The sequence below is a fragment of the Nicotiana attenuata genome, unplaced genomic scaffold, assembly GCF_001879085.1.
Source record: "Nicotiana attenuata strain UT unplaced genomic scaffold, NIATTr2, whole genome shotgun sequence".
Lineage (NCBI taxonomy): Eukaryota > Viridiplantae > Streptophyta > Magnoliopsida > Solanales > Solanaceae > Nicotiana > Nicotiana attenuata.
Window position 1 is genome coordinate 169,755 of NW_017671127.1, and position 72,089 is coordinate 241,843.

The following is a 72,089-nucleotide window of genomic DNA, read 5'->3' on the forward strand; positions in this document are numbered from 1 at the left end:
AAAAACTGATGCCAATAACTGCGTCATTTCATTAATGTGAAAAATAAACCGAATCTCTAATAAAATGACAATAATAATAAAGAGTCACTAATGGCATGTGCCTTATTATAATCAAAGTCTTAAATGAGTCTAGGAAGAAATAGAACATTATTTCTAATCTATTTGGTCCCATGAGGACCTTCTCCGTGCTTGGCCTTCTTGGCTCCATCAATCAAATTTTCCAAGTCGCGTATATCCAGCAATAGATTTTTTACCAATCCAGCAGCAGTGGTGGGATGTTTTGGACCATGCCAAACCTGGGAGCTTCGTGCTTCATTTCTGCAAAACAAGTAGAATTAGCCATTTCCACCTCCAGATTTGTGTATTCACTACTACAAAAAGGTCTTTGGCGGCAATAAAAAAGGGAATTAGTGGCAATAACAATAGCCTCTATATCATTTACCGGCCATTGATCTTTAGCCGCTGAAGCCAGGGTCGCTAAAGCCTTTAGCGGCATTTATCACAAAAGCTGGTAAAAGGTATGACTTATTGCCACTAAATATAATTTGCTTTAATGGCAATTGTTTGCGACAATTATGATGGCTGCTAAATCCAAGCTAAAACAGCTACTAATGCTTTTTTAGTGTCCATTTTTATAGCCACTAAATTCAAAAAAAGATTGTTGCGAAAAGTCCATACCTTTAGTGGTAAATGTTTCGTGGCAATTAGAATGGCTATAATATCCCTTCTGAAAACGTACTAGTATGCCCTTTTAGCATCCATTTTAATGGCTAGTAAATTCAATTAAATTGTCGCTAAAAGTCATCTTTAGCAGCAATTATAATGGCTACAATATCCCCTGTGGAGACATTATAATTTGCCCTTTTTATTGTCCATTTTTATAATCGATATATCTGTTAAATTGGTGCTAAAAGTCACAAGCTATAAGGGCAATAGTTTAGCCACTATTAATAATAGCTAATACATTCGTTCAAACAAGGTTCTAAATAACAAAAAATACTAATATTAATTCATATAAATATAATGTATCTCATAAATTTTAACAAACAAAAGAGAGTACTAATCCAAAATATTGATATCACAGTAACTTAAAAAAAACTTATACTGTTTGAAGTAAATAGCTAATGTCATTATATGACTAATTCCAACGAATAATAATCTTCAAGTAATATTTGCAACTCTTCATCATATTGAAATCTTTGATCGATCATCAGACTGTATGACCTGAAATTATAAAATAACTATGTCAATAGATGAAATATATGAGCACTGTAGATGTACGCATAAGCAAGCAAATCTTCTTCTACTAGCAATCACTAAATGTAAGAGGAATGCAAGCCAGAGATGATCACACCAATGTAGAAAGCAAAAACATATAAAGTTTATGCAAGACTTGGCGGGATTTCGCTTAAGAAGAAGCTGTAGATCTTCTGTGAACCTCAATTTTTGTGCTGTCAAAGCATTGGCTAGGCTATAAAAAAAACTTACTGTAGAATAATTGTTTAATTTTTGGTCTCAAAACCAGTTCAAACTATCCAAATTTTCCAGTTGAATTTCAAAACCTAATGTTAACCAACTAGTTCAGAGCTGCTGTATATTGAAAATAATGGAGGAGAAACTAGTTCACAACTGAAGATTACAACTCCGCTAGCTTTCACTGAAGAACCAGTTCATACAATCCAAATAGAGATATAATAACACACAGTAATATTAAGTAATTCTATTTTCACTAACTAAAGTTAAAACATTTCACTGACCAACAGTCTGGGGGAACTTGTGTTTTCTGATCACAAGTCACAACTACTCTCGCAAATAAAAGGAAGAGAGACCAAGAGGGTATTGGGGGGTGGGGGTGGGGGGAGGGTAGGTGGGGAACAATACTCATTTCTTAGAACGATCAATTTAACATGCTTGTTTTTAAACTTAGATGTTTGATCAATTTCAAAATACTCAATCCTTATTCTGGATTTAGGACAGCAGAAGACACATATATGCTCAGCCTTTGGTCCAAACATTGCATTACATCATAATTATGCATGAAATAGTAGGTAGTTATTAACACAACCAATAATCTAGATGCTTTTTTTATCCCGTAATAGCTTCCAGTATTCATACGTGACTGAGATCTATATTTTTGACTGACAAACAAGATTAATCATACTTTCAGGAGAAAAGAAGCTGATCAGTTAAAAAGATTTGAACATCTAGAGATGGCTATATACAACATTCAATCAGATGTATATGAACATAGTAGATAAAGTAGCTTTGGTTCCAAAGAGACCTACTGACAGTGGGAAGTAGAAGAAGCATTTTTTTAAAGTAAGGAAGGTCCATTTTCTTCTATTTAAGAAATTAACTCATTTAACAAACCTTTTCCTCAGGAAATGTCTTTCCAGCAGAAATCTCCCCCTTTAATTGGAAAGAGATGTAAGAAGTTTGAAAGACATGTAATAATATTTAACAAATGAATAGATGAAATATTTAAAGGAAGAAGAAAACGTTCAGGCGAAGATATACTAAGATCATAAAAGAAGATATTTTAATGATGTACAGTAAAAAAAACTAAAACAGTAGCGAGCTAAAGGATAAAGATGAGTAGTACCGTGAGAAAGTAAAGTATTTTAAACAATACTAGGTATCCTTGATTTGTGGTACTCGTTCATGGCCGTTGTTGGCATCGGGGACCTGATAAATATTAACACATCAAATAACTTCATACTTTTATACAATTAAAATTTTATTAAGAATGTCTAAAACCAATGAAATTGAGTTACCTATTCACATGAGGTGCCATTGATATTTTGAGGCATAGATTCATTCGGAACATATTTGTGCATTAATTGTCTCATTTGGAGTAATTCTGATTGCATCTTTTCTTGATTTAGTCATCAGATTCATTTCTTCATAGTGCTTATCCTTTACCTCAGTTATCTCTTAAATAAACGATGTTGGGACATAAATCTTACTTCTGTAACCTGCTTACACACTTCCTCCCGGCAATAGCGCATGTATTCCTAAGGATTCGGCTAAAAGAACTAAATTTAGCCATCAATGCCAAGCACTCAAAGATGCGAGGCTCAGATCAGCAAGTTTATCTTTGGCTGCAAAAAGGGAGAAATGTAAAATGCCAACATTAACACATATCCCAGGGAAGAATACATTTTTGAGAGCAGAGTGATTCAGAGGATGGAGCTCTTGGTACTTAATACACTGGAATGGATAATGGGGTGTATCACTCCTTTTAATTTCATAAATTATTTTGTATCAAGATTTCGCAAATATGGTTCAAGGAAATGTGTGATCTCTAGAACTCTGGAAATCATCTTTGATGCTCTCAGAGGTAATTTTGATTTCTCATTCAAAGTCTAGTTTTCTGATTTAGTCAATAGTGATTTTTTTAACCATTAAGCAGATATAAAGTTATGAGTGTGAGACCATCAATACTCTGAAAGGTCTAACCAATCACAGAGCTATTCACTTCAATGAACATGGAATTCACATATTGCAGTGAAGTTTATTCACAGGCAAAACTCCAATCCATTATAATCTAGGAAAATAACATAAAGAATTCTAATTGACACTAGCGCAACTATTAAATACTACTGAGATTTTTACAGTGCAGGACTACTTGGTAGAAGAACCACCTGTTTATTAGCTTATTTCTTCAGAAAAAGAATGACTATCAAGTGCTAGATAATGCCTAAGCGAAACTTGTCTTAACATCGTTTGTCTTTCCAGCCTTATCAGAAGTACATTTGTTTCTGCATACTGGACACAAAAGAAAGCAAAACTTACATACAGCATCTACGGCTGTGGTGTCCTTAATTTAATTTATGATTGTAGATTTTTTCCAGCTAAACAAAGGAAGACTACTACCTAATAGAGACTTTCTATCACTTAACAACCCGAAAGAGATTCAACTACTTGTAAGATGATGAAAAGATAGAACCTTGGGCCACCTAAATGAGTATCATCACTGATCTTGGGACTAAATATTACTAGTTCCAAGTGAGCATTTACCATAGGAGCTACCCAAACACACACGTGATGTTTCTGTCACTTAAGAAGTAAACAAACGCTCAAAGCCAGTTTATGTCATTTGCTTACCAAGGAACAACTCAATACAACTATCTACATGGAAGATAGGTCTTTCAGAATCCAATAAGAAAGTCGTAATGAATTTTGCTAGACGCAAATCCTTGGCGCCTTGTTTGGATAATTGAGTGAAGGCAAGGTATACCAATAAGCAAAAATGCAAAAGTAGTTCTACTGAAGAGTTATTAAGAGGACCTTCTCTGACATTTGATGCTACGTACACTACATGATGCATAAATAGTTCGAAAATTTGAATATTGATCTACATTCTGAGCCAAAGATCGTAGACTAAATGTGCTCTTAACAAATCAGATAATTATGATTTAATACTGACCAGTTGACCCCATTAAAGCTAAAGGAAGCTCGAAATTGGAATTACCCATTTAGTCCACAACATTTTATCTGCTCCTGCCTTAGCACCACCTCTCCTTCCCCAAAACCAGAAAAAAAGGAAACGAATGATAATGCTCGATATAATACAGACATCATAGTCATCTGACTAAGAAGGCATTGATAGATCGAATCTAATTTGTACCAAGGGGTATTCTTGCTCTTACATTTATTTAGCTGTTGTTTCACGGCACCATCTGCAGACAGTGAATGGCCACTTAACTACAATCTCACACCAACAGCCATTCTAATTGTGCAAGGCTCAAAAGAGACCAACTAAGTATTCAGATGTTATATTCATAAGTTTTAGCATTACAACTTACAACCTACTTAAACAAAATCATTCTATTCCAAAAGCATATGCGCAAGTAGCAAGTATATAAGTAGCATTGGCAGCTCATTTAGATACATCACAAAATCAATAGAAACCAACAAACACACAAGTGTTTATAGAAAATACTTAACCATGTTTAGAATTTTCCCTAGTTACTAAAAGCAATCAATTCACTGAGGGTTAATAGGCCAAGGGACAAATAAAAAGGGGGTTGCACTCCCTCATTTTTTGGAAACAGGGAGTTGCGCTCCTCTTTGTAGAACTATTTTGCATGAGTAAAAATCCACCTTTCCAAGTGTTGGCTTTGTCACGACCCTAGTTCACCAACCGTGAATATGTCATGACGGCACCTGGTCCCCATGACCAGGTAAGCCTAACATTTGCGGAAATGTAATAATTGCGGAAAAATAGAGAAAACCAAATCAAATATCTAAAGGAAACTGTACTGAATGCCGCATGGCAAGTACAACTCAACATCACAAGTCTAAAACAATTCCCAAAACCCGGAAACTCACAAATCACAAGCTAAGGGATACATAAGAGGCTCTGACTCAAGAATATCTATACAAAGGAGAAATACTGAAATAGCTATACTTATTACAGAAAGCTGGAAAGGGACTCCTCGGTCTGCGGACGTAGCAGATATACCTCGAAGTCCCTACCGATACGCCTCCTTCCAAGGCTGACAGAACTGAGTGGGAGTACCTGTATCTGCACAACAAAAATGTGCAGAAGAGTAGCATGAGCACACCACGGTGGTGCCCAGTAAGTATCAAGACTAACCTCGGTGGAGTAGTGACGAGGAACAGTCAAGGCACCTACCGGTCAATAAACAGTATAATCATAGGAATAATGGAAATGACATATAAATATGTAAAGACTGCATGAATGACCAAGAATGCTACAAATCACAATAAGGGAAAAATACAACAAGTAACAACGAGAATATAACAAATGAGGATAGGAAATGACGGCAGAATCACAATCCAAATCCTAAGGTCACAACACAGCAATGGGAAAACAAGTCAATAACTCATATCCTACAATGATGTTCACAAAGGTCTTATCCAACTCGTTCCACAATTTTGCCAAGTCTCGGACAAACCACAACTCGCGAAGACCCAGCATCTGAAATCTAACAATTGGCATCCTATGCCCCATCAATCTCATGGTCCTACCGACAACTAACTGGCTAACTAGGGCCACTCTCACAAATATAATGGATAAACGAGGGCGTACCTCCACCCTTAGCAAAATCAGGAGGAATTCATCTCTAAAAGGAGTGTTCAGCTACGTATATGCTTGTGCAAGTGTTTTTAACAAGAATTCTACCAACCAGAAAATATGAAAAGGAGAACGGACCGCACGTACGAATGTTTCCTCACAACTTCCAAGCGATAAAGCTCATACCGGTAAGCAACCCACAATCACATTATTAAACAAATAGGGATGCCTCCACAGACCGTCACAATTGCCTACAATCATCCCCTGACATAGCCCACCTTATTTCGCCACGTGTGCAATTAATAACATAATAAGCACCGCCTTATTTCGCCACACGTGCATCATAATGTTCCCACCTTATTCCGCCACATGCGCAACCCACATATAAGCATATAACATATCCCGCCTTATTACGCCGCATGTGCAAAACATCAATAACAACAATAGCACGGCAAAGACCTCGTGCAACCGTTCAACAACAACCGTACGGCAGAAACCTCGTGCATCACTATACCAACAACCGCACGGCAGAAACCTCGTGCATCACAATATCAACAACCGCACGGCAGAAACCTCGTGCATCATAATATCAACAACCGCACGGCAGAAACCTCGTGCACAATATCAACAAATGACAATATATACAGGAATAAAGCAAGAGAATCTACTCAAGAGATTCCGTTCACCAAAAGACGGTACAACTAACGTACAAGAAAATAACTGTAACAGGGAAATACTAAGCGCAATAAGGACAACTCAACAAGGGAGAAATAATACGAAACAACGATTCCATAATACTCAGTTCTACAATAAGGAAGTTAACATGGATCAAATAATTACAATTAAGGAGGTATCGACTAAACATAGGATATCTAACTTCTTCCCAATTAAGACCAATTAATTACACGAGAGATAAAAGTAATGCTTTCCAGATAGAGACAAGCAGTTAGGAATGATAATGTGACTACAAAAGGGCAAATGTCTACAGTTAAACAAGTAAAAGTCATTTAGGCAACAAGAATAACCAAAAAGGGCAGATAAATTCCAAGTAAGTCGAGTAGAGGTGGAACTAATAACAGGGAACTCAATCGTACCAAGAACAACTTCATATTCAGTGATTACAAGTACCTAAGAGCCTAAAAGGGCAATTTTTCCACAAATAAATCCGAACACGCACTCGTCACCTCGCATACAGGGAATACAATCAACAAAGAAGACTCAAATCCTAAGGGGGAGTCCCCCACACAAGGTTAGGCAAGATACTTACCTCGAACCGGCTAAAATCGACTAGCAACCACGTACTTGCCACGAGTACTCGACTCCAAATGGCCCAAATCTATTCAATTAAATCACACATTATAATTAACATCTCAAGCAATGGATTCTACTATTTAATTCAAAGCTAAAGCGCGAAATTAGGCAAAATGACCAAAACGCCCCTCAGGCCAACGTCTCGGGACCGGATAAATTTGGCATTTTCAAAACCCTCGTACTCTCACGAGTCTAACATATAAAAATCTCTCAAATCGGAGGTCAAACACCCCCTCAAAACTCAATAATTCGGTCTATGAAGTTCTACCCATTTTCATCAAAAATCTGAAATTAAAGGATGAAATTAAGAGGGTATTCATGGAAATTGGTCTAAATCGAGTGAGAAGCACTTACCCAAGTCGCCCAGGTAAAAATCCCTTCAAAAATCGCCAAGAGCCGAGCTCTAGAAGTCAAAATGTGATAAAAATGGTGAAACCCTCGAATTTGGGGTTTAATTCTGTCTGCCCAGCGATTTGTTCATCGCGATCGCGGAACAACGATCGCGATCGCGTAGAGGAAATTCGAGAAGTCCCAGAAATGTACATCGTGAACACGGTGATGAGAACGCGAACGCGGATAAGAGAAAAATAGTGCTTCGCGATCGCGGAAGCATGAACGCGAACGCGTTGAAGGAAAATATTGAGGTCCAGAAGTTGCTATACGCGAACGCGTGAAAGCCTATGCGAACGCGAAGAGGAAATAAACTGGGCTCCGCGAACGCGATAAGACAGATTCGAACGCGAAGAAGGATTTCGAGGTGGTCTTCAACAATGCATCGCGATCGCGGGAGAATCTTCGCGATCGCGTAGAAGGATATCAGAACAACAATACATCGCGATCGCTGGAGAATCTTCGCGATCGCGTAGAAGGATATCACAAGCAGCAACAACAGCAATTCAAAATAGGAGGAAAATGACCCGTTGAGCATTCGAAACACACCCGAGGCTCCCGGGACCCCGTCTAATCACACACACAAGTCATATAACCTAACACGGACTCGCTCGAAGTTTCAAATCACATAAAACAACATCGAAGCGACGGATCAAACCAAAAATCAAGCTTATGAACTTCCAAATCTTCAAAATACGCTTTCGATCAAAAACCTAAGCAAACCACGTCCGAATGACCTAAACTTTTGCACACACCTCCCAAATGACATGACGGAGCTACTGCAACTTCCGAAATTCCATTCCGACCCTCGGATCAAAATCTCACTATCGGAAACTTTAAAAATTCAAACTTCGGCATTTCAAGCTTAAATTAGCTACGGACTTCCAAAATACATTCCGAACGCTCTTCCAACCCCGAAATTACCTAACGGAGCTAACGGAACTATCGGATTTCCATTCCGAGGTCGTCTTTATACTGTTTTGATTACGGACCATTTTTCAACTCTTAAGCTCTCATTTAGGGACTAAGTGTCCCAAAACTCTCCAAAACTCAACACCGAACGTCCCGGCAAACCAAAATAGCAGAAATGAACTTAGGGGAAACGGTTAATGGGGGATCGGGGCGTGAATTCTAAAAACGATCGGTCGGGTCGTTACATCCTCCCACACTTAAACATTCGTTCGTCCTCGAACGAGCATAGAGAACATACCTGGAGTCTTCAAGTCACTGAGTGCGCACTTCCAACATCACCCGCGGGTGATCCCACGTCACCCCAATCCACTTAAGCCTGACGACACCATCTCAACTGAAATTTAACCTTTCTAACAATACCAATATGCCTTCAAGCCAGAATTCTCACCTTCCATCCGTTTCAAAAAGACCCGATCCTAAATCCATATCCGGTATCAGTCTCAACCAGCTACTTCAATACAAGCCAACGCACACAGGGTACAACCACACCACATGACACATCACACATAGGCCCACAATAACATTTCTGATAGCAATACTTGCCTGAGATTAAATCCGTACCGGCCATAAACCTCATATTCGACAGGAACTCTTTTCAAACCTCCACAACACTGGCGATGATACAATAACCACGAAAACCGCATAACAAAACACCCGAATAACCAAATCTCAGCCAACACCAACGGGTACACGCCCCACAAGCTAAAATACAAGAAGCATAGAACGGGAATGACTGAATATGAGAAAGGAAACACATAAGGAACTAACAAACAAATCAAACTAGCACAGTTTCTTCTAAAACACAAATCGACAAAACATCTAACAAGAAAGGATGAAAGCATATAAAAGACTCACAATGATCTTATACTGATATAACTCCTCACCGCAGTACACAGCCCGGTCTCAACATATCAAATCACCTGAAATCACGAGGGTCCCGCCCTCAACACTGAATTATAAGTAGGGCACACATCAACCCATCTAGAGACTCTCACTAGATCCATTCCATCTACAAATTACAACACAGGCTGGCTCCCACACCGGTGGAGCATAGAAATCACAGCTCGTAACCAAGAATACTCAGAGATCACATCAAACCTACCGAAACAGACAACATGAATTTACTACTAGCCTCATAACTCTCGACAACAGCTAGAAACGGACGATAGACACGGCTATCACTCATAGAACCTCCCAACAGAATAATCACGTAAACAGAGCACAAATCATGAAACGCACTCATAAATGGAACAACAATTAAGGGAACTCACCCCGATAAGCAGAACTGTGGTGAACTACAGATAGTGCCCCTCTATAACAAACCGAATCCGTACCTGAATGTCATTCAACTGGCGCACCGGCCTCAAGCCTACTATATGAAACACATCAACGAGCCGGGCCTCCCCCTCTTGGGCGCCCTCTACCTGCCGGAATACCTCGCTGGGACACACTGGTCCGAAGTCCGGGACAATCTCTCATCATGTGGCTAGTATCTCCACACTCAAAGCACCCTCTCTGTTGACGAGGCAGTGGGAACTGTGCGATGCGGGAACCCCGAGACCTATGAGCTCCTGAGTCACCATGCAAAGCCTGAAACGCGAACTGAACTGGCTGACCCGCAAAACCTCTACCATGACGCACCCTGCCTCCAAAATAAGGACCAGTATATCTCACCGGCCTACGAGGCCTCCTCGCCCCCTCAAGCTCTCTCTCCTGATATCGGCTGCTCTCTCCCTCATGAACCTGCCTGCCCTCTCTCTCTTTAGCATGCATACCCTTTATCCTCCTAGCAATATCCATCGCCCGCTGATACGGAATATCCATCTCCAACTCACGGGCCATGCTGGACCTGATGCTAGGAATGAGCCCCTCAATGAACCGACGAACCTTCTCGCGAATAGTAGAAACCAAAGCTGAGGCGTGTCTAGCCAAACTGGTGTAACGGACAGCATACTCCGAGACGGTCATAGCACCCTGGCGCAAATGCTCAAACTCCGCGCGCCATGCATCCCTGAGGCTCTGAGGAACAAACTCTCTCAGAAACATATCTGAAAACTGGGTCCAAGTCAGTGAAGCTGCCTCGTCTGGGCTGTCTAACTCATAGGTGCGCCACCAATCATAGGCGGCTCCTCGAAGCTGAAAAGTAGTGAAAGAAACCCCGCTCGATCCAGAGATACCCATAGTACGGAGAATACGGTAACACTCATCAAGAAACCCCAAAGCATCACTGATGCTAATCCACTGAACACCGGAGGATCATACTTCTTGAACCTCTCTAATCTCATCTGCTCTTGCTCGGAAGCCGCTGCCATGCCCTCGGACTGAACTGGTGCCACAGGCGGCGGAAGAATAATCTTTGGGACCTGCCCAACATGCGCTCGCTGCTCAAGAGTGCGGGCGGCGGGAGTCTGTGCTCCTCCCCCGGCCTGGGATGTGGCTGCAGCAAGGGGAAGCAATCCTGCCTGAGCCAAAGTGGTGTACATACACATGAACTGTGCCAAAGTCTCCTGAATGGCTGGGGTAGTAGTAGCAGTGGGCGTGTCAGGTGCTTGGACTCCGGCTGGATCTGCTGGTGGTACCTCGGTGGCAGCTCGCGCAGGTGCTCTCGCTGCACCACGTGCGCGCCCTCGAACTCTACCCCGGCCCCGACCTCTGACGGCTGCAGCAGGGGGCGCGGGTGCCTGATCACCTCGGGTAGTACGTGTCCTCACCATCTGTGAGAGAGTGGAAGACAGAGGTTCAGGATTGTGAATGTCAAAATCTCGCACGACAGGGAAATCAAATGAAGTGGAAATTTTCCTAACCGCTACATAGCCTCTCGCAGATAAGTACAGACGTCTCCGTACCGATCCACGAGACTCTAATAAACCGGCTTGTAATCTGTGACTCCTATGAACCTAGAGCTCTGATACCAACTTGTCACGACCCTAGTTCACCAACCGTGAACATGTCATGACGGCACCGGGTCCCCATGACCAGGTAAGCCTAACATTTGCGGAAATGTAATAATTGCGGAAAAATAGAGAAAACCAAATCAAATATCTAAAGGAAACTGTACTGAATGCCGCATGGCAGGTACAACTCAACATCACAAGTCTAAAACAATTCCCAAAACCCGAAAACTCACAAATCACAAGCTAAGGGATACATAGGAGGATCTGACTCAAGAATATCTATACAAAGGAGAAATACTGAAATAGCTATACTTATTACAGAAAAGCTAGAAAGGGACTCCTCGGTCTGCGGACATAGCAGATATACCTCGAAGTCTCTACCGATACGCCTCCTTCCAAGGCTGACAGAACTGAGTGGGAGTACCTATATCTGCACAACAAAAATGTGCAGAAGAGTAGCATGAGCACACCACGGTGGTGCCCAATAAGTATCAAGACTAACCTCGGTGGAGTAGTGACGGGGAACAGTCAAGGCACCTACCGGTCAATAAACAGTATAATCATAGGAATAATGGAAATGACATATAAATATGTAAAGACTGCATGAATGACCAAGAATGCTACAAATCACAATAAGGGAAATACAACAAGTAACAATGAGAATGTAATAAATGAGGATAGGAAATGACGGCAGAATCACAATCCCAATCCTAAGGTCACAACACATCAATGGGAAAACAAGTCAATAACTCATATCCTACAATGACGTTCACAAAGGTCTTATCCAACTCTTCCACAATTTCGCCAAGTCTCGGACAAACCACAACTCGCGAAGACCCATCATCTGAAATCTAACAATTGGCATCCTATGCCCCATCAATCTCATGGTCATACCGACAACTAACTGGCTAACTAGGGCCACTCTCACAAATATAATGGATAAACGAGGGTCGTACCTCCACCCTTAGCAAAATCAGGAGGAATTCATCTCTAAAAGGAGTGTTCAGCTACGTATATGCTTGTATAAGTGTTTTAACAAGAATTCTACAAACCAGAAAACATGAAAAGGAGAACGGACCGCACGTACGAATGTTTCCTCACAACTTCCAAGCGATAAAGCTCATACCGGTAAGCAACCCACAATCACATTATTAAACAAATAGGGATGCCTCCACAGACCGTCACAATTCTCTACAATCATCCCCTGACATAGCCCACCTTATTTCGCCACGTGTGCAATTAATAACATAATAAGCACCGCCTTATTTCGCCACACGTGCATCACAATGATCCCACCTTATTCCGCCACATGCGCAACCCACATAGGCATGTAACATATCCCGCCTTATTACGCCGCATGTGCAAAACATCAATAACAACAATAGCACGGCAAAGACCTCGTGCAACCCTTCAACAACAACCGCACGGCAGAAACCTCGTGCATCACTATACCAACAACCGCACGGCAGAAACCTCGTGCATCACAATATCAACAACCNAGAAACCTCGTGCATCACAGTATCAACAACTGCACGGCAGAAACCTCGTGCATCACAATATCAACAACCGCACGGCAGAAACCTCGTGCATCACAATATCAACAACTGCACGACAGAAACCTCGTGCATCACAATATCAACAACCGCACGGCAGAAACCTCGTGCATCACAATATCAACAACTGACAATATATATATACAGGAACAAAGCAGGAGAATCAACTCAAGAGATTCCGTTCACCAAAAGACGGTACAACTAACGTACAAGGGATAACTGTAACAGGGAAATACTAAGCGCAATAAGAACAACTCAACAAGGGAGAAATAATACGAAACAACGATTCCATAATACTCAGTTCTACAACAAGGAAGTTAACATGGATCAAGTAGTTACAATTAAGGAAGTATCGACTAAACATAGGATATCTAACTTCTTTCCAATTAAGACCAATTAATTACACGAGAGATAGAAGTAATGCTTTCCAGATAAAGACAAGCAGTTAGAAATGATAATGTGACTACAGAAGGGCAATGTCTACAGTTAAACAAGTAAAAGTCATTTAGGCAACAAGAATAACCAAAAAGGGCAGATAAATTCCAAGTAAGTCGTGTAGAGGTGGAACTAATAACAGGGAACTCAATCGTATCCAGAACAACTTCATATTCGGTGATTACAAGTACCTAAGAGCCTAAAAGGGCAATTTTCCACAAATAAATCCGAGCACACACTCGTCACCTCGCGTACAGGGAATACAATCAACAAGGAAGACTCAAATCCTAAGGGGAAGTCCCCCACACAAGGTTAGGCAAGATACTTACCTCGAACCGGCTAAAATCAACTAGCCACCACGTTCTTGCCACGAGTACTCGACACCAAATGGCCCAAATCTATTCAATTAAATCACACATTGTAAATAACACTCAAGAAACCGATCCTACTATTTAATTCAAAGCTAAAGCGCGAAATTAGGCAAAATGACCAAAACGCCCCTCAGGCCAACGTCTCAGAATCGGATAATTTTTTTTACATTTTCAGAACCCTCGTACCCTCACGAGTCTAACCGTATAAAAATCTCCTAAATCGGAGGCGAAACACCCCCTCAAAACTCAACAATTTGGTCTACGAAGTTTTACCCATTTTTCACTCAAAATCTGAAATTAAAGGATGAAATTAAGAGGAGATCATGGAAATTGGTCTAAATCGAGTGAGAAGCACTTACCCAAGTCGCCCAGGTGAAAATCCCTTCAAAAATCGCCAAGAGCCGAGCTCTAGAAGTCAAAATGTGATAAAAATGGTGAAACCCTCGAATTTGGGGTTTAATTCTGTCTGCCCAGCGATTTGTTCATCGCGATCGCGGAACAACGATCGCGATCGCATAGAGGAAATTCGAGAAGGCCCAGAAATGTACATTGCGAACGCGATGATGAGAACGCGAACGCGGAGAAGAGAAAAATAGTGCTTCGCGATCGCGGAAGCATGAACGCGAACGCGTTGAAGGAAAATATTGAGGTCCAGAAGTTGCTATACGCGAACGCGTGAAAGCCTATGCGAACGCGAAGAGGAAATAAACTGGGCTTCACGAATGCGATGAGACAGATGCGAACGCGAAGAAGGATTTCGAGGTGGTCTTCAACAATGCATCGCGATCGCTGGAGAATCTTCGCGATCGCGTAGAAGGATATGACAAGCAGCAACAACAGCAGTTCAAAATAGGAGGAAAATGACCCGTTGAGCATCCGAAACACACCCGAGGCTCCCGGGACCCCGTCTAATCACACACATAAGTCATATAACCTAACACGGACTAGCTCGAAGTTTCAAATCACATAAAACAACATCAAAACGACGGATCAAACCAAAAATCAAGCTTATGAACTTCCAAATCTTCAAAATACGCTTTCGATCAAAAACCTAAGCAAACCACGTCCGGATGACCTAAAATTTTGCACACACCTCCCAAATGACATGACGGAGCTACTGCAACTTCCGAAATTCCATTCTGACCCTCGGATCAAAATCTCACTATCGGACCGGAAACTTCAAAAATTCAAACTTCGGCATTTCAAGCTTAAATTAGCTACGGACTTCCAAAATACATTCTGAACGCTCTTCCAACCCTGAAATCACCTAACGGAGCTAACGGAACCATCGGATTTCCATTCCGAGGTCGTCTTCACACTGTTCTGATTACGGACCATTTTTCAACTCTTAAGCTCTCATTTAGGGACTAAGTGTCCCAAAACTCTCCAAAACTCAACACCGAACATCCCGGCAAACCAAAATAGCGGAAATGAACTTAGGGGAAACGATTAATGGGGGATCGGGGCGTGAATTCTAAAAACGACCGGTCGGGGTTACAAGTTCTATATAAAAATACAGTAGAACTCACCTAAAATGAAGCTGAAGCTCCTTTATGGCCAATACAATTAGTAGAAACTAAGTATGCCCAATGCAGCTATAGAGTTAATTAAAAATTATTAAATCAAAATAGTGAAAATTCTGGAAGCTGGTTTCAGGAAACAGGAACTGATTTGCTACAACATCAGAAGTGTGCACATTTGGTAACAACAATAGGATAATCATATTTTACAGAAATTATCCAAAATCAATCAATTTGAAGGTCAATTAGTCAAGACTACTGCAACACAAATAAGGACTCTAGAAAGAGAAAATGACCTCCCCCCCCCACCCACCAAACGTAACGAACGACACAGACAATACGTTACANGAAAATGACTCCCCCCCCTCCCCCCCCCCCACCCAAAGTTAAAGAAGACACAGCAAATAGTTTACACAAGAATTTATTGAATTCTAATTAACCCATTTCTGCAATAAACCAAACAAGCATTACTAACTCTATAAGAAAATCTATTTCTACCCAAAAAGAAAAAGTCGGACTAAGAAAAACATTAAACACAACACAAAGAACTGGAAAAACAAGGCAAAAGGTAACAAAATCATCCCAGTAGAAATATTAACTATCAACCCAATAAAAAATATTCAAGAATCACTAAGCAAATAACCACATTTAGCTTGACTGACTTCTTGAAAAAAAATAAAGAATAATTTCATCTTGTGTTAAAGAGAAATTTTAGCTTCAATGTCCAAAAAAAAACTAAACCCTACCTCTTTAATATCATGTGGTGAATAACATTGCAATACGATGCTTCTGTACCTCATTACTTAGCGATGTCCTTCATTCTACTTTGAGAACAATTTTCATAACAGAGATATGAAAAGAAGAAAATCAATTCAATCCCTCAAGATATGGTTGAACTTGGAATATTATAATCACAGAATATGCAAATGAATTGAACTAAAATTTGGTAATCTCTAGCTTTGGATAATTATTTATGCTATTTAAAGAAAAAGTCGGCCATAGGGGCAATCCAATAAAAGGAAGGGCAGGATTTAAAGAAAGATAAAAAAAGGCAGAAAATAGAGAGGCCACAACCCAGAATCTTATTCGCTTAGTTCCGCGTAGTAGTAGCCTTAGAAAAAATATAGAGGAACCAATTCAAAGAAAGAAAACACAAATTGTAAACACAAAAAAAATAGTAGATATCACAAACAACTATCAATCAGAGAAAACCACAAAAAAGCAGCAGACAAACAAACAACAAAAGAGTAACAGAGGAAGAATCAATTCAATCAATCGACTATCAATCAAACAACAGGCAGATATCACAAACAACTTAGCAAACACAAAAAAAGCTGTACTTTCACAAATCCCAAAACGCCATAGTTGGATATCAAAAATTAGAAATTGGTACTAGGTAAGCAGAATTTTTTGCCGATAGACAAGAAATTGAAGGAGAAGAATGATTTCTGCAACAGTCTTGAAACCTACACGAAAAGAGAAGTTGGAAACGGATGAGAAAGAGAAGATTGACAGCGACGATAGAGCATATTCGAGCAGCATCAACCCAAAATCAATTATAAATCGATTTCAAGAAACCTGCTAGGTAAGGAGAGAAGTTACTCGAAGATGATCGGAGATCGTGGCAGGCCGGAGACTGTTGAGCAATATTGTTAAGCGCGTAGGTTTTGCTACGTGTGCCTCACTTTCAAATTATTTTCCTATGGCGACTGGCGTGCGTCCTTCAAATTAAAGAGAATATGTTTTCCTATTGTTTTCTAATTGGAGGGAATGTAGTTTCTTGTCTAAAAAAAAATTGGAGGGAAAGATTTGTTTTTTGTACAGAGGGAAAGTTAAAATAATAAAAAAGTTGATTTCAATTAGTGCTTTTTAGCAATAATTTTTTTTATTGTCGGTAAAAGGATATCTTTTACTGGCTAATGATCATGTGCCGCTAATATTTTAGCTTAAATAATTCATTAGCGATAATTACCTTATTGTCGCTAAATAATTGCCGCCAAAGACCTTTTTTGTAGTAGTGATTTACACGCTAATGATCAACATATTGGGCGTGTTTTTCTCCAAATGATGCACAGATCGTGATTACGTCCCTTGGGATTATGAAAATTCCGGCAGAATTTGGACAAGGTTTGTCTTAGTGAGTTATTGCGCGGATAGCGTTATAACTCATACTAGGTTTAGACATGATGCATGCACAACTGATTTTAGAATGGGGTTTCTAGAAGAGTCTAGACTGGTACCCTCAAGCGGACTACTTGAGAGGGAAAGGCGCGGAACCATCGATTGCACCGCTGACCGACTAGTTTTACCGCAAATAAGCCTTTCCAAATTTAAAGGGTGATTTTAGGAAGAGCGCGGACACTCATCAAGCGCCGCTATGGTATTAATACGCACGAGTGGAATATGATGCGAAGCATGTTTTATGCAAAAATAACACGTTGTCAAGTATTTTCACATATTGAAAAATAAATGTAGTATTGAATGAACGTAAAGACATAAGAGAAAGAAAAACAGAGAAGAAGTTAGTTCGCATAATGAAAAAAAAAATTGTAATAAAGCAAATAAAGGGGTAAGGATTGGGGAAAGGCATGGTATAGCAGAAATAAAAGAAATTTGGAGCGAATGAACATGATTAGGAAATAAGGGGAAACACACGTTGTAATCAAATTAATCAAGAGTTGCATATAAAGGGGAAATAGGGAAAAGTATGTGCATGTAGCAATAAAAGGGAAATGGGAGCGGGAGATTCAAGTAACAACAAGATAACAAAGATACGCTTATCAGGGAAGACTAATTCACAAAGATCAAGTTCGTTTATGGTAAGAGCCTAAAAATATCCCCACCAGAGTCTCCATGCTTTCGCGCCCCCTTTTTCTCGCGAAATCGGGCTTCGACGTTTTGACAACTCCTTTTGAGAGAGTAGGGAAAAGGAATTTGTTGTTAGAGTCGCCACCTAACGGTTAAGGTGCGTTAGGGCACCTATAGCAAATAACTCAGATTATACCAGTTTGCATCACCAGATATCAGGTAAGGGCTCAAATTACCTTGAGGGGAAGGTGTTAGGCACCCCTCGAGGTCCACAACGGTGGGTCCCGGCAGAACTTAAATTATGCGAATTAGTCTATGTGATCAAAGCTAATAAACAAGGAATTACTAAAATATGAATAATCGATTGAAAGACAAGGAAAGGGGGGTCCTAAACTTTTTAGCCTAAAGGATCACCCCGTGCAATATAAATAATACTTCATAACTCCCTCGGGATGGGGTGTTACTAATATTATTTAGCGGGCACAGACTATCATCTCCTGCTACCCAATTACTATCTTTAAGTTGTTTACCTGAAGCGTACTAGTCAATTCTAAGTCCTGTCCTATGCGTGCATTACCCGTCCCATGTCTATGGTCCAGGAGGCTTTGGACCTACTATTTGGGTGGTTCTAGACTAGGCCTAAGGTTCTCAAAATTATAAATACAACGCGACAAGCAAAACAATTAGGAATTTTCAAATAAAGGAAGATATGGGCTCACATTAATCTCCGCATGTAAACAGCAAACGCACGCAACTGATTTAGCAGGCTTTATTAATCTCGGAGTCCCATAGGGCAGGATATCTATGTGATGAACATGCGAGCAACAGTATGTAGATTCAGTTCTCAATGCGAGTGTTAAGGCCTACGTGTATTTGACTACTGATTTTAATTCGGTGCAATATCTAGGCGTTTCAGGCATTAATGAATGACAGTAAATCACAATCATAAGTCCGGAATTATTGTTCAGTCCTACAGGCATGTTGTCTAAGTGATTGAAAGTGATAGTCGGATTCCAAATCACTTAATAGAATCCTATAGGCATGACTTCTACGAGTGTGATGATTATTACCCTATAGGCATGATTTCTAGGTTTGAACTGGTTTTAATCTTATAGACATGACTTCTATCACTGAACTGACTTTAATCCTATAGGCATGATTTCTAGCATTGAATTGATTTTAATCCTATAGGCATGATTTCTAGCATTACTAATTTAATCCTATAGGCATGATTTCTAGAATGGAGCAGTATATGAGCAGGAATTTATACACATTAAGCCAGAAAATAATTAATCTGAATATTGATCCTATAGGCATGATTGCTAACACACGTTTATTGGACAGATTGATACACATAAAGACAGGATTCTCAATAGATCATAATGTCAATCCTATAGGCAGGATCTCTACTATGTAGATATAACATAGAACTTACAAGCATGATATGAAACTGCACAAATGGGATCCTATAGGCAAGATTTCTACCCAATTTAGCAAATGAAAATAAGAAACCCTTCCCGATTTTACTAAATAATCCGGAGTTGTTTGTTACAAAATTATTACAGACCAGATTAATGAATTACATAATAATGAAATAAGCTCCTACAACAGGCCCAAATACACCTGGGCAACCCAGGCCTTCAAACCATAGCAGCTCCAAGGCTCACTTTCACAGGTACACAATAATCAGTGGTGAATGATTCACCCACAGCACACAGAACCCAAATTTCTAGTGTGTCAAAGTTCCCAAGGGCTTCAAAAACCCAGGGCAATGCTCACACTAAAGGACCAAATGCTCAGAAATAGTTCAAAGGAGGTTAGGAACCAAATTCCAGTGTGTCAGAGTTCACAAGAGTCTCACATGGACCCCGAGCAGTGCTCACACTGAGGAGGTGAAGGATAGAACCTAAAGGATCTAAGAGTGGGAGTTTAAAAGTAGCAGCATATAAAAGAGACAATGGTAAATGACAAATTTTAAACAAGTTTGATGACAGAGTTTAAAAATACAGAATATATAGGCAGAATTGCATTAGAAAGACAAATTGGCAAGACTTGCAAGGTTGTTCACGCACAGTATCTAAGGAGTTAAAGTCTGAAATTCCTAATTAGGCTAAGTGTACATGCTAACATTTTAGGACAGCTTTGTTCAATCACAGAAACCATCTAGACAATGCATTAGGGCAAACAGTCAGATAATCACATGAATCCAAATGGATACAAGACACATTAGAATGCAAGTTATCAGGGCACATGAATGACAGAGAAAGATTTAATAACAATACAAGTTTGTAAAGACTCGGCACTGATTAACTGGTGAACATACTAGTATTATCCTAAAGATGCTAAGTTCAGGATACTTTCAGAACTGGCGAAACAGCATATATGAAACAAGTTAAAAGACATTAAGTTAACCTCTAAGAGGATTCACATTATTCGAAAGACAACCAATCTCAGAGCTAACAGTATAAATTGTAGGAATAGAGGAAATCACAGGAACATAAATGTGGTAGAATCATGCTCAGAATGGAATTTAAACATGCTGGATCATAAACACTGGTCATGGATACATAGAAAGGAAATGACAAAGGATAGTCACTCACTAGTTATGCAAGAAAACAAGAAATACACCACAATAGTCGAGAGCCCAGAATCACTTGGCCTTGGCTTTCAGCCAGCCAAGACCAAATCAAACGAAAGCAAAGCGAATACAGAGCCAAAACCTCAGTTTTCAGTGAGAGTATATGGATTTTTCTTCCATAAAGGGGAAAAGGGAGGGGTTTATATCGTGGTATAGTATAAACATGAAACACGATAAGTATTAAACACAGAATCAATTAGGATCTAATTTTTTAGGGTAAATAACACATAAACAAAGAGTTCAGTATATTAACAGAGAATAATGGCATGTAATCATGCGAGTAACACTTAAAATAAGGGGATACAACAGAGAATAAGGAAAATATCACATAAGAATCGATTAACAATCAGATTTATGGCAAAATAAGGTAAAAATAAAGGAAACACGGTAGATTGAACAGAAATAAAGAAAATATTAGTCACATACGAGAAAGGAAAGAGTATCAATCAGAAATCAGTAAAGAACAAGGAAAGGTCGCAAACCCTAATTGAGACTGATGCTTTGAATCGGACCAGAGATGCAAGAATTGTTCAATAAAACATGTATATGGACGAAAGGTCGTCCAGATCTTCACAAAATCAGAGTGAATCTATCCGTTATTAAGGTAGTTCTTGCCAAAAATAGGACAAGAATCTAAGTAATACCAAAGACGAGCGTATAATGATAGAGTAACACAAAATAGGTAAGTAAATCATGGATTGATTCCATGTTTGAGACGGAATAGGAGAGATTTAGGGGTAACGGCGCTAGGGCTTGACAGAAGAAGGTTAAGGTTCGAGAGAGTATAGAGACGGCGGGGCTGGGATAATGAAGGTTAGGGTTTGGGATAGGTAGGTTAATTAAAAGGAAGGGAGTGATATGAGCCGTTGATCTCAGAGAGCAACGGCTGTGATTTAAAAAGAGCTGGGTCGATTCCGGACTAGGCTAGGGGGTGTTGGGCCAAGAATTTGGGTAGGTGTTTTAGGTAAATGGGCTAAGGGGTTGGTAGTTTAGGTCCAAAATTAGTGAATTTAGGGGCTATTAGTTAAATACCCAATTTAATTAATAAAAGAATTTGTGAAAAATGATAAATAAAATAGTGAAAATACTATTTGTACATAAAAATGATTAATGACAATTATTTAACACTAGTAAAATATAAAAAGTTATTTTTTGCAAAAAATAAAGTAATTATAAGTATATACGGGCTATTATTGCGAAATGTATAATTTTAGCCTTAGAAAATGCAGATGTATTTATGATAAATACATGAAAGTATAAAAGACTTAATATGGATATAAATGATGAATTTAGATGATAAGATCATCATAAAAATTATTTTTGATGCAATTAATGATTATTTATACAATAAAATATGGAAATAAATTGATTAAAAAATCTTTTAAAAATTATGAAAAATTAGGAAAAATACTTGATGATGCTCACGCACTATTTTGAAAGTATATATGCGTATTTAAAATATATGAGGGAAAAATTGGGTATCAAAACTAACTCTACAGATTTTCCAGTCAAAGTTCCTATGTTCCAAGACCCCACTCTCAGCCTAGCAGCTCCCTTAGCCCTTTTACCCCGCACCCCCTCCCCCGCTGACACCCTCGAGGACAAGACCATACCCTACCATTATTCACCAAAGCCACTATAATCTAGGAGTTACTACGTAAGCACTATCCCAAAAATAAGCGACAAACTAAAATGAATTACCGAAATATAATCTACCACTAAAAGTTGCAAAACAAGTGAAGAAATAAAATAAAGGAACTAACGGGAACTATAACCTACAACTAAAGGTCTGAAAAGCAGGTGAACAAATAAAATAAAGGAACTAAAGAAAACTAATAATCTACAACTAAAGGACAGAAAAATAAGTGAAGAAATACAATAAAGGAGCTAAATGGGACTATATTCTACAACTAAAGGTCAAAAAGAAAGTATACAAAACTAAAGCAGAACTACTAGGGAATATATGAAATAAAGATTCAAAATAAAGATGTAAACAGGTAGATAATAATACAAACAAGTAGGCAAAGCTATCACTAATGCAATTAATTTGACAACGCTAGGGCAAATACTAACTAAAGAATCAAGAACAAAATAGGCAGGCAAGGGGATACAATTACGCTAAAATATCAAACTATTAAAATATCAAGACAAGAGAGGAACAATAGAACCTGGATTGCAGCCCTTGAAGTTAACAGAAATATGGGCGGCGGTGATGGATTGCAACGAGCTGGTTGGAATTAAAAATTTGAATGGCACTAAAGAAACTGAGAAAGGAGGGGTGTAATCCAATTGCATATATGGAGGAAAAGGGCACTGGTCACGTGCATGTCGTACGCTAAAGCATCTAATTGAGCTTTATCAAGCCTCCGTAAAGAAGACAGAGAATAATGTTGAAGCAAAATTTATTTCTGAAGATAATGTTGACTTCATGCATTTGGATGAAGTTGATTTCTTTGCACTCCCAGAAGGAGAAACAAGTCATGTGATCGGTGATGAATCTGTAAAAATTTAAATATTTTAACTGTTGTTGTTTGTATTAGATAGTATGGTCATGTTAATGTAATTCTTGTACGTAAATAAAAGTCATGTTTTGATAATAATATTTACTATAATATTTATTTTATATCATTTCATTTTGAAGAATATGAATATTTCTCAAATTATGTTTGGATCAAAGTTCAATCATGAAGACACATGACACCAGTAGTGTTCGAATGATATTAGATTGTGGGTAATAAATAATGTCTATCGAAGAGCTTATACATGCAAATATGTCATTCATATTATATGATTGTGGTCAAAATATATGTTGCAGTAAACCCGAAGTTTACTAATATAAATAGATATCATATTGAGACTACAAATGATTGAAAGATTAAAAATCTTCCTGTTTCCACAATCATAGGGGATAAAATAATATGTATATGAGAAGTTACCCGCTTTATTTTTAAATTTGCACCATATTACGTGTAACGGTAAATTAGAAGTTTACTAATGCAAAAACAGTCATACTAAACTAGAAGTTTTACTGAGGCAAAAGTAGCTACAATAAACCAGAAATTTACTGATACAAAAGTAGCCACAGTAAATTAGAAGTTTACTAATACAAAAGTTTAAGCCATAGTAAACCAAAAGTTTACTGAAAGATAGCACATGCCATTATAAACTTAAAGTTTTCAAGTGTAAATAAGTTATCAGTCGGTATAGTCGGGATTGCCATCCGATTTAAGTATGATGAACCAATTGAGAATTATGATAAGCATATATTGAAGAACTAGAAGATTCTTCAAGAATTCTCTTGTGTTGCTTGTTTTCATAATAAATTAACTATACCAGCTAAAGTTGGGACTAAGACCCCTGAATTCTGAAGTATATAAAAAGGTGAATATGGGCTCATTCACCTAACATGTGAACCACTCATGGATGCATATATGAGATTGTTACATATGTGACTATCGTCAACCTGCAGTTTGACATTTAAAATTACTTTTTCTCAATTAAGAACACAATTTTCAGATTATGCAATCAAGACAGTTCATCTTGATAATGCTGGTTTATATCAAAGTTGTTTTAGCATTGAATGCCTCCTATTAATGACTAAACCATTGCTTATGAGAACAAAGCTTCATGTATTGGTCTAAGATTTTCTAAATTGCATATAACAACACTTGTATGTATCAGACCTACAAGATATGATAAGTCATCCCCTCACAATTGGGCAAGATCATGAACTTAATGTTTACTATCCAATAACTTTTGATTTATGGTTTATAATTAATTTCTCTACCACAACACACAAAGATATGTTCCCCGAAGAAAATTAGAGATATATGTTAGTTTTTCTAACATTGGGGGGGGGGGATATGCAGTTAAGAAATATGTTATATGAATTGAATTATCATTGGTATGATCCTTATTCAGAAGATAATTCAAGTCAAATGCCTGAAGCATTTGATGATCCAAAATTAAGTATCATATTTTAGCTGCAAATGCTCCTATTAAAACTAAAGTCCCCGAAGGACATAGTTTACTACATGCATGGAGTGTGTAAACCAATTGGTTCCAAAAGTAATACTTCTCGAAAAAGGATAGGAACTAATGATCATAATGTGGAAGAAATGACTTCTAGAAGAGGTCACGACATAACATTTTATGAAATCTCAGAAGTGGTTCGGGTACCTGAAAATAGAAAAAGTGATGAGATCTCAAGCTGCTTAGCCATACTATGAAAGTTTGGGAGAGAGTGGTAGAGTTAAGGGTGATGAGAAGTGTGTCTATTTCCGAGAACCAGTTCGGGTTTATGCCGGGGCGTTCGACTACAGAAGACATCCACCTTGTTAGGAGATTGATGGAACAGTATAGGGAGAGAAAGAAGGACTTGCATATGGTGTTCATCGACTTAGAAAAGAAGTACGATAAAGTTCTGAGGGAGGTTTTGTGGAGATGTTTGGAGGCTAGATGTGTACCGGTTGCCTACATTAGGTTGATTAAGGACATGTACGATGGAGTAAAGACCCGTGTGAGGACGTTGGGTGGGGACTCAGACGGTTATGATGGGGTTGCATCAGGGGTCGGCACTCAACCCTTTTTTGTTTTCTCTGGTGGGGAGGTATCGTGATGCATGCTATTTGCAGATGATATTGTATTGATTGACGAGATGCGAGATGGTGTGAACGCGCAATTAGAGGTATGGAGGCAGACCCCTGAGTCTAAAGATTTCATGTTGAGCAGGACCAAGACAGAATACTTGGAGTATAAGTTCAGTGGCGAGACTCTAAGAGGGGAAGGGGAGGTGAGGCTGGACTCGCAGGTCATCCCTAGGAGAGAAAGTTTCAAGTACATTTAGTCTATTATTCAGGGGGATGGGGAGATTGATGAAGATGTCACGCATCGTATTGGGGCGGGATGGATGAAATGGAGACTCGCTTCCGGTGCTTTGTATGACAAGAAGGTGCCACCGAAACTTAAGGGTAAGTTCTACAGAGTGGCGGTTAGACCAACGACGTTGTATGGGGATAAGTGTTGGCCAATCAAGATCGTTCATGTCCATAAGATGAAGGTAGCAAAGATGAGGATGTTGAGATGGATGTGCAGGCACACTAGTTTAGATAAGATCAGAATTGAGGTTATTCGCGACAAGGTAGGTGTGGCCCCTATTGAGGACAAGATGCGGGAAGTGCGACTTAGGTGGTTTGTTATGTGAGGAGGAGGAGCACAGAAGCCCCTCTGCCTTTTTAAAGTCGAGGGTAAGGTCTGCATACACTCTACCCTCCCCGGACTCCATTTGTGGGACTACATTGGGTATTATATTGTTGTTGTTATATTGTGGATGTCCATTTAGTACTTCACTGTAAATAAGCTTCATGAAGAAGCTTATCCATATTGGACTCCGCCATAAATATGTTTATTTATTTAGTACTCTATTGGAAATAAGCCTCCTGAAGAAGCTTATCATTTCGGTACTATGGTGTGAATAAATATTACTTCTTGTAGAAGATTATCTATAGTGGTACAATAGCTGCTTGTAAGCTGCTTATACAACAGCTTATCGTAGGAGCTTACAAGCAACTTACACAACAGCTTGTAGTAGCAACTTACAAGTAGCTTATACAACAGCTTACACATCAACTTCCTTTCTTCCGTAAATAGAGGAAATTTCAGTACATCAAATTAAAGTTGAATAATAATAAACATATTTTTTATACTTGTCTTTGGTTATTTACTTTATAGTCTTTATTTCATAAAACACCAATTGAATTTTTAAATTGAAATATTAAATTATTTGGTCTTATTATAAATAGTACTCCAGGTGCTGGTAAGAATTTCTTTTTTGCTATTCCACCTAACATCTACTTACATATTTTACCTGCAAATCAACAGTAGAACAAAGAGAGCTGGTGGGCAGGATGGGTTCAGAATACCATAGCCTAAAAAGGCTCGTCTCCTACAAAAGTTACTACTACTTACTTGCAGAGACAGAGACAGAACCCTCGTCTCAAGAGCAACAATATGGTTGAACAACTTGAGAACCCATCTTCTCTTCTTCCTCCTTCTGATCCCCAAGAGTCACAGCCAAAGCCTCAGCCTCCACCGTCTGATCCAATTCCTATTCCTCCATCACAACCATCAGATCCAGCAACAACCCCACCTCCTCGAACTGGGTTCAATCCCAGCAGAAGTAAGTGTAAGATTTGTAGAATCTAATTTGCCTTATATTATTTTAATTAATGTACTATGGGTCTCTTAAGGAATGGATATAGAAAATTTTTAAGCCAACCCAATTAGCTTTTTTGGGGATGAGGGCAATTACTTCTTCTTTTTCCCTGAAAAAATAACCCTTTCATATATTTCTGCCATCATTCTAAAGGGGAGATTTCCCCCTCTTTTTCTTGGTCTTTTAGTCTTAATAGAAACTTATGTGAAATTTGCTACAAATTACTTCGTATTGGAATGAACTGGTTTTAAGATCCAGGAAGATGTTCAAGATTTAATATAATATGTATAAAAAGTAATATTTGACCTATACACAACAACAACAACAACAACAACAACAACTGGGGAGGGTAATGTGTACGCAGACCTTACCCCTGCCCCGATAGGGGCAGAGAGGCTGTTTCCGATAGACATTTGACCTATACACACTGTATAATTTTCTGGCGATGGGCGCTCAATCCTTTGCCAGACAGTTGTGGATAGTGGAGCTAAGTTGAAGAAAGGGAGTTCAATTAAATCCCTTTTGTCGGAAAATTACACTGTGCAAATAGGGCAAAAACCTATCTTTTTGTTATATATAAACGGTTGAATCCCCTAGACTTGAGGAAAATTCTAGTGAAGTGGCAAAAGGGGTTCAGAAATTGCTTTAGGTCATAGGTTGATATCCCAGGTGACGTTCTTAATAGTTTTGAATCCCCTTGTATAAATTCCTAGCTCCATCACTGTCCGCCCTGGTCCGAGTAAAACGACAGATATAACAACAACAACCCAGTGAAATCCCACGGGTAAGGGGTCTGGGGAGGGTAGTGTGTACGCAGACCTTACCCCTACCCGATGAAGTAGAGAGGTTGTTTCCCAAAATGACTGATATAAAATAATTATATTTCTGCCCATTAATTTTGATATACTGTTTAGGATTTAATATTTGTTGACACTATGGATGAAAGTTTTCAGATTTAGTTTGAAAGTAATCTGATATGGTGATGGTGAGGAAAGGGGTGTAATTGGTGAAATTTCATATATCTATTTACATCCTCACGTTTGTCAAAATTGGGCATTGAGTCTTGCTAATTGTTCATAGTAATATCTTTGGGAAGTACCTTACATAATTTTCCTGTTGCTTAGAACTAGCGATTAGAATGTCCTGTTTGTTAACGTTGGGATTAGAATTTTTAGCTTCAGTTTGAAAACTACCTAATTGGTGTACTGGGATTTGGTTTTCCTCTGAATTGGCAATGGAGAAGAGGGATGTAATTGTATGGTCTTGGATGTGTTACATCATTGTGTTTGCCAAATTTTGCATTATTGTTTTTAACTACAGTGATGTTGTAATTTTATAATGTTATTAATTGTTTATCTTTTTATATGCCAGTAGGAAATGTAGACAACCTCTAGTATTAGAAAACCTAATCTTTTATGATATTTGAACCAACATGCATGGGCTTAAATGAAGCAACATGGCCAGTGAGGATTCCTATAGCCGACCTCAACTTGTTTGTGATTGATGTGTAGTTGTTATTGTATCTTTTTTGGCTGTTTTTTTCCTATTAGTTTCTTTTGTTTCTCTTTTGTAGCTGAGACACTTTAGGGGTTTCAATCCAATATTTCAATATTTATTACTTGCACTTTGTTCACCTAAGGAATGCTTCAACAGCTTTACTTGAACCCTAAAGGCCAGAAACAATGTTCATTAATAATAAACTAAAGATTTGTCTGTTTTATTTTCTATGTCTCCTTTTCTTGGGAGGGTTGGAGGTGGGTTGAGATAATAATCAAAGAATGAACATTGCAATAATATGTCACTTCTTGCTCATGTCGGGAAGAGTCGCAGTTGAAGGGCCACAGAATTCTAGATACAATCCTACCTGTCAAAGAAAGAATTATCTAGTTATAATCCTAAAACTAAAAATAAAAACCAATCTTAAAAAGTTTGTATTGTAAACTTTTACCTTCTTGGTATCTGATTATAATTTATGTGAAAACAGAACTTTTCATCTTCATATTGGTTGACTTCTCATTTTCTTTCTTTAGGCTGCCCATTTATTGTGTCTCTTTGGCCAACTTGCAGTGGTGATCTTTTGCAATAGATTAACTAATTGTCAGTTTTAGTCTCTTGAACAATTATCTTCCAATGAGATAAGATGGTGGTTAACTGTAATAGATAACTAGTTATCAGTTGTCTCTATGACAGACAAATAATATCACCTTCAAGGAATTCGGTGACTGCGTATTTGTTGATCGAAATGTTTGTGCCCAAAAGAAAAAATTGTGTTAGATTTGGCATAAAGGAGAGTTAGATTTGTTTAATCTTACATGTGCTGTTTCTTCTTGGATATTACAGTGATTGGTATCATCAGAAGGAAGGCCATGATAAAAGACTTAGCTGCTATATACCATGCAGAGTGCCTTGCGTATTGTCAAGAACTTTTGGAACTTCAAAAAAAAGTGGAAGAGGTTAGAAATATAGTCCTGCAACTTTGTTCATTTCACTTTGATGGAGGCCCCTGCTTTCTCGTGGCTTGTGAAATCCCAACTTTCATGGCATAATTGAAACCTATTATTTAGACTGAGTATAATATTCATGAGATTAATATTTAACATCAGTATAACATGGTCTTAACAGTGACGTTATGCTTGTAAATTTTCTTGTCTTTCTTGAACTAGAGGATCTTTACAGTTTTATTTTTATATTTTAGCAAGATGGGTGTGAGTTGTTTTCATGTGCAAACTCTTGTATATGTTGTTGTCCTGGTCTATAATTCCTGTGTTTTGATTATCAGTCTATTATGATGTTTGACTTGCAATTCTACTTTTCGCTAGACGGTCTTATTTGCTTGAATGGTGTTCCTGGCTCTGCCTTTTTTCCTAGCTGTAGACGTATAATGGTGTTCCTGGCTCCGCCTTTTTTCCTGTGATCTTGATTTAAAGATTTTCTAGCTCTTATTTATAAATACATTGTCGAAAACAAAAAATGGTATACATACATTGCCGAGAAGTATATACCATCGTCAGAGAAAAGAGAGGACTTAGGGAATCGTAGTTGGAAATTCTAAGAGAAGGATCTTGTACTTGTATATGTGTTGATGAGCAGATGATGTTTTTAACCATCTGATAATAGGTGAACTATAATTGAAAGAGGAGCACAACTGAAGGGGCTAGATAAAAGAAGCTTATGAGAAGAAGATGCAAGCATTTTATTCTGTCAAAGAAAATGAGAATGTTCCAATTTAAATGAACACGCAGGTCACCGAGGTTATAGATTCTTTTTCTGGTAATACAAACCAGCTCTAATGCTCTTAACAACTCAAACAGTATAATAAATATCAAACACCTCAACTCCTAATTAAAGTCTGTCTTTTTTAGGCTTTATTTCTTCTTACCTCGATAGCTGCTCTTCTATCCCAATTGTTCTCCAGACGTTAGGTCCTGTAAAAATTGGAAAGGAATCCTCTTTTGCAATGCTTTTCTAACTCCTTAGTTCCAGTTTCTACTACAATGCTTGCTTGTTTTGTAAATTAACTAATGTCATTTGTGTGGGGAAAAGCTCAAGAGAATATTTCCTTGTTTTTTGCTTTTGATATATTGATTATCAAAATAACCTTTCTTTTTCCTTCCAAATGCTTTCAGTCATTGATTGACGCCAAAACTGCAGAAGATTCAAGGAGAGAAACGATGAGGCCCCCAAAACGTATGAAGAAAGCTCGTTAGCATCTAATGTAAGATATGCTTGTGCTCTATTTGAAAACTTTTCTCTTGCCTTTTTTACATGAGCAATCTGGAAAACTGTCGTTTACTGATTCCAGAAAGCCAAAAGTTTGTTAAACGTATCTTCTCTTCTTCTTTTTATCTAAAATTGGATGAACTCTCTTGATCTGTCCGGAAAAAAAATTCACATTATCTATTATCAACGCAGAGGATGCATTTTCGGATTTTTGTCATTCAGTTGGGAGCCACAGCTTAGTTCCTGATTCGGCAATGGACTCTATGCATATATTACAAACCATTCTATACGGCTGGAACCACAATGCAGAATTTTCGTTTAATCGTATAGCTCACAGTCACACAGCTACTCTATTTGTAGCCAGTAGAGTTTGATTGGTTGTACAGTTATATGCAGCAGAATGTAACCTTGTTACTGTATTGAGTGGAAAACTTGAAAAATTGGTAATGTTTGGCTGTTAAGTGTCTACAGCAAACACTACCACATGAAAATTGAAAAGGTGGAGAGAATATTTATCTTTTTGCTTTCAGATTCCAGTGTCTGAAATTCACTAGCCTTACTAATCCGGATTTGCGCGGAATATAGCTATAAAAAAAATATAGACAACTATTACATAATTGTGGAATGTTTACGTTATTCAGCACTATTACATAATTGTGGAGAAGTATTAGACAACTTGTGTTTTTTCCATTAAAAAAAATATGCAACACATTCGACATAGGTAGTTTTTCCCCCCCCCTTAATCTCCACGTGAGTCAATTAGGTCATCTAAGGTCGAATTTAGATAAGTAGGTCCTTATCCACTAAAAACAAGATTATTTATCGGATCATACAAATACACTAAAATGGCTTGTGGTTGATGTTGATAAGACTAATGTGGTGAAGTGGATGGGACTGCTCTTCCCTTAACCATAAGTTTCGAGTTCGAGCACTGGGTATAGAAAATTTTTGGTCCCCGAATGGGGCCCTATGCGGCGAGAATCCGGATATAGTTGGGCTCCAATGCGGGTACCGGACACCGAGTTGTAACTGGTTTTCAGTTTAAATTTCTCTCTTTCTGTCACCTCCATCCATGAAAAGTTTCTTGTGAAACTATAATGTGAAAAGAATTAAATCAAGCTAAGAGCCACAAGGAGTAGATTGTTTTGAGTATCTCTTTTAACCAAGGTTCGACTTAATAGGGTCTTAATAAAACCATGAATTTTACTTTTCTTTTTAATTTGAATATGAACAAAAATGTTGGTTAAAATAGGCGAAACTCTCCAAAAAAGATACAATTATCTTTCACTTGTTTCATAATACTATTTCAGAAAAGGCCCTTATGCTGCTATAGTCCACATTTTCAAAGCAAGACAAAAGCTTATGACAATTGCTTTACTTTCTTTTTTCTTGAAAATTCTTGCTATAAAACTAACCGCAGTTTTTAATACATGTTTGAAGCTAAAAATCAATGACCAAACCAAACTTCATTCCATGTAAAAACTTACATTTGCAGATTGCAAAAAGAATAGATACAAGGGGGGACAAACGTTCGACATGATACTATACTTTCTGTTGTTACAAAACCTGCCAGTATAAGAGAGGCTAACTTGTAAGGTGCCTTGTGAACTTGATTAAGATCTGCCTGCAGCTTCTGCCGCTTAATCTTTATCATAACCAACCACAACACGAGAAGGAAGAAGATGGAAGTCGACCTGTTTGACGTATGTATTCAACTTGCTCTGTAGTTATTTCAGCTTGCTGATTTCTTCTAGCTTCAGCTGCAGCTCGCTTTTCTTCTGATCTTTGTCTTGCCATCGCGATCTTCTTCACCATCTTTGCTTGAGCTTGTGCTCTCATTTGTTCGACTTGTGCCTGAATAATACATACAATGATGCAAAATAACATAAGGATTTTGTAATAAGTTGACTCCTGAATCATTAACTCAAGTGGTAACAGTTCAATATAACGTTAAATGGCCTCAGTACGAGCACATAACTCGGGTTGGTTAAATTCCTAGGTGTCTCAGTAGCAAAGTTCGATATACAACCAACCATCCATAATCAACTTCAGATCATTTAAACACATTCAAGAAATTTCAAGAACAAGGCTTCTTAATCATGGTATAACATAATTTACTAAATGGATAAATAAGATGTACCTCTATTTTCCTCATCTCTGCTTCTAGCTTTGCTTTCTGCTGGCTTTCCCAAGCTTGGATTTTTATCTCTTCACGCTTATAACTGGAATATCAACGATCTTTCTGTTAATTCATAATTTAACAGTAGAACATAGATTTAAAAATGTGTTCGATATTGGCGCAAACCTTGCAGAGTGCTTTGACTTTTCAGCTTCCTCCCAAGCAGCTGCCCTTTTAGCATATTCCATCCGTGCAACCTCAGCTGCTTCAGCCTCGCTTTTATCCTTCTCATCTTTGCTTGCCCAAGCAGCTATATTCATTTTACCAAGTTGGACACCAAGGGCTACAATCTCTTTTCTTGTCTTCATCTTTAATTCTTCCTCCGACAATTCTTTTTTATTGTTATCTGTTGAATTTTGAGAAGCATTGTCAATGCAATTCTCTGTAGGCGTTGGCGCTGGCTCTCCTCTACGAGGTGTAGATGGGATTGAAGAAGTAGGGCTGCGGATTGGGGTCGTTGCGTCAACAGGTGTAGCTGTTCTTGAAGGCTCTTGACTTGGAATAGGAGTCATTTCTGTTCCCATGTCTCTCATCGAGACTGATCTTATTGCGGGAAAAACTGCATTAATGTTCAAACAAACAGTTTGCATCAGCACAGTATCAAATCAATGACCTTTATGAGAGGGAAATCATCAACTTAGTCAACTATTCGATCTGAATGTAATCTATGGCAGGGGCGGAGCTAGAAGCATAAATACGGGTTCGGCCTAACCCAGTAGCTCTTGCTCAAACATTCTATTTGTATTAAAATAATTATTAAATAACCACAAATAATAAATTTAGAACCCAGTTATTAGCACTGGAAGGCGTCATTCTAAAATCTAGAACCCATAACGCTGAAATCCTGACCTCGCCTCTGGTCTATAGGAACTTCATCACAGTTCACTAATGGCACAATTTTAAGCTCTATCCCACCCATAACCTTTGTTGATTTTTAGCAGATCTTTAACAAGTTTATATGTATCTCTGAACAGAAGCCTAGTCACTTAAGTAAATGATACCAACAGACTACCCAAGAAAAGACTGGTCATTGTATTGGTTATAGGTCGACAGTTGGTCAAACCATCTATAGTGTGAACAAAACGATAAATACTTGTGTGTCCTTTGGCATATACCGGGCAACAAACTTTCCTAATGAACCAATTCTACTTTGAGGCACTATGATAACCGTCATTCCTTGCAACCACCTGAGTTGGTAGGATTGGCAGTGCTCCATCTGAAAATCCTATGAATCGATCTAAACATACACCTTGCATTGCACAAGCTTGTCGCTAGATGCCTACAGAAAATGATCTGAAATTTTGCATGCTTCTAAGAATGCATCAAATTTCTACTTGAGGCACACAACATCTATTATCCTCCAACAGTTAATGTTAGTAGGACGGACAATAGTTCATCCGAAGACCCCAACACCTCACCCTCCCTCGTACTGCTTTCCCCCCCTCCCTCCCCCGGTGAAGGTATAAGACTCTTTAAGAATATTAACATAAGTTAAGGAATCTACAATCAACATTTAGGAATAAAAGAAGCCATAATGTACCTGTTCTATCTTCTGTTAAACTCTTTGTACAAGAAGAATCCCCATTGACCACCTCAGTCAAATCCTTACTTTCAGGGCAAAGATCAAGTGACACGGCATTCACACCATTTCCCTGACTATGAGAACCAGGTTGATCAAAAGCAAACTTCTCGGTCACTATCTGATTTGCAGGTTGACAAAAATCAACCTTCTTAACTGCTAACTTACTTTCATAACCACTAGATTCCGGAGCTACTCTAACCATGCTCGTGGCAGGCCCCCGGTGTGCTTGGTTCTGTAATTGAACCTTCTTAGAATAATTAGCTTGCACATTTTGCCTATTCATTATCCACTTCTCTGCATCATTCCACTTGGAAGACATGGGCCGTGAAAACGACCTTGTTGTCATGGAATGGTGGTGCATTGATCTCTCCCCTTTATGAAACTCGAAGCTGGATGTACTATCATAATCGATATTTTCATCTTCACATCCTTTAACTGGATGAACCGAACTAGAATTTCCGCCATCTATTTTAGAAAATTGCTGCCTTTTCGCACGAGCAGCTTCCGCAGTTTCCTTTGGCAGGCATGAATTTGAAGTCTCGTCACCTTGCCTAGAATTTAGCAATGAATTTCCTGGCAATTTATTTGCTGCAGCTTCTAAATTGCAATCTGCACAATAAAAAAAGCAGTTTCCCAGGTAAGTGAAAAGTGTTTCTAAATATATTTCTTCTCCTAGCAACTCAACACCAATTCAACATGAGTTACTGTGGAAAATAATTTTACACTATCATGTTACTATAAGCTAATTAGAGGTAACTGCATATAGCAAAATGTGGATTGGCAACTGAAAAATATGATTTTAAACTATTTGTGCATATAACATAAATCTTAATAATTAGACCCTTCCAAGATAACATATAGTACTATCCTAGAGGCACATATCCAAGCCACAAGTTTCTCATGCTGCAAAAAGTAGAAATTGACAAAAGTGGTCCCTTATGTTTATGGTAGGTGTAAAATAACCCCTTAAATATACACTAAACAGTTTTGGTCCTTTAAATTTGCAACACTTAGTCTCCATCAAATAGTTAACAAACTATGGTTGTTAGATTTGATAGAAACTGGGGGGAAAAGATGGGATGCAACAATTCACTAAAATGTTCAAACTTCCACTAGAGTCTGAGGGTCTATTAGAAACAGAGACTCTATCTCGAGAGGCTATCTCGACAAAGTAAGAGTAAAGGTCTGCGTACACACTACCCTCCCTAGATCCCACTAAGTGGGATACACTGGTATGTTGTTGTTTGTCAAACTTCCACTAGATTTTATAGCTAACAAAAAATTTATTTCAACATCAGTAAATTTGAATGAAGAAATTAACATACATTCATCCTCAAAATCTCCACTTTGAGTAGCCAATAAACTGTTTTTGACAAACTCAGAATCCTCAAGCCTAGCAGGAGAAGTTCTTGAAGAATTACTATTTGATCCTTCTTTCTTCTTCTGATTGTGAGCTCCAATTAGCTTCATCCTTAACTTACTTGGAGATAATATACCATTCTGCAAGCAACAAACAAAACAAAAAATACTAAAAACCAAGCAATTTTACATCATATAAAGCAATTTTAAAACACACCCATCTTAGAATTTTTCAAAAAGATTAAAACTTTATAACCAAATCTTTAAAAAAAAGCTAATTGAAAAACTTTCACATTGAGTTAGAAACATAATTCTTGACAACCGCTTTAAACCCCAGATCAACATATCATTTTTAAAAGCAAAAATAAAGACAAAAACAAAGTACAATAAGAAATGGAGTTAGTACCTGCACTTTGTGAATCCTCTCGTACTCCATTTAGATTGTCTCTCTATATCTTCTAAGCTACTGTGTGTGTGTGTGAGAGAGAGAGAGAGAGAGAGGGAGAGAGAGAGTTTCTCTTCTTTTCTGCTGTGGAATTGCTGACTGCAGAGTGTGTTTGTTTGTTTTGTAGAGGGTGATGGAAGTTGTAAAATTAAATCTAGGGGTCGGCGATATTTTGCCGATTCTTTGACCTTTGACTGGCTGTAATGTTGTTTGTCTCGGCCGATTAGTTTTCCCCTTTGAGTACTTTATTTGAAAAATAAATTTATGCATTTAAAATAAGTTTTACATTTCACACTTGCTTTGAGAATTGCCAAAAGACACAAGTGATTTAGTCCTCCTTTTTTTTTTTTAAAAATTAAGACGTCTGAATCTGAATACACATGTAAATATTAAAGTGTGTATTAAGATTAAGATATTTGAATTCAAATACACTATTGAATATTAAGACGTGTATTAAGATCTGAATACTAAATGATTAAGATTGTTTGATTTTTTAACATCTGAATGTATAAAATTTATTTTTATTAGAAAATTAATAAATATTATATTCAAATGAAGTACTTTAATCTAATATTCTATCAATAAAATATATAGTTTTTAAAAATATGATAGTTGTTGGTGATGATGGCTAACGGGTGAATGACGACTAGGGGCGATGGTTGGTGGTAGTTTTGATTGATGGTGGTGGTTCAGGGTAGTAGCTAGTGGCGATTGGTAATGGCGATTATGATTGATGGTGGTGGTTCAGGGTAGTAGCTAGTGGCGATTGGTAATGATGATTATGATTGAGGATGGTGGTGGTGGGTGGTGATAGTTAATAATAGCGGGTGGTGGTGGTAGTTGCGATTGAGAAAGGTGGTGGTAGGTGGTGATAGGTTATAATGATGGAAAGTGCCGGCTGTGGTCGTTAATGGTGATGGGGTAGTTAGTTGTGGTGGTTGAGGTGAATGAGTAGTGATTGTGGTTTGTTTGGATGGTGGGTGGTGATAGTCAATAATGGTGGAGGCTATGATTGATGATGGTGGTGGTGTGGTTGTGGCGGTGATTGAGTATGGTGGTGGTGGTGGTGGTGGCATGGTGTTAGTTGATAATGGTTGGCAGTGGCAGCAATTAATAATGAATATGGATGATAGCATCTTAATAAAATTAAGCCCTCATTTATTTGCACTTAATGGAGGTCTGAATCTTGATCATTCAGATCTGAGACATTAAGTGCGTTTGTTTTTAAAGTCTGAATCTTAATTATTCAAATCTTAATCATTAAGTGTGCTTGTTTTTTTTTTACTTCACAACCACTTAATGGGTCTGAATAGGTCTATATGATTAAGATCTATAACAGAGACTTAATTTCATTAAGATGCTATCACATATTCATTATTAACTGCCGCCACCGCCTACCATTATCAACTACCACCATGCTGCCACTACCACCATACTCAACCACCACCACCACCACCACCACCCCCCACCATGCCACCATCATCCTCAATCATAGCCGTCATCATTATCGACCATCACCATCCACTATCCCACAACTCCGACCACCATCATTTTCACCCATAATCAACACTTATCCACCTCAACTACCACAACTGATCACCCTATAACCATCAACAACTAATGCCGACACTACCCATCATTATAACCTACCACCACCCACCCACTACCTTCCTCAGTCACAACTACTACCACCACCTACCATTATTAACTATCACCACCCACCACCACCATCCTTAATCATAATCGCCACCACTACCAATCAGCTACTAGCATGAACCACCATCATCAACCAAAACTACCACCAACCACCGCCTCTATCGGCATTCACCCGTTAGCCATCACCGCCAACAACTATCATATTTTAACAAATTATATACTTTATTGATAGAATATTAGATTAGTTTAGTATTTTCATTTGAATTTTATGTTTCTTAATTTTCAAATAAAGATAAATTTTAGGCGAAATACATAAATGGCCCCTTCAAGTTGTCCTCAACAACCAGCTGAACACCTCAACTGAGCCTATTTTCAATTAGACACTTCAAGTGTCAATATAGTAGGTCAAGTAAATACCCGACCATGTCAGCCTCCATTGTGTGAAATCCACTCTCTGGGACGCGAGTTGTCAACCTAAAATTAGGTTGTTTTTTTTTAACTAAACTAATGTGGACCCCACCTAATTTTCATACCCCTTCTTCTCCAATTCTCTCCTCCACCATTCAACACCCTCCTCAACCCTAAATTCCTCCATTACAACCAATCTGAAATGCGTAACATAAACTTCCAAACAAATAAAATTTTACACAATCCCTCTGAAAATTAAAATGACAATGTTGTTTATTGTGTAAGTATAATCAATAAACAGCGAATGATCGCCCTCACTTGGTAGATGTATAATATAGGAAGGCTGCAGGAAATTCTTATCAGACACAAATCACTTTTAGACACAACCGATCGGAAAAAATATCCATCCAGTTATCAGACACAACAACCAATTTCGACGGAAAAAATTAAGGTTGCCGGAAATTTTTAACCATATGGTTCTTCATACTCTTTCGTCAAAATGATGGAGTTTCTTCTTAAATGTAGATAGCTTAAACATTACTTGTAGATAGTTTTAATTTCCGGCAGCCTTAATTTCCGGCAGCTCTTCTTAATGTACATTACTTGTACGTAGTTTTAATTTCCGGCAGCTCTTCTTAAATGATAAAGAAGTTTCTTTAAATGTATATTTTTTTGTTAATTACATGTGTCAATTTTTTATGGTAAAATTACACGTGTCATTTCTTGATTGGTCCATTTGACATGTCATTGGCAAGTGCAATTCACGCATATGGTTTGCTGTACTCAGGTGTTTACTTGACCTACTTAATTGCCACTTGAAGTGTCTAATTGAAAATAGGCTAAGTTAAGGTGTTCAGCTGGTCGTTGAGGACAACTTGAAGGGGCCGTTTATGTATTTCGCCTAAATTTTATACATTCAGATGTTAAATATCAAACAGTCTTAATTATTTCTATTCAGATCATAATACACATCTTAATATATTCAAATGTGTGTTCAGATTCAGATGTCTTAATCTTAATACACATCTTGATATTCATATGTGTATTCAGATTCAGACGTCTTAATCTTAAAAAAAAAAAATGAGGTCAGTCTCTGTTATAGATCTTAATCATACAACCTATTTAGACCCTTAAGTGGTTGAGAAGTAAAAAAAACAAACACACTTAATGATTAAGATCTGAATAGTTAATATTCAGACTTTAAAAACAAACGCACTTAACGTCTAAGATCATAATGATAAAGATTCAGACCTCCATTAAGTGCAAATAAATGAGGCCTTACTCCCTCCGTTCACTTTTACTTGGCATGTATACTAAAAATATATTTTCATTTTTACTTGTCACTTTACGCAAATCAAGAGAATACAAAAAAAAAATTTCTTGTTATACCCACAACATTTATTACTCATTTCAAATCATTTTCCCAAATCCAATAAAATATGCATCAATTAATATGAGTATCATGGTAAATTATGCACTTCACTTATTATTTCTTAAGCGGCGTGAAAAGTCAAAACGTGTCAAGTAAAAGTGAACGAAGAGTGCTTATTAAAGAAAAAGTAATAATAACAAAATAATTTTGGTCATGTTAGTGTAATAACTTGTATAACATTAAGGATGACTTAATGAAGCCAAAATTATGGGTAAAACCGTTCTCGTAGTACATCCCGGTCTCCGACATAATAAGCCAAGCTCGAGATATGGTAACTAGAGGGCCTAGACCGAGGTAGAGATCTCATAAATTCTAAGTCCGGACAATAACGCTCGCCCTCGAGGATATCGGAGTCGTGATTGGGATCGGTCCTGGCCTTGATCAACTTCGAAGAACGTTGTCGGGAAGCCCGGCCAACAGAAGGCCATGATATCCGTGACCGATCGAATATCATGGCGGAGATCTCGGCATATATCGACGTGAGATCGGCAATCAGTTAATTAGGAGATTTTTACCTTTTGTAGAGTTGTACCTAATATAGGACTCACCTACTATATAAAGGGGGTCTGATTACTTGTAAAAAAGATGGTAACACGCATTCCAAGCAATACATTATTTTTTCTCTTTAAGCTTTTATTGTGTCCTGATACCGATCGAAGTGCATCTAATTCGAGGGGTCACTAATCTTCCAAGACTGTAACTCTTCAATTCGTATGATTTGAATTTACTTTATTATTGTTTATGTTAATTGCAACTTAATTTATCACTTTGTATCAAGTTAAATCGCATATCCTTAAAACCACTTTCAAATTCAATTATTATCGGATTTTGAGGGTAAACAATTACTATTATGGGAGATTAGTGTTCGAAAAAGATAACTAGATTTGTGATTTCTTCTGATGAACGAAACTTTTTGTTGTTAGAGTTATTCAATATATGTAATGATGAATGATGCTCATAATTATTAGTTATTCATCAAGCTCATCAGAGCGAAGGTTTAAAAAATAAATATAAGATCATTAACATTGAATCATAGCAGGAACTCAAGTAATTCGTGATTTTTTCTTTCTTTTTTTTTTTTTTTTTTAAAATTGGAGTTCTTTTCACTCTTTCCTCCGTGTTAAAATTCGGTTAAATTGAAGGTGTCAATTTAGGTATTCTGCAAATATTTTTTGTACTGTAAATGTACGTAACTAAAATTATTTCACCAATATCTTAACGTTTTCAATTTTACATTTACAATTATTTTTTAAGAAACATTTTTAAAGTTAATAATTTCTAAATCGAACTAGAAACAGCAAATCAAAGCCACCTAACATCCAAAATAATGAGTCAGATAATTATGAGCTGAAAATCGGAAAAAACTTATCTCATCCGATGTAAGCAATTAAGCTCACATTTGGACATAGATTTAGTTGAATTTAAAAGAGTAGAATTTTTAAGTATGAGACGGAAATTAAATTATTGAAAGTTTAAGAGCCCGTTTGGATTAGCTGATTTGAAGTAGCTGATAAGCATTAAGTGCTGAATAAAACACTTTTAAGTGCTCAAATTGATTTCATAAATAAGCAGTTACGTGTTTGGGTACAAGTGCTGAAATTCAGTTGTTGCAGTATTTGATAAAAAAGTGTTGATAAGCTCTTTTTCTGTTAAAATAACTTAAATAACCATAGAACTGTTTACACTTATAAGGGCGTAATTTCTTCAAAATTTTAGATTCTAGATCGATTCAAACATAAAATATTCTATTTGTCATTTTATTTTAAATACAACTGTGCTTAAATAAGATAATTTTACTGATAAATATAATTTATTTTATGATAAGCATATAATCATAAGTTATAATAATTAATAAATGATAAAAGTTTCTCAATAAAAAAAACCTAAATAGGACAAAATATTTGAAGAGACACAAACATTGTCTTCATCACCAATACACCAAAAATTTGATATGTTTTCTTATTACATATAGTTAAAAGATTAATACACAATTACATAGATATAAGAATGCAAAGGAATAGAGAATTTGCTTATCTTAAATAGTCAATGAGAATTGCACACTTGAAGAGGTGGGGGGGGGGGGGGGGGGGGGGGGGGGGGGGGGAAGAGGGGGGGAGAGGGGGGTTTATGTTGAATATTTGAGGCAGTGAGTATCGATGTAGGAGTTTTGTTCTAAAAATAAATATTTGAAGGATAAAATAGTAAAAATCTTGGTCAAACTTAAAGTGTTTATAAGCCAAAAAATCATAAGTTGGGGTTGACCAACTTATGACTTTTGGCTTATTTTTGACTTATAAACACTTGACTTATAAACACTTTTAACTTTACCAAACGCGTAGATAAGCCGAAAAGTACTTATAAGCTAGTTTGATCAGCTTATAATCTTTGCCAAACACCCTCTAAATTGTATTTGAACATGTATTTTACTTGAAAAGAAGTTGAAGTTTTATGAGTTGAAAACTTCAAAAACTTGGAAAATTCATCTTCAAAAACTGTCCAAAAACTTATTAACTTTTATAACCAAATAATGTTTTTTCATTATTTTTTTAAAAAAGGAATTGCATGTGTCTTTCATTTTGATTGAAATTTTTTATTACATAACTATGCTTAAGTCAGATGAAAATTTAAGATAACTTCAAATATTGGAGTAAAATACTTCAAAATTCATTGAAAGAATTCATGATCATGAAAACAAAAGGAAAGAAATGAATGTTAACCCATAATTCATACTTTATAGCCATTTATAATAGTACTACTGTATATTGACTAAGGGTGTGTTTGGTACGAAGATAAATATTTTTTATGGAAAATATTTTCCTAGATAATGTTTTTATGAAAAATGAGTGGTTTTATCACTTATTTTTCTTTGTTTGGTTGGTGAATGAAAAACTTTTTCCGAAAAATATTTTCTAGTGTTTGGTTAGAGAGTAGAAAATATTTTTTAGAAAAATAATTTTTGTGCTACTTCCCCCAAGTTTTCATGTTTCTTGTGCCTCAACCCCCCTCCCAACCCCCCACCCCCCACCCCCACCCCAAAAAAATTCTCAACGTTTTGAAGACTCTATTTTCTTCAAAAATTTAATTATTCTTCTAAATTCACACAAACCCAAAATATCTAATGTGTTGCTATACTTTTTTATACAAAAAAAGAAACGTTGAAATTTGTGCAACATAGCTAAAAAGAAAATACTCTTTTTTTGGTTGAAAAAGAAAGTACGCTTTTTACAACATGAAAATAGAGTATCATTTTGTTGAAATGAAAGAAAAATATTTTTTCTGCATCATGAAAAGAAAATACTATTTTTGTTGAAATAAAAGAAAATACTTTTTACTATACCATTTTGGTGAAATGAAAGAAAATACTTTTCTACATCATGAAAAGAAAGTACTGTTTTGTTAAAATAAAGAAAAATAGTTTTTTATATTATGAAAAGAAAAATACTCATTTGCTAATTAAAAAAGTACCCTATCTATAACACTAAAAAAATAATATTAATAATATTTTTATGTAGGGTGGGGCTAGGGTGGGGCAGGGTTAGGGTGGGGGTGCGGGGGTCGGTTGGTGGGGATTAGAAATAGGGTCGGGAAGGTTGAAAAAGAATTTTGGAAAATATCTTATCTCCTTGTTTACCTCAAAAATACGAGTAACAATTAAATTTGATTTGTGGTTTTAAAGATATGTGATTTAGTTCAATACCAATTAATAATCAAGAAGTATGAAATAGAAATAGAAGAGACAAGTGAATCAAACCAATGTTAGCAGTGACCTCGAGCTTAGTGACCTCGAGATAGGCTAAGAATAATAAGAACAATTAAGTAATAAAAGCAAAGTAAGAACAGTAGAGCTAAAGGACAATGCTGATGAACAGTAGGCGAAAAGGTAGAGAGTACATTCTTTGCTTAATTATTAGATGTTGTTACAAATTATTGGGGTCCCCTTTAAATAATAGGGGAATCCTAAATATGGAATATTTCTATTTACAGTAGGGAATATTCCTGATACACCTGTCTAACCGCCCAGTACGGAATCGTTGTTTACCGTGAAAATGGTAATTACAATTAAATCTGATTTTGTAGTTCTAAAAATATGTGATCTATTTTTATGCTAGTTGTTTAGGCAATAGATGTCAAGTAAGAGATTAGAAAAAGAGATAAGAACTTGAAAACAAGGTGATAACTGAATCAATGGGCTGGTAAGCGAGGCCTCGAGCTTGCTTATTCGGGGCCTCGAGGTCGAGTCCTATACCTGTCGTGGGCAGTCGATGGAGAGATTAACAGTTATGATAGATTCAATGATGGCTGTTTATGACCAATAACAAGCAATAAATGAAGAACAATAAATAGAACCCAATGAATATGAACAATAAATGGAAGTAATGAGTTTAAGAGAATATGTTAAGTTAGAGAGCAGAGAGAATGTTCTTTGTATTGAGTATTGAGTATTGAGTATTGAGTATTGAGTATCAGATGTCTACAAAATGACAAGGATCACCTTTATATATGAGGGGGAGTCCCAACATGGTACAAATGCATTAATTACAAAGATATGGGGCTGGTACAACCATTTAATGCCATGATACGGGTCAGAGCTAGCCTACTAGACTTTGTCAGCTCTAGTCGTGCGCCTAGGGAACTTCACATTGATCCACCGAGACTACTAATTTACATTTTCGAGGCCAGTCGTTACTTACACTACCTCGAAGTCGATCACTGAGAACCCTCGAGATGCCTTGATGATCGTAAAATCGACCTGTCAATTTCTACCGTTTATAGATAGTCCCCGCATTTCCTAGAACGAAGTGTGAGGAAACGGTTTTGAGCTCCTACTCCTTAAGCATTATCATCATGACGTCAGCCCATCATAGCATTAAATGACATAACTCAGAAGTCGCGCAAGGGTCGTTGTCAACACGACTATTGAGAAGCCCATGGACCGCTATTGGTTCATCCTTTCCGCTGCCTATATGGCTTCTATAAATACATCAGTCGTTTGATAATTCATACTTTTACAACATCTTCATGCTTTCAGGGCCAAGGCCATCCCCTTTCATATTCCTCCTTCTTCCGTTCTTGATTCCTTACTTACTTTCTCAGAAAGGCCCTTTCCACCTCCATGGCTAGAACCTCAAAAATGGTGCGTCAAAAAAGGATGCTGCCTCTTCGTCCCGAACATTCAAAGGCAAACCCAAAGTGATACGCACCGTTGAGCAGTGTACCCTTACCGAGTTCGACACGGTAAATGATTTTTCCGTCGATAGACCCTCGTCCACACCGGGACGATGCGAACACGTGTCCCGGTATATTAGCGTTGTGACCAATATAGGAAAAATAAAAAAAGATTGCCGGTGGGAGGAGGCAATGCTGGTTGAGATCCCCCGTTCCGACGAGAGCATAACAGACCACAAGGCTGGCTTCCTTTATGTGTATACATACCCGTTCACTTTGGGTCCCGTAGATTCCTCGGACCTTTCTTCTCTGGTGATAGATCCGGTTATCCTCGACTTCTGTGACAAATACCGAGTGACCCTTGGCCAAATCTATCCATCTGCCTGGAGGATAGTCTACATGCTCCGTTACTTCTCCAACAAGGTCGCGGGTATGACCTTTACCCTTGACCATTTGATTAGATTGTATAGCCCTCGACTTTATCGAGGTTTGATTAAGCTTCTCCCTCTGTCCAAGAAGTCATTTTTCTCGAGCATTGATGAGGACAAGGATCGAGGGTGGATGAGAAGATTTGTCCGAGTGAGAACCTCGGACATCATCCCGGCCAAAAGGATGCCATTCCCGGAGGAGTGGAATACGCAGCATGAGTACCCCTTCTTTGAACGTGCTTTATTGTCTTCTTACCTTCCTTCCAAAAATGATCTCCCCTTCGTCTATGCAGCTACCGTTTGGTATCCCGAAGTGGTCCAGGATTTGCCTGGACGGATTAGGCAATTGGATGTTTCGTTCCCATTTCTCGGGCGGTTTTGGCCCGACCTGGCTAAAATGCAGTGGGTGGACAAGAACCATGGTAAAATCCTTCTTGCCGCCTATATCATATTTCTATATTTCTTCCCCATATCCTCTGTGCTGATAAATTTTGATCACTATGTCTGCACAGGCCTTGGCGATAGAGTGCGGATGAGACTACCTCTCGACGGCGAGGTAGAGGCTCCGCAGCCTAAATCACGCAGGCCTCGAGCTATTGCCCGGACCTCGGCTTCGGGTCCCGGAGCAAGTTCCAGTACTCGGGACGAAGACGGCGATGATGATGAATACCGTTTGGTACAAAGGACGAGGCCGGGCGCGGATGTCCCGCAGGCGTCCCGACCAAAGGCCATTGAATCGGGAACGATTGAGTCGGGTCGATCCCGTCTCCAAAGGCCATTGAATCGGGAACGATTGAGTCGGGTCGATCACGTGTGGTGGAGACCCCCGAGGAGGGTATGAACGCGGTCCCTGAGCACCTGGTCGAACGTGGTGGGAGACCATTGCTTCTGGTTCCAAAGGGTCTGGACCTGGAGCTTTTCGGGGACAGGATTTGCCCCTTGGCGATATCAAAGCCCTGGGTGGCGTTAATTTGGGTCCTTGATTCTCGACTGGGGAATACAAGGACGCTCAAGACCCAAATGCTACCAACGTGGAGGGTCCTCTCGGAGGGGGAGATGAGCTTGGCAACTTCCTTGATGACGTTAATGATGTCAGTGGCGACATTGATCTCGACGCTCCCAACGCTATCAAGGAAGCGGAGAGGTTCCAGCAGAAGGTGATAGCTTTTTATGTACACCTTTCCAGTCTCAAGTACCTTTCCTTCTTTTTTTCTGACTCTCCTGTTTCGTTGTAGGCTAAGAAGATGTATGATCACGCCATCTCTAGGCTCCAAGACGAGCTTTCATGCCGTGGGAAGGAGCTTGAGAAACTCACCTCAGGACTGCAGGAGTCGGAGGCCTCCTCTGCCCTGAAGAAGGAGGATTTAAACGAGCTTCGGGCGAATTTGGAGGGAGCGCTCTGAGAAAAGGCTGGCCTTGCTAAGCAGGTAACTTGTTATTCATAAATTCGTTCACCATTCTCATAATTCGATGTTTACCGACTTATCTTTTCCTTTGCAGATCGGGCAGAAGAATGTTCATGCGGGGCAACTTCGGGAAAAAGTTGCTGTTATGAATACGGAGATCCTCGAGTTGAGGAGGCGAAATGAGATTATGACCTCGGAGTTGGAATCGACCCAAGGTCTTCTCCGAAATGCTCTAGAGGAGGTTGTTGCGCTATCTGCGGCCAAGTCCGAGGTCGAGGAGAATGCCGCTACATATCTGAGAGACGCCGCTACTGCGAATCAGCTAGCCCGAGAGATATCGGAGGAGGCCGAGCAGAAGCTGACTCGGACTGTCGCTTACGTTCGTGCAAAGGCGAGGAGGCAAGCCTTAGAGGGAGCCAATGTTGAAGGTGCCGATCCCTTAGCTAAGATCGAGGAGGCCCGAGGTTTGGAGGAAGAGTTGGAACTCTTGGTCACTTTGGATGAAGGTCTCGGAGATAGTTCAGAGGGCAGTGGCGACGAAGAATAGGCATGTGTCGCCTTTTTTTCTTTTATTTTTGTGCGTGTATTCCCGGGGGAAACAGATCTTGTAAAGGTGCCCTGTGCAAACATATTTTTGGTAAAAAAAAGATTTTTTGTTTCCAGCATTGCATTCTTTATTTTTCAGCAATCATACGGAACTCAGTCATCGAACTTTGTTGTCGACCCTTAGAAGTTCATATTTGGGGGCGATCGAAACTCTTGAGATCGGGCACCACCTCGAGGTTAGGTCGATAGCTTCTTCGGAGTCGATGCTTATGATAGCAGAGACCCTCGCGGTCTCAATATTCCTCGAGCACCGCGTGACAGCATAGTTCATGCGACACGGCAGTGGGGCCCCCGGGGTGGTCCAACCTGTACATTTCCCAAAAAGTGGTGCTGTCATGGCCAGACCTAATTGGTCTTCTGGATAGGCAACCAGCCGCCGTTTGCCTATATATATGTGTTCGCTCATTTCTTAACTGGGGATTCTGCTACTCTGGGTAACTATCCATCTCATAGAACTTTTGTTCTTTGTGCTAGTTCTCTCGTCATTTCAACTTAGAGATTTCGCCCAAATCTTAATCCCCCTCTTCCTATTTTTCCGTAGCCATGAATGCTACATTGAAATCCGTTCATCAAGGAGAGGAGAGTTTTGCCTCCATTCCGCGTTTGGTCGATGCTACACCGTCGGTATCTGGTGAGCGGACCTCGAGGTGTTTTGTCTCGAGGAGAGATTTTACTTCGGAGAGACCTCCCAACGCTCAAGGGCGTCTGGAGCATGCATCGAAGTTTGTCTCCTCAATAGGGGAAGAATATCTCGAAATGATCAGGAAAGACTGCAAATGGGGAGAAGAAGTGGTATTACAGGTACCATCCCCGGAGGAGAACATTATGACCCATGTCGAGGGGTTTTTGAACGTGTATACATATCCTTTTACGTTAGGCTCCCCTGACAGGGTCGTGCTTGATTTCTGTAGGAGGTATCAGGTTAGCCTGGCGCAGGTTCACCCATCTCTTTGGAGGATAGTGCTGGCGATAAGGTACTTTACGGATAAGGCCAGACTCTAATTCACCCTTAGCCATCTAGTGACGCTATATCAGCCTCTGCATTACTAGGGCTTGATTACTCTTCGACGTCGATCCACCCGGCCCCCTGCCGTTAACGATGAAGAGAACGAGGACCGAGGGTGGATGAGCCGGTTTGTTCGAGCACGGACAGTCGATATTATCCTTGGAGAGTTCTTGCCATTTCTTGAGAAATGGAATTTTGTACGTATGTGGCATACTTGTAATTTTATCGCTTTGTCCATAGTGGAGGCGGGCTCCGTACAGACATACATATGTATATTTTTTTATATTCTCTTCAGCTGTTCCTTGGCTGCCGAACGAGGTTCCTGACCTGGCTGAATGGTCTCGTAAGCTGGCAACTTGCTCGACCTATGATAAGCACAAATGGCGAGACTTGTCCAAGGGGAGATGGGAGGCAAAGCATCATGGTAGGTGCTTAGTGGCTTGTTTCCTTAGAAAGATACTTTCTTTTTAGCACGCTAACTCTGCTGCCGCAGGTGTTGGAGGTTTATTTAAGATGAAGCTGTGTCCCCTGGGGGAGGAGGAGAGATTATCGACCTTGGGGTTGAGGATAAACGGAAAGAGTCTTCGTGTGAGGATGCTCACGGCGGGGCAAGTCCTTCTAGAGGTTCAAAAGAGACGAGTCGGCCGATCTTTCAGCTTCGGAGGCCTCTGCTTTCGAGAAAACATTTCCCATTCCCGTCGAAGGTACTTCAAGGGATAAGGGTCATCTGGTGCCTCCCTCTTCTCCTACCGAAGGCATTCGGGGGGAACTAAGCCATCGGATGTATGCTCGACCTTTCGTGAGGCTCAGCGGCTTAGCTCCATGGTAAGTTTTGGTAGCTGGTATATGCTCCTCTTAGTTTTGCGTCTTTTTTATCGAGCTTTCTGTTGTAGGCCTTCAACAAGCTTAAGTGCGAACTACTTCGTCGTGAGGCCAAGCTGCGGAAAGCTTTAGATGGGGAGAAATCCCTTAGGCTTCTTTGTACGAAAAAGAAAGACGAGTTGGCGTGCCTACGCTATGAGGCGGATTGAAGTCGGAAGTAAGAGGATCATCTCGAAAGACAGGTAGCCTTTGTTTTGAGCTAATACATGCTCCACCCTTTGTTTTCGCAGGCTAATATTTTCCTCTTTCAATTGTAGAGAAAACGGAGGACCTGGAACAACTTTGGGGCGAATCTGGCCAAATTAAGCGTGAGTGCGATGAGCTAAAAGCCTAGGTCGAGACCTAGAAGGATGCCTTGGCCAAGGCTTCCGCCCTTGAGGTGCAGTTCCGGAACGTTCGAGCGAACAACCCGGTCCGAGCGAGCATGATTGCAAGGCTCGAGTCGGAAATTTTAAAGATGAAGTCAGAGATCGTGGATGCTAGGGCCGAAGCCGTAATGAGCCGACCTAAGACTGACCAGAAGGTGGTGGTCTATTTGAAGGACGCTGCTGATGCTCGAGCTGAGCTGAGAAGGGCTCTCGACCGTGAGAGCAGAAGCTTGGAGTATGCACGGTGTAAATCTCGGAGGGAAACCCTCGAGGAGATCCATGTTAGGGGCTTTGATCTCTCGGAAGAGATAAAGCAGGCAAAGGCGGACGAGTACGACGCTAAGTTCTTTCTATCCGATGCCGAAGATAACAAGAAAGAGACCGATGGGTCGTAGTCCCCGAGAGGGACGTAGATTAGGCCTTTCCTTTTCTGATTTTGAATATAGCACTTTCAAAGTATTTTGTAAATGGAGCTTGTATTCTTTCATATATGTGTACAAAAAGAAATCTTGCGACTTCGTTTTTCATGTACCTTTCGATGTTTGTTAGCCATCAGCAAGAAGAACTGGTCTTCGAGTTAAAAGGAATCCTTAGATTCATAGTATGGACCTAGGGCTTATCAGGCTGGCCCGTGGGCTCTTACGCGCTTTGGTCGGTATAACCTTTTAACATAAGCTGGCGCCTTAGGCTCTTATGCTTTCGCCCTTAGGCATATTTAGTTAACTGTTTCGTGTTCATTCTCCGAACCGGGTTTCGACTCGAGCTCATTTGACCCTCAAGTTTTTGAATTTAAAGCTGGCCTTTAGGCTCTTACGCATTGGGTTGGTACGACCTTTTAATGTAAGCTGGCGTCAATGACTCTTACACTTTGGGTCGGTACGAACTTTTAATGTGAGCTGGCGTTTGTGGCTCTTACGCTTTAGGTCGGTACGACCTTTTATATGGGCTGGCGATAGTGGCTCTACGCATTGGGTCGGTGCGATCTCTAATATAGGCTTTATCTTTCCCTCGTTGTGGACTTTTGAAGTTGTGTTTGCCTGAATCTTCGACGGTTTGGTAAAACCTCGGTTGTGAGCCGTTATATGGCGATGATCGAGCACCTCGGGAGGTTTGGCTCGGAGGCTGAGTATCTCGAAGCCTGTAGTTGGGAGCTGCCATGGTCGAAGCTCTTTTGCCTATGTCGAGGGTAGCATGTTTAACCGGTTCTTTTCAAAGTATATTCGAAGTAATTGAAGGGCTGTGATTTTATAGCGACGGTCGGGCGTCCCTGAGTCGCGTTAGTTTGGCTGGTACAGTCTTGTGACCATAGTCATTGTGTTTGGCCGGAGCCTTTTAGTCCCCGAGTGAAGTAGTTTCGTTGTCTATATCGAGGGTATGCCTTTTTAGGGGTCTTACAAGTTCGATATATAGCCTTAACTTTAAGACCGGGTTTACGCCTTTAGTTAGGTCTTACAAGTTTTACATGCCTTTGAGGTCTTACAGTTATTGTCACTTGGTACAAGTGTAGTTCATGCCTTGCTTGAGGTCTTACAGATTTTACATGCCTTTGAGGTCTTACAGTTTTTGTTGTTGCCTTATGTAGGTCTTACGAGATCGAGGCCGGCCGCATGTGGTCTTATGCCCTTGGGTTTTGATAAGTCGATTGGGGGTGGCGATTTGGCGACAGTCCTCGAGTCATCGAGGTTTTTTTTGGCTTGGGAGCCATTACTTGTAAACTTGGTGTTGCCTCATTGAGGGCTTACGATTTCGGAGTTTTCCGACCCGGGGGTCATGTGACCTTGAGTTTTTCGACGCCAGTCCCCGAGTGTTCGAGGCATTTTTGACAGAGGAGCCATATTTGCAAAAATACCAAGCTTCTTTGAAACGCAAATGCTTCTTGAAAGTATTCTTTGATTACTTGGTACAAGTATACATGTCTTGGCTATTAAGGGCTCAGTTATTCTATGCGGGCACGGTTCGTTCGACCGTTTTGCTCGGTACATTATTTTCCTATCGAGACCCTCTTCAGTGCATCTTGGCTTCTCCGAGTAAGTGGGGGATGCCCCCCATTATTCGAGGTTGATTGCAAAAGAAGCCTTGAATACTTGTTGAGTTTTCCTTAGGTAGCATATAGATGTTGCCTCGTTAAAAACCTTGCCGATAAAACCCTTCTTGGGATAAAAACACGGTCGAAGGAAAGGAGTGCAACGCATGCTTTTGAAACCTAAGGCCTTCGACTTGGAAAGCGCTTCAGCTATTTTTACCGGATACATGCACTTAGGTTAGTATAAGATGTAATTGACAAAGGGAGGTGATCATACCTTAGTGCTAACGGCGCTTTGGCCCCCGATATGTTTCGATCGTTTGTTATGAGGACGCGGTACGGTCCTTGCTTTGTTCAGTCGGATTTAGCTGAGGGTGTAGCTTGTTTTCGCTATTTCACTGTTTGCTTATCCTTTGGCTCTTTCGAGGTGGGGGCACTGGTGTCGGCGCTACGTCATGTAATGCGAACATTTCTCTTGCCGCATGTTGTTCCCCGTAGACGGTTTTTATCCCATCCTTTGTCAGGAACTTCATCACTTGATGAAGGGTTGATGGTACTGCTCTCATGCAGTGTATCCGTGGCCTTCCGAGCAAGGCATTGTATCTCATGTCTCCTTCGATGACATGGAATTTGGCATTTTGGGTTGTGCCGGCCACGTTCATTGGGAGGGTGATTTCCCCTTTTGTTGTTTCGCTCGCCATGTTGAATCCGTTGAGGACTCGAGAGGCGGGCACGATTTGGTCGAGAAACCCGAGCTGCTCTACCACCCTCGACCTATGTTGGCCGAGCTACCTGGATCTATAAGTGCACGTTTAATTTGAAATGTATTTACAAGGAAAGAGATTACCAGTGCGTCGTTGTGAGGTTGAGACAAGGTCTCGATGTCCTCGTCGCTGAATGTGAGAGCATCCTCGGGTATGTAACCCCGAGTTCGCTTTTCTCTAGTGATGGATATTTTTGTTCTTCTGATCATCGGTTCCTGTGGGGAATCGATGCCTCCCAAGATCATGTGGATGACATGCTGTGGCTCATTTGTTTCGTTCTTCTTGGTCGCCTCTCTTTCTCGGACTTGGTTTTTGGCCTGGTAGCTGAGGAATTCTCGGAGGTGACCTTTGCTTAGTAGTCGGGCTACTTCTTCCCGGAGCTGATGGCAATCTTCGATTCTGTGGCCGTGCGTGTTGTGGAATTCACACACTAAGTTATGACTCCTTTGTGAAGGGTCTGATTGTACAAGCCTTGGCCACCTGGTGTCTCTGATTTTACTGATGGCGAATACGATGTCCGAAACATCGACAGTTAAGTTGTATTCCGACAAGTGGGGTGCCTCCGCCAGCCCTGCGCGCCTATCAAACCTGGCTCTGTTGACGAGTACCTGAGGGTTCTGCCCTCGGCCCGTTCTTTGATCATTCTGGGGTATGTCGCGCCTCGGGGCGTTTCTTCTGTCTTTAGTGTATGGCTGGTACCTTTCTTTATTTGGCTTCGGCTCCTTCGCCAGAAGCCTGCTTGGATATACCGAGCCCGAGGGGGCTCCTAGTTGGTCTTCTTCGACCCTGATCTTTGATTGGTATCGGTTGTGGACATCCGACCAAGTCGCGACCGGGTATTCGACTAGGTTCTATTTCAGCTATTTCGAAGCCACCGAGCTTCGTTCATTCAAACCTTAAGTGAAGGCCTACACTGCCCATTCGTTGGAGACCGGTGGTAGTTCCATTTGAAAGCAAGATTCGAACTCTCGCAGCATTTCATTCTCCCTCTGCTTGATCTTGAAGACGTCAGATTTCCTTGTTGTTACTTTGATGGCACCAACATATGCCCTTATGAAAGAATCTGCCAGCATGGCAAATGAATCTATCGAGTTTGGGGCCAGGTTGTGATACCACATCATTGCCCCTTTAGAAAGCATTTCTCCGAAGTTCTTCAGTAGGACATACTCGATCTCGTCATCTTTTAGGTCGTTGCCTTTCACTGCACAAGTGTAAGCAGTAACATGCTCATTGGGGTCTGAGGTTCTGTTGTACTTCGGAAGGTCTGGCATTCTGAACTTCTTTGGAATGGGTTTCGGAGCCGCTTCCTGTGGGAACGGCCTTTGCACGAACTTCTTTGAATCCACACTTTTTAGGATCGGGGGTGCGCCCGGAATCTGGTCGACCCTGGAATTATAGGTCTCGACCTTTTTATCGTTGGCTTCTATCTTCTTCTCGCCCGACTTGATCCTCTTTGTGAGGTCCTCGAGCATCTTTACGATGGCGGGGTCAACTGCCGACCTGTTGTTGCCTGACCTCTCTGGTACCTGCTCGGCTAGGGGAGCCGTCCCTGGTGCTACCGTGCTGGGAGTTTTCTGGTGACTTTGCAGCTGAGCGATCGCCAACTATTGTGCCTGTAATATTTCAAAAGTAACGTGAAGGCTAACCTCTCGTTCTTCCCTAGCTGGGATTTTTTGAGCTTCTTGTTGATCTTCTTGGTGTATGCTCCTGTTGGTTTGGGAGCTTATTTCGACGTGTTGAGCGTTGCGCGAGACCACATCACCGGGAATTGATTCTGGTGCATTCTCGGGGTTTACTGGTGGCACACCAACACCTGGGACGTTAACGCCATTTTTTCCATGGTCTTGAAGATTGATGTTTTCACGTGCGTTTACTGAGTTGGACATTTTGACCTGAAATCAAAGATCTTGGACAAGAAATAGTGCGAAAGATAACTTGCGTTACGTAGTTAAACCAGCAAGAAAATAATCACTATTATTTTTAGCCCCACGGTGGGCGCCAGACTGTTTATCGTGAAAATGATAATTACAATTAAATTTGATTTTGTGGTTCTAAAAATATGTGATCTATTTTTATGCTAGTCGTTTAGGCAATAGATGTCAAGTAAGAGATTAGAAAAAGAGATAAGAACTTGAAAACAAGGTGATAACCGAATCAATAGGCTAATAAGCGGGGCGTCAAGCTTGCTTATTCGGGGCCTCGAGGTCGAGTCCTATACTCTGTCGTGGGCAGTCGATGGAGGGACTAATAGTTATGATAGATTCAATGATGGCTCTTTATGGCCAATAACAAGCAAGAAATGAAGAACAATAAATAGAACACAATGAGTATGAGCAATAAATGGAAGTAATGAGTTTAAGAGAATATGTTAAGTTAGAGAGCAGAGAGAATGTTCTTTGTATTGAGTATTGAGTATCAGATGTCTACAAAATGACAAGGATCACCTTTATATATGAGGGGGAGTCCCAACATGGTACAAATGCATTAATTACAAAGATGTGGGGCTGGTACAACCATTTAATGCCATGATACGGGTCAGAGCTAGCCTACTAGACTTTGTCAGCTCTAGTCGTGCGCCTAGGGAACTTCACATTGATCCACAGAGACTACTAATTTACATTGCCTCGAGGCCGGTCGTTACTTACACTACCTCGAAGTCGATCACCGAGAACCCTTAAGATGCCTTGATGATCGTAAAATCGACTTGTCGTTTTCTACCGTATACGATCGTACAATCATATTCCGGAATTTGCGCCATGATCTTGGGGACGTGGCAGGAATCTAACCCATTATGTTACAAGTTCATAACGGTGCTATTCTGGGGTCGAGCGTACTTGTCCCCGGTATTCCTCGTACTCCTATCTCTCGAGCATTGCGTTATGTCTTCGAACTCTAATCTGGTCCACCGAGCTCGAACTCGACCTCGCTCGGACTCGGGCCTAGGATGGACCCTCGAGCCTATATATCAGAGGCATATAATTTTGACCGTATACAGATCGTCCCTGTGTTTCCTAGAGTAAGATGATAATAAACAATTTGATCCTCATTTTCCCGGAGTCTTTAGTGATGACGTTATTTCCGCGACGTAGGCGCTCGGAGCAACTGAAACGTCCCGTCGGTTCACTTCCCCAAAATATTGAATGTACGCCAGTATTGGTCGGCCACTAGCGCCACCGAACTGTCGTTGCTCTTCTATAAATATGAGGTTATTCCTTTGAATAAAGAACTTTACTCCTTCATTGTATCTTTCCCTTCTTCAACTCTTTCTCTAATCATCCGTTTCCACCGCCTCTTTAAGCGTCGGGAAACGCCAGGCTTTTCTAAAAATACCACATTCCAACACATCATGGCTAAAACTTCCAAAATGGTCCCCAAAAAAGATAAAGCGTCAGCTTCTTCTACCTCACAGCCGGCCAAACCAGTGGTGCCGTCAACTCTTGAAGAAATCACCTCCGGCCCTTGCGTAATGAAAATAGACTTTGGTATTGAAAATCCCCCCGATGTCCCGGGCCGATGCGAGCATGCGTCTTTTGATATCGGAGAAGAACCTAGAAGCAATGAAGAGGGACTGCGGCTGGGGCAACGAGGTCTTGGTTCAGATCCCGGGCCCCAAGGAAAGCATTACTACCCACGTGGAGGGGTTTCTAAGTGTTTACACTTACCCCTTCACATTGGTCCCCTCGATGCGGTGGTGATCGAGTTCTGCAAAACATGAAGTCACCCTCGGTCAAATTCACCCCTCCTTTTGGCGCATCGTGATCATGTTGCGCTACTTTTCTGAAAAGGCCAAAGGATTGGAATTCACCCTTAACCGCCTGATCCGATTGTATTGGCCCCAGCTGTTTCGAGGGCTTATCAAGATGCAACGTCGAACAACGAAAGCCTTCTTTGCCCAGTAACGAGCGAAACCAAAGATCGAGGATGGATGAGCCGGTTTATTAGAGTAAGGACTTTGGATGTCATCCCCAAGGATAAAATGTCATTCCCGGAGAGGTGGAACTTTAATCATAAGTAGAGTTCTTCATCTCAGTATTTATTCATATTCAACTTTCATGTCTCACAATGCCTTCACCTTTTCTGTAGCTACTGCCTGGGCACCTCACGCGGTTCTCGACCTCGAGGATTGGGTCCAAAAATTAGCTGGTACCTCCTCCTACGATGAGCGCAAATGGCGTGAATTATCGAGGGGAAAGTGGGAGGCTAAACATCATGGTAAATTCTCCTCCCAAGTTTTTGATACTTCTAATATATTGGTGGCGTCAACTCATTCATATTTACTTGTGCAGGCATCGGAGATGTCTCCGAATTAAAGCCAGTCACGCCTGGGGAAGGGACCAAGCCTTTGATTCCGAAACCGGGGAAGGATAACAAAAGAAAGAGGGTTTCGAAGCCTGAAGACCCCCAAGACAAGAAAACCCCTGCTCAGAGGCTATGGAAGAGGTTTGCTCATGTGGACACAGATTCTGCCCATGATTCCCTAGATGACGAAGAAAATGATGGTGGAGAGTCGGCGTTGGTGCCTCGAACTAGGAAACCAATCGAGGCTCCGAACTAGAGACCTCATCCCGTGGTGAGGGAACCCCAAAGAAGGATTTGGGAAAGACCCCCGTGTCCCCGGAGATTGAGATCGTTCCTCCGCCTTCAACAGATATAACCGAAGGGGAGAGTGTGGAAACTCTCGAAGCCAATCAGAATGCCCCAAGTAAAGAGCTCGGGGCCATGACAACAGGTCACTCCCTTTCTTTACCCTCTTATTCCGAGGAGGCGATCGAAGATGCTAACGCTTTGCGTATGCCCGATCCGAGCAAGGTCCTCGAGGAAGATCCCTTTCATGGTTGCTATGCTGGGATTGAAGATACCACCGACCTTAACGATGCTTCCACCATCTTCGAAGAGGCTCAATGTCTCATTTCTCGGGTAAATATTAACTTTTATTGCTGTAATTTTTCTTTCTATCCTTTCCTCTGACATATCTTCACTTCTTTTATAGGCCATCGGCAAGTTTAGGGCCGAGCTGAGCAAATATGAGGCCGATCTTAGGAAGGTTTCGAGCGAAGAGAAGGCCCTGAGTCTCCTTTGTAACCAAAAGGAAGAAGAGCTTAGGGACCTCCGGGCTGAATTGGCCAAAGCTCAGAAAAACGATGACGAGCTAGATGAGCAGGTAATTGTGATATTAACAGGGTACGGTCTTCTTGGCCCTACTTTGGAGGCTAACACTTCGATATCTCAACCGCAACAAAAGTTGGAGATGATTGGGCAGCTCCGAGGCGAGGTTGATTAAGTTAAATCTAATTGTCATAGGTGGAAGAAGAAAATGGATCAGCTCGCTGCCGATATGGAAGCTGTTACAGTCTAACTGACCTCGGCGGAACTAAACTTCGAGGCATTAAAGCGAAGGGTCTGGCCGAGGCCAAGAAAATCGAGGAGTTAGAGGTAGAACTTACTGGAGCCCGGGCTGAAGCTGCACAATCTAAGGCTAAGATTGAGAAGACGAAGGTCACGGCTAATAAGACCATCGCCGTGTACTTAAGAGATGTCACAGCTGTTCAAGTGGAGCTGATGGAGGCCTCCGACCGGGAAAAATGGAGCAATGAATTGGCCAAGTGTCAATCCCGGAGGGAGACTCTCGAAGAAATCCATGCCCGAGGGTTCGACCTCACTAAGGAGATTGCCGAAGCAAATACACAGGGAACCGATGCAAGTTTTCTCGTCTCTTCAGCTGACGAAGATGCTGTGAGGGGCTCCGGGGACGGGGAAGGTGAGGAAGGTGTTCCCGAAGAGGAGGAGGCTCTCGAGCATATGACCTCCGAGGGTGCGCTTCCCGAGGAAACTGGTTCCAGGGATGTAACCCCAAAATAGATTAGGTTCTCTTTTTCTTTTTTGTGTAAGGGCCCCTTGTGGGCGTTGTAAATGCACTTTTTGTAAAACATCCTTTGTGAATATAAATAACCTTTGAGTTTCATTTTGTTCTCATTTGTGTAATATTTTGATGGTACAACTTGAGTACTGGTTTGCTCTCATAATAAACCCTTAGGTTTTTATTAATTAATACAATACCCCTTAGGGTTTCGTTAATCTTCGAGCTAAGTTTGATTGATGTGAGCTCGAGACGCCGGGACTCTTGAGTCCGAGTTGAGTGAAAGCAAGGTCTTGTACTCTATATATTTTGGTCCTTAGGCTCTTTTAGATCGGTCCTTAGGCTCTTTTAGATCGGCCCTTAGGCTTTTTTAGATCGGCCCTTAGGCTCTTTTAGATCATCCCTTAGGCTCTTTAAATTGGGCCAATCCGGCCTCTAGGATGGCTATATGATTTTCCCCTCTTTTCGGCTAAAAGACTTAGTGAAATTTTTATCATGCCTTAGCATTTTTTTTTGTACCCATTGGGTTTTTTGAAGGTTCGATGGATCAAAACCTTAGCAATAGTTTGTTTGTGTAACCATAATCGAATACCTCTTGAGGTTTTTTTGAAGGCTGATGCTATTGAGGCCTTTAGATTATTCGATGGCTGAATTTATCGAAGCCCCTTTTGCTTTTGCCGAGGGTAGCCTGATTTAACCGGTTTTTTCAAAGTGTTAGAAGCCCTTTAATTTATGGCGGAAGTCGGAAGTCTCCGAGCCGCATTATTTCGGCCGTAGCCTTTTATATGATCGTAGTCTTTAGTATGGTCGTAGCCTTTTGTATAGCTATAGCCTTCGGGTGTGTCTCTTGGACTTGTTTCCCGATAACTTTTCGAACTTTTTCTAAAAGTTAGTCCCCGAGTGTATTGGCCTTGGCCTTTGTTTCGAGGGGATGCCTCTTTGAGGTCTTATGAGTCCGAGTTTTTAATAGCTCGGATATGTTGACTGCCGATAAGAGTCCCCGAGTGTCTCAGGGTTATATTCGTGCTTTGGCCCTTGAGCCGTTTCCCATAGGATTATAAGTGTATAGCTCGTATAACAGTAGACTTTCTTTGAGATACAAAGTGTTTTTTGATATAAATAGAATGCTTCTCCAAATAATTGATGCATGCGTACATGTTTCGCCATCGGGACTTGGCTATTCTATATGGACTCAGTTCATCTTACCATTTGGACCATTATAAAATTTTACTATCGAGGCCCTCTTAGGCGTGAAGTATTTTCTTCGACAATATGACCTCCGAGGGTGATGCCCCCCAGTATTCGAAGTTGATTGAAAAAAAGCCTTGGATACTGTTGAGTTCTCCTTAGGTAGCATATAGTTGTTGCCTCGTTAAAAACCTTGCCGGTAAAACCCATTTGGGACAAAATTCGATCTAAGGGAAAATGAGTGCAACGCAGGCTTTGAAACCTAAGGCCTTTGTGTAAAAAGGGGTGTCTTCGAGATCGCGTGCCTTCGATAGCTTCGATCAAAATCTGTAATAAGTTAGTTTTAAACTCAAATGGACAAAAGGATAAAGTCATATCTTAGCAGTAGTATCGTTTGAGTAGTGATACGTTCCAATTGTTTGGTAGTTGTTCCCCTTCCATCATGCTAAGTTTGTAAGATCCCTTGCCGACAGCTCCGAGGACTCGGTATGGTCGGAGGTTGGTCCTTTTATTGTAGTATCTCGATCCTTTGCTTTTGCGTGGACATTCAAACAAGTGTTGTTTCTCGTTTTTCATCTAGTAGCTCGAGGCTAGCATTCATGGCTTCATGATTTGACTCTTCCGATTCATGTCGAAACCTGGCGCTGGGCTCTCCGACTTCGACAGGGATGAGGGCCTCAGTGCCATAAATTAAAGAGAACGGAGTAGCCCCCGTGCTATACTTTGATGTTGTTCGACATGCCCATAGGACCTCGGGTAGAACTTCTCTTCATTTTCCCTTCGCATCGTCCAACCTCTTCTTTAGGTTTTGAATTATGGTTTTGTTTGTGGACTCGGCCTGTCCATTTCCAGTCGGATGGTACGGTGTCGATAAAATCCTCTTTATTTTGTGGGCTTCGAGGAACTCCGTCACCTTGCTGCCGATGAATTGTTTTCCATTGTCACAAACAATCTCGGTAGGTATCCCGAACCGGCATATGATGTGGTCCCAGATGAAGTCAATAACTTCTTTTTCTCTGACCTTCTCGAAGGCTTGTGCTTCCACCCACTTAGAAAAATAATCAGTGATAAACAAAATAAATTTAGCTTTACCTGGGACCGTTGGTAGAGGTTCGACTATATCCATTCCCCATTTCATGAAAGGCCACGGAGATAGGATCGAGTGGATTTGTTCTCCGGGCTGATGGATCACTGGTGCAAATCGTTGACACTTATCACATTTTTTGACAAATACCTTAGTATCCATGCTATCCTAGTAGTAACCTGCTCTGATGATTTTGCGAATCAAAGACTCGGCGCCGGAGTGATTCCCACAAGTGCCTTCGTGGATCTCTTGAAGAACGTAATTGGTGTCCCCTAGCCCTAAGCATACCGCCAATGGTCCATCGAATATTCTTCAGTACAATGTTCCATCTTCATCTAATGCAAACCCAGTAGCCTTGGCTCGTAGGGTCCTCGATTCCTTGTGATCCGATGGGAGTTTTCCACTCTTCAAATAGTCGATATACTTATTCCTCCAGTCCCACGTTAAACTCGTTAAATTTATCTCGGCATGACCCTCTTCAACCATAGACCTCGATAATTGGACGACAGTCCCCGGGACGATGTCATCTTCTTCGACCGAGGATCTCAAATTAGCAAGTGCATCGGCCTCGCTATTTTGCTCCCGAGGCACATGATCCAGAGCCCACTCCTTGAAGCGGTGCAAAGTTACCTGTAGCTTATCCAAGTACCGTTGCATTCTATCCTCTCGAACCTCGAAACTTTTGTTTACTTGGTTCACCACCAATAGAGAATCGCACTTGGCTTCGATGACTTCTGCTCCCAAGCTTTTAGCTAGCTCGAGACCTGCAATCATGGCCTCATACTCGGCCTCATTGTTAGTTAATCTTGGAGTTTTGGTAGATTGCCTAATAGTATCACCCGTGGTTGGCTTCAAGACAATGCCAAACCCGGATTTTACATTCGAGGCACCGTCTGTAAAAAGGGTACATACCCCCGATGTTGTACTCGAGCTTAGCAGGAGTTCTTCCTCCGCTTCGGGTATGAGGGTCGACGTAAAATTGGCCACAAGGTCAGCTAAGATCTGAGACTTGATGTCCGTTCGGGGTTGATATTCGATATCGAACCCGCTAAGTTCGACGGCCCATTTGGCCAATCGACCCGATAGCTCAGGCTTATGCAAAACATTTCGAAGAGGGTAAGTGGTTAATACATATATATGATTGAAAGTATGGTTTTAGCTTTCGAGATGTGCTTATTAATGCAAGCGCTAATTTTTTTAAGTAAGGGTACCTTGTTTTGGCATCTCTTAGAGTTTGGCTTACGTAATAAATAGGAAACTGCGTACCTTGTTCTTCTCGAACTAGTACCCCACTTACTGCTATCTCTGACACATCCAAATATATGTAAAGCTTTTCTTCTAGCTTCGGGGTATGAAGCAAAGGCGGGCTCGACAAGTATCGCTTTAGTTCCTCCATAGCTCGTTGGCATTTCGGGGTCCATGCAAAATCCTTTTTCTTTTTGAGCAAGGAAAAGAAATGGTGACTTCGATCCGACGACCTCGAAATGAACCGACCCAAAGTAGCTATTCGCCCCATTAGCCTTTGCACGGCTTTCATTCTATCACGACCTTGATATCCTCGATTGCCTTGATCTTATCGGGGTTAATCTCGATACCCCGATTTGACACCATGAAGCCAAGGAACTTATTCGACCCAACTCCGAAGGCACACTTCTCCGGGTTAAGCTTCATGTTGTATTTCCTCAATATTTTGAATGTTTCCTGCAAATGAACTAAATGGTCCTCTGCGCGCAGGGACTTAACCAACATATCATCAATATAAACTTCCATTGTTTTACCTATTTGTTCTTCGAACATTTTATTAACTAGGCGTTGGTATGTAGATCCTGCATTTTTAAGCCCGAAGGGAATTACGTTGTAACAATAAGTGCCAAATTTAGTAATAAATAAAGTCTTTTCCTGGTCCTCCGGGTTCATTTGAATTTGATTGTACCCGGAGTAGGCATCGAGAAAGGTTAGTCTACACACATTCTAAGCTTGTTTCCTTTTCTAGGAATTACAAATACATTGGCTAACCACTCGGGGTACTTTACCTCCCGAATGGATCCTATTTTAAGAAGTTTGGTTACCTCGTCTTTTATGAATGCATGTTTTACCTCGGACTGAGGCTTCCTTTTTTTGCTTCACCGGTTTGAACCTGGGATCGGTGCTCAACCAATGTGTGGTGATTCCCGGTGGAATCCCTATCATATATAAATGGTACAAAGCAAAACAATCCATATTATCAATAAGAAATTGAATGAGTTTTTTCCTGAGTTCGAGAGTCAATCCCATTCCCAGGTATACCTTTCTCTCGGGAAAGTATTCGATAAGTATGACCTGCTCCAGTTCCTCGACAGTTGACATGGTTGCATCGGACTCTTCGGTAACGACAAAGGTTCGAGGAGTAAGGAGATTTTCTTCTTCATCTTCGATTATCTGTTGTTCCGACTCCATCGAGGCTAGGGGCTGTGATTGCTATTTAGCAGCCTGCTTTCCTTTGATGCTCAATTTCTCCGAGGTCAAGGGCGCTAGTATCAGCACCACTTCTTCGATTGCAAACATCTCTTTTGCATCATGCTACTCTCCGTAGACTGTTTTCACTCCTTCCTTAGTTGGGAATTTCATCATCTGGTGAAGGGTTGAAGACACTACCCTCATGATGTGTATCCAGGGTCTCCGGATGAGTGCATTATACCTCATGTCGCCTTCGATAACATGGAATTTAGTGTCTTGCACGGTCCAGGCTACGTTTACTAGCAAGATATCTCTCCCTTTGTTGTGTCACTTGCTATGTTGAAGCCATTCAGCACCCAGGATGCAGATACAATATGATCTTGTAGGCCAAGTTGTTCCACGACCCTCGATCTGATTATGTTTATTGAGCTACCTGGATCCACTAAAACACGTTTAACTTGAATTTTATTCAAAAGGATAGAGATTATCGAGAGTCATTGTGAGGCTGAGATATGCCTTACGGTACAGAATGATAAGACATCGACTCCGCCAATGATCATGTGGATTTCATGTTGTGGTTCTTCTTGTTCATTTTTCCTTGCATCTCTCTCCCTGAAGTGATTCTTAGCCCGATCACTTAGGAATTCTCGAAGGTGGCCCTCGTTGAACAAACGTGCCACTTCTTCCCTTAGCTATCTGCAATCTTCTGTTCGATGACCATGTGTGCCATGATACTTGCACATCAAATTAGGATTCCTTTGAGAAGGATCGGTCTGTATAGGCCTGAGCCACTTGGTGTCTTTGATACTTCCAATGGCCGACACAATCCCGGATGCATCTACGTTGAAGTTGTACTCCGATAATCGAGGTGCCTCTGTGTGATCGGTATGCTTATTGAATCCGCTTTTACTCATGAGTCCTCAAGAACTTTGACCTCGATCGTCTCTCCGATCATTTCGAGGAGCGTTCCAACCCGAACCGTTGTTCCTTCGATTGACCTACGGTTGACACCATTCCCTGTTCGATCTCGATTCCCTGTTTGTATCCCTCGGGGGCTTGACCGCGAACCTATTAGGGTGAACCGAACCAGATGGGGCTCCCAACTAATCGTCCTCGACCCTGATTTTTGATTAGTAACGGTTGTGCACATCTGACCACGTCACAGCTGGATACTCGATCAAGTTCTGCTTTAATTATTGAGATAAAATCGAGCTCCGTTCGTTCAAACCCTGCATAAAGGCCTGTACTGCCCAGTCGTCGGAGACCGGTGGTAAATCCATTTTTTCCATCTGAAACCTAGACACGAACTCCCTTAACATCTCGTCGTTCTTTTGTTTTACTTTGAAAACATCTGATTTTCTCGTGGCCACCTTTATGGCCCCGACGTGTGCTTTCATGAACGCATCCGCTAACATAGCAAACGAGTCAATAGAGTTAGGAGCTAAGTTGTGATACCAAATCATAGCTCCTTTCGATAACGTTTCTCCAAAAAATTTTAACAAGACCGATTCGATCTCATCGTCATTCAAATCATTTCCTTTGATCCGGTAAGTGTATGAAGTAATATGCTCGTTGGGGTCGGTTGTTCCGTTATATTTGGGTATATCGGGCATGCGGAAATTTTTGGGAATGGGCATCGGAGCCGCACTTTGAGGGAATGGTTTTTGTATGAATCTTTTGGCATCAAATCCTTTCAAAACCGAAGGTGTCCCCGGTATCTGGTCTACACGGGAGTTATAAGTCTCCACCTTCTTATCATTGTCTTAAATTTTCTTTTTTCTGGACTCGATTCTCTTAGTGAGCTCTTTGATCATCTTCATAATCGTGGGGTCAGTCCCCGAGCCGCTTTTATTTGACCTTTCTGGCGTTGGCTCAGCACGTCGATTATTTTCATGTTCAGAGCTACACTCGGAATCTTATTTTGACTTTGAAGTTGAGCAATGGCGATCTGTTGAGCTTGCAGCATTTCGAATATCACTTGGAGGCTGATTCCTCCATCACCCACGCCTTGTGTTCCTTGACCACTAGGTCGGGCTTCCCTGCGTACACTCCCTCCGGGGTCTGTGCCTAAATCCATGTTTAGAGCAATATGAGAACTAACATCAACCGGTTCCATGTTTGGCACTTCCCCAGGGTTTACCGGTGGCACACCGACCCCTACATTGTTGTTTCCACCAAGACCTTCGTTGTCATGAGCAGGTGCATTTTGTGAGCTAGACATGTTTCGGCCTGAGAATCAAAAATTCTTGACAAGAAAAAGTGTAAAAATAACGTGTGTAATAAGAATCAGTAAAGAAACCATCACTACTATCGTTAGCCCCACGGTGGTCGCCAAACTTTTTATCTCGAAAATACGAGTAACAATTAAATTTGATTTGTGGTTTTAAAGATATGTGAGTTAGTTCAATACCAATTAATAATCAAGAAGTATGAAATAGAAATGGAAAAGACAAGTGAATCAAACCAATGTTACTCAGCAGTGATCTCGAGCTTAATAACCTCGAGGTAGGTTAAGAATAATAAGAACAATTAAGTAATAAAAGCAAAGTAAGAACAGTAGAGCTAAAGGACAATGCTGATGAACAGTAGGCGAAAAGGTAGAGAGTGTATTTTTGCTCAATGATTAGATGATGTTACAAATTATTGGGGTCCCATTTATATACTAGGGAAATCCTAAATATGGAATATTTCTATTTACAGTAGGGAATGTTCCTTATACAGCTGTCTAACTGCCCAGTACGGAATCATACAATCATATTCCGGGATTGCGCCATGATCTTGGGGACGTGACAGGAATCTAGCCCATTCTGTTACAAGTTCATAACGGTACTATTCCGGGGTCGAGCGTAATTGGCCCTGGTATTCCTCGTACTCCTATCTTGCAAGCATTGCGTTCTGTCTTCGAACTCTAATCTGGTCCACCGGGCTCGAACTCGACCTCGCCCGGCCTCGGGCCTAGGATGGACCCTCGAGCCTATAAATCTGAGGCACATGATTTTGACCGTATACACTTCTCTTAACAGGGAAAATATTTTCCTCCAATTGGAGAAAAATGAGTTCATGAGAAAAATACTATTTTTCAAAATACTTAAGCCAACCAAACATGGAAAAATTTAAAAATATTTTCCTTCGTACCAAACAGACCATAAAAGTTAAATTAACCAAATTTCCATGTACACCTTTCTTTTCTTTTTTTTCCTGAAATTCCCTTTTCATCATGAATGGACTAACTGGAAGCTTCTTTGTGTGCCTTCTTATCGACAAGAAAAGGGTGGATTTATTATATCCAAAACAAGAAGAAGAGCAATGCCTCTTGGCCATTTCAAAACGCACAATAGGGATAACTTTTTGGACTTTTTCTGAATTATGTCCTGTTATTGCCAATGATGACGAATAATTCGTCACTTGAAAAGTCAAAAAATAAGCAAGAGGTAGATTGCTTTTTGAACCAGAATTAATAATTAATGCCACCTTAACTTTTATCCATTAAAGTAGTTACCTCCTCTCTACTGGAATCTCTTACTTCATATTTTTTTTTTATTTTTAAGGTAAAACTCCAAATGTTTTTACTCTAAATTTTAGAGCCTGTTTAGAAAGCTACATAGGAATTGGATTTGGGGTAATTAAGTGTAATTACACAGTTTAACATGTTTGTTTGGTCAAGTAATTACTTGATCAGCGTGAAATTTAATGTAATTGGAGGGGTGTAATTACACTTTCCAATTCTCAAGGAGGAGGTGAGAATTGGTGGTAATTTTACTCTATATACAAGGTTGCTTTTTAGTTTATTTCCGTTTTATTTTTATTTTTATTTTTCTTTCTTTATAACTTTTTATTTCTATTTTTTTTTTATTTTTACTTTTTAATTTTTTTTTGAAATTTTAAAATATATTTTCTTTGTACATTATTTATATTTTATTTCTCTACCTTTACTTCTAGTGATTCCATGAAATTGCTTATATTTTAATTTTTTATTTATTTTATTATCCTATTATTTGAAACTACACCTCCTAATATTAGAAATAATGAGTCATTAACAAACTTGATATATACAGAGTGATGTAATTCAAGTGAAATTTCGTTGTTGAATGTGGTTATAAACTTGTACCAGAACTTACTATTATTATGTTGGAATTTGACATATGTTAAACTATTTTTTTGGATTTTAAAATTATGTTATATTCATGGTTCCAATTTACTTGTTTTAGTAGTATTGGCTCATATTGCATGTTGTTCATTTGAATAATGTTATGACATTATATTTATATATTTTATCAAACATGAATTCCATGATATTTTACAAAACATTTGTTTTTAGTTTTTGTAAGTATCTAAACTAAATATTATTAATTTAGAATATATAAATATATATTATTTTTACAATATTAGTTATAAATATGCGATTACTAATTAATGTATATTCACAAAAAATATACATCTTAAATATCAAATATAATATCATTTATACTTATAAAAATTTATAGGCATATATTTATTATATTAACTTTTAAGTTTTAATAATTACTTCATTTAAAATTTTATCTAACTGTATAATTACACTTGTGCAACCAAACAGTAAACTAGTAATTACAGCGTAATTACACTATGACAAACAAACATGTCAACGTAATTATACAACTGTGTAATTACTAGACTGTGTAATTACTACTTTAGTAATTACACCAATTTCAATTACCTGGTGACTTTCCAAACAGACCCTAAGTGTAGAAAAAAAATTCCATTTAAGTTAGAGGGAGAGGAAGGGGAGGGGGTTAAAATATGTTTTGTTAAATGATAGTTTTCTCAAAGTAAACAAGCAGATTATCATTTTCTGTTTTTGAAAAATACCGAATTGATTAAATCATCTGAATTTACAGATTAACCTAACATGCAAACAATCAGAACCTAAGAGAGAAGATGGAAGATATAGAGAGAAGGTGAAGAAGATGAATTTGGTATCGTACTAATTAACTGAGTGCAATACACGTGAGTGTGGTCTCTTTATAGACTTCACTCCTAACCGTCTTTAACTAACTCTCAACTTTCCATTATACACACCAGTCCCTCAACTAATTACATGTGCAAGCTAGTCTATACGATGATACTCCCCTTCAAACTGTAGGGTGAAACACATTGAGCACTCCAAGCTTGGACAAGAGAAAATAATGTTGAGATGAACCTAGATCCTTGGTCATCAGATCAACCAACTACAAGGTAGTAGAAATAAATTGTGGTGCTAATTGGCAACTTTTGATCTTCTCTGGAACAAAATGACAATCTATTTCGATGTGCTTGGTTCGTTCATGGAAGATAGGATTGGTAGCTATTTGCAGGGCAACCTTGCTATCACAGTGTAAAGGCACTGGCTGCTGAACATGTACCTGCAGCTCCTTGAGCAAGCCTACAAACCATGTGATTTCTGCAGTTGTTACTGCTAAAATCTTGTACTCAATTTTAGCTGAGCTTCGACTAATAGTTTGTTGCTTCTTGGACTTCCATGAGAGTAAGGAATCTCCTAGTTTAATGATGTATCTTGTGAGAGACCTCCTGGTATTCGGATAGGATGCCCAGTCTGAGTCACAATAGGCAGACAATATGTCTAGAGGGTCTGTGCTTAACAAAATACCAAGACCCGGGGCTGTCTTCACATACCTTACAACTTGAAATGTTGCATCAATGAGACTATTCGAAATGCTACATGAACTGACTAAGTGCCTGGACTGCAAAGCTAAGATCTAGTTTGGTGATGGTCAAGTAGAGTTGCTTGCCAGTCTTTGATAGCTCCCAACATCCTCCAAGTATCCATCTACACTAACCCCTACATGCTTGTCATAGTCGATAGTGGTCAATTTCTAGTTTAGCTCAATAGGAGTGGAGATTGATTTAGCTGCTGCAAGTCCAACTTCTAATATCAATTGAAGAGAATACTTCCTGTGTGTGAGTAGTATCCCTTCCTTTGATCTCAGAACTTCAATGCCAAGGAAATACCTCAACTCCCCTAAATCCTTAATCTTAAAGGAATTGTGTAGGGTCTGTCTGGCTTAGTCTATCAGTTCTGCATCGCTCCCAGTGATGAGAAAATCATACACATACATTAAGATAATGACAATGTGAGAATTTTACTTCTTAGAGAAGAGGAAATGGTCATGAGCACTCTGTTTGTAGCATGCCTCCAACAAGGCCTCAATTAATTTAATATTTCATTGTCTTAGTGGCATGTTTTAGACCATACAGTGATTTAAGTAGTTTAAAGACCTTGTGCTCCCCTTGTTTATGGAAACCTTGAAGCAAATCCATATAAACTTCCTCATGAAGGTCTCCTTGCAGAAATGCATTATTTACATCCATTTGAAATAGATTAAATCCTCTAGAAGCTACTATGCTAATGATTGTCCTTACAGTATCCTTTTGCCAGAGGGGAGAAGGTCTCATAATAGTCCAACCCTTCCTATTGAGTGTAAACTTTTGCCACTAGCCTAGCCTTGTATCTCTCTATTTCCCCATTTGCGTTATATTTTATCTTAAACACCCATTTAGATCCTGTTGTCCTTTTGCCAACAGGCAGATCAGTAATTTCCCATGCAACATTGTCTTCAAGTGCTTTAATCTCTTGTGATTTTGCCTCAACCCATTTCTTATCCTGACAAGCTTCTTTAAAGTTTGTGGGCTCAATTGTTGCTGAAAACACACCCATATAGGCTATGTACTTCTCTAACAGATGAGTGTAAGAGACAGAATTTGAAATCTAATAAAGGTCGTTCTGGGTGTTGGATATTGTAACATAATCCTTCGGGAAAATGGCAGGTCTTGAAATTCTACTAGACTTCCTAACATGTACTTCATCTGCAGGAACTCCCACCATAGGTGGTTGATCTATGTTTTCTTGTACCTCAACTGATTCGGCAAACGGATATATGTTGGATGTACCACCTGGAGCTATTGTGTGAGGCTCAACAACAGTTGTTGGTGTCATGACTTGTGTAGGTGGCAGATGTCCATTTTTAGCTTCAACTGGAGTGGCTGCAGCATCTGATTCTTCATTGGCAGCCGACTCCTCAACATGAGGAGAATGAATCTTTTGTTCAGGCAACAGGTCATTTGTGACAACTGAAGATACTTCACATGGAAATAGGTCTTTAGTAACCTGAGTTCCTTCTTTGAAAGGAAAGACATGTTCCCTGAATGAAATATCTTTGCTAACAAGCACTCTCCTGCTCTCCAGATCATATAGTCCGTACCATTTCTGTGTTTCTGAGTAACCTATAAAAACTGATTTTCTTGCTCTTGGTGCAAGCTTATCACCTCTAGGCAGGTTGCTTGCAAAACACAGACATCCAAATATCCTCAAGTGATCTATCTTTGCTGGTCTACCATGTAATAATGCATATGGGCTCTTGCCTTGCATCCCTCATGGGCAATTTATATATTAAATATGCAGTTGTTCTGACAAAGTCACCCCAAAAATTTATTGGCATTGATCTTTGAAACCTCAGTGTCGTTGCAACCTCTAGAATGCGCCTATATTTTCTTTCAATTGTACCATTCTATTGAGGTGTATATGGGCATGTACTTTGATGTATAATTTTCAGAGATGTGAATGGATCATTGCATTGAGAGTTAAAGAACTCACTACCATTGTCTGACACTTTCACAGTCACACCAAATCTATTTTGTATCATTGCAACAAAGTTTTTTATTACAACGAACAATTCACATTTTGATTAAATCAAGCATACCTAAGTGTACCTACTGTAATCATCCACAATGGTGACAAAATAATATTTCTTGTCATATGTAGGCACTCTGTGAGGTCCCAACGTCTATGTGGATTAAGCTGGAAACAAATAGTAGAACTGGTACTTGGCAATTCTCCTACACTTATATATCCATCTTATTCTGTAATTATGGAATGTGCTGCATTGATTTCAATGAAGCATAACCTAACATCAAGTGCCAAAGTTCACTTTCTGCTCCCTTCTTCAAGAAAATCCCTGCTGCAACTACAATTATGTTTTCCTTTATCAAGAAAAATCTATTGTTCTCTCTACCAATGCACATCACCCTGCCACTGTAAAGATCCTGAAACGTATAAAAATGAGGAAAGAATGTAACTGAGCAATAAAGGTCTCTGGTGAATTTTGATACTGATAGTAGATTGAATTTGAAATCTGGTACATATAAGATATTTTTAACTGTCTTAATTCCTAATATATATGCTTCTCCCGTTTGTGTTATTTGTGCTTTATTTTCTGTAGGTAGCTGTACTCCATGTCTTCCGTGATTATCTGTTTTCTTCACACTGCTCGGAATATCCTTACAATATGTGACACGATGTGTTGCTCCTGTATCTATTACCCAATTGCACATACCTGCATTGGATAATAGAGAGATTATACCTGCAATATTGGTAGAACACTATGTTGTTGGCTTGGACAATAATTTGACCAACTGTTTGTACTGTTCTTCTATGAAGAACTCCCCAGCTCCCTGCACTTGTATAGTTCCTTTTTTGCCTTCTTCATTGCTTGCATTCACATTGTTAGCATAGACCTTTCCTCCTCTAGTCTGATTCATCTTCTTACTTTTGAAGTCAGTTGGAAAGCCGATTATTTTGAAGCAATTCTCCTTAAGGTGTCCTTTATATCCACAATGCTCACAAATGAGGCTTGACTTTTTACCCCACTGCTAGCGTATTAAGTGGTTCCCTATGTGTATCAGCAACACCTAAAGACCTTTGACTTTCTTTCTGAGTAACTATTGCATATGTTTCATTAACAGACACTACAGGTCTTTTAGCCGACACATTACTCCTTATGTTACTATAACTTTCATTTAGTTCCACAAGAAATTGCAGCAAACATTGAGATTTTAAGCGTTTAACTGAAGGTCTAGACTCCTCACAGTCACACGCGGGCAGGGATGCTAACACATCAAGTTCATCCCAT

The 72,089-nt window shown here is 39.8% G+C and overlaps 2 protein-coding genes across 3 annotated transcripts; one reads left to right on the forward strand and one right to left on the reverse strand.

Annotated features, from left to right (window-relative positions):
- Positions 1-26,782: 26,782 nt before the first annotated feature.
- LOC109206104 (pre-mRNA-splicing ATP-dependent RNA helicase prp28) lies at positions 26,783-31,398 on the forward strand. Of its 2 annotated transcripts, none has more exons than XM_019368875.1 (4): positions 26,783-27,119; positions 29,490-29,602; positions 30,776-30,864; positions 31,062-31,398. In XM_019368875.1, the coding sequence occupies exons 1-3, from the start codon at positions 26,945-26,947 to the stop codon at positions 30,854-30,856; spliced, it is 369 nt and encodes a 122-aa protein (XP_019224420.1). In that variant the 5' UTR covers positions 26,783-26,944; the 3' UTR covers positions 30,857-30,864; positions 31,062-31,398. The 2 variants fall into 2 exon arrangements, with proteins under 2 accessions (XP_019224420.1, XP_019224422.1); XM_019368877.1 differs by having other exon boundaries at positions 26,783-27,113.
- Positions 31,399-32,310: 912 nt separating this feature from the next.
- LOC109206105 lies at positions 32,311-36,557 on the reverse strand. Its single transcript, XM_019368878.1, has 6 exons — positions 36,396-36,557; positions 35,956-36,130; positions 34,589-35,239; positions 33,175-33,607; positions 33,010-33,091; positions 32,311-32,723 (listed from the first exon to the last, which is right to left on the reverse strand). Exons 1-6 carry the CDS (start codon positions 36,423-36,425, stop codon positions 32,520-32,522), a joined length of 1,575 nt encoding a protein of 524 aa, XP_019224423.1. The 5' UTR covers positions 36,426-36,557; the 3' UTR covers positions 32,311-32,519.
- Between the last annotated feature and the right edge of the window lie 35,532 nt (positions 36,558-72,089).

Bases quoted from the DNA above. Each gene is read 5' to 3' on its own strand.
- LOC109206105 (XM_019368878.1), bottom strand. From the start codon at position 36,425: ATGGAGTACGAGAGGATTCACAAAGTGCAG. The intron at 33,608-34,588 runs GTACATTATGGC...ACATTAATGCAG, and splicing joins TTTAACAGAAGATAGAACAG to TTTTTCCCGCAATAAGATCA. The intron at 33,092-33,174 runs GTTTGCGCCAAT...TTGATATTCCAG, and splicing joins AAGTCAAAGCACTCTGCAAG to TTATAAGCGTGAAGAGATAA.
- LOC109206104 (XM_019368875.1), top strand. From the start codon at position 26,945: ATGGTTGAACAACTTGAGAACCCATCTTCTCTTCTTCCTCCTTCTGAT. The intron at 27,120-29,489 runs GTAAGATTTGTA...TGGATATTACAG, and splicing joins CAATCCCAGCAGAAGTAAGT to TGATTGGTATCATCAGAAGG. The intron at 29,603-30,775 runs GTTAGAAATATA...AAATGCTTTCAG, and splicing joins TTCAAAAAAAAGTGGAAGAG to TCATTGATTGACGCCAAAAC.